This window comes from Clupea harengus, chromosome 24 (genome assembly GCF_900700415.2).
Source record: "Clupea harengus chromosome 24, Ch_v2.0.2, whole genome shotgun sequence".
NCBI classification, from domain to species: domain Eukaryota; kingdom Metazoa; phylum Chordata; class Actinopteri; order Clupeiformes; family Clupeidae; genus Clupea; species Clupea harengus.
This window is the reverse complement of record NC_045175.1, coordinates 7,410,199-7,474,057: the sequence shown is the minus strand read 5'-3', so window position 1 is coordinate 7,474,057 and position 63,859 is coordinate 7,410,199. Positions and strand designations below refer to the sequence as shown.

Genomic DNA, 63,859 nt, shown 5'->3' with positions numbered 1-63,859 from the left:
GCCATCTCTATTGCCATAAATACTTCAGTTAGTGAGCTCTCTCTGTATTAGCCCTTGCTGAGGGGACCTGGGCAGACACGGTCACAAAGGGATGTTTGAGATGCATATAGTTATGCATTACTGATGTAATTCAGTGTTTCATATTCCTGCCTCTGCTTATTGCGGCCTTGCACAGTTTGTAGCTGACTTTAGTCTACTCCGTTGGGATAATTGTGAGGTTCTCCCAAAGAGTACTGGTTGTTCAGGTTTTTGTTGCTATGGGTGCTGTAGAGTCCATTGCTAGGGGCTTGAATTGTATAGGTACCCAATTAGAAACCTAAAAGGTCTACTCACCAAATTTCCGTTCAGTCCAGGGTCTAGAACAGTGACGGTCAAAATCCAAAAACAGAACTCCAACCAAAAAGGTGGTAAATCCCCAAAAACGTTCTAACTATGCACAAAAGGTGATGTGGTCTGGCCTTATTAGTGTGAAAGGTGACACCTTTTTTGTGCCACCAGTTCTTTAAACTTGGGCATAAAAGGTGTGAGGGCCAGGGGGAGGCAGTGATGTAAGTGTTCATTAGTGAGGGTGCTCCTGTGTTTGTTTTTCACCATATTCATGGTCGAAAAGGCAGACTCACAACCGTATGTTGAGGGAAACATGATTGATCTAACTATTACACTGCACGTTACTTGGTATGATGATTGCAGTTGGTTTATTTTTCTGGCCCTTACCTCAGAGTTCTGGGGGTAATTTTGTTCGAAGTGTGCATGCTTTGTTTCATAGTGACGTTTCACGTTACCACTTTTGACAAGGGCAACCGTCTCGTTGCAGATTAAACACATCAGTTTTGTGCTCCCCACAGGCAGCACAAATGCATACTTGTCAGTCCACTCTCTCTTAAATTTGCGATTTTCACTTGCAAAGAAACAGACACCGTTCGCAAATCGATCTGCCTGCGTTGTTGCGAATGACACACACAACCTGCACACAGAGCTCGCGGCCTATGGGGCGCCGTTTGTAAAATGTTGCACGTTCGAAAATCCTGCTCAGTTTTGCTACATTTAGCATTTTCATATGGAACAAAAAGCACGACAATATTCGAATGTCACTTTTTCAAGCATTTAGAGAGAAATTCATGCGATAACTTTTCCAAGGATATTTTTTGGCAGTAACACAAAGTTGTTAAATAATATAAATATTTCATCTAAATGTTAATGTTAAATGTTAAATGTAAATGTTAAATATACATGTAAATGTTAAATGTAAATGTTAAATATGAATGTAAATGTTCGATGTTATATATAAATGTTAAATATAAGTGTTAAATGTAAATGTTAAATGTAAATACAAATATCAAATGCTAAATGTAAATGTTCAGTCTACATGTCAGACTTGACGACAGAACATTAGAATATTTACGGTAATTCATAGCTTTCAGTAACACTACCTGGGATACCTTGCGGGCAAAATGTGTCGACCAACAGTGGACATCGTCGAGCAGTGCAACCTACTCAATTACGATCGCCATCAAACACAGATCATACCACAATAGCCAGACAGAGATATCTAAAAAAAAAAATACATTTTGGGAACCTGTGATCCCTTTACTGCACCCGCCGATATTTGTATTTCTGTAACGTCGTAGAAGTCCCTGCATGAGCTCCAGTTTGGAGATATTTACATATATCTAATAGAAAATCCGTCCCCCTACACACCTCAAAAACTGAAAGCCTACCAAAAGCACAGATAGTAATTTAATTTTCAGAAGGGGATGGGTTAATAACGATGTCGTCTGGAAGGTGAAAACTAATAAACATCTTCATTATCAGAGCAAAGATGATTGCCATTTAATAGCTAGCTACCAGCTAGCGAGCTACATGCTGTTAGCTAGCAACCTTTAGCCTACCCAACACTGTTCTTTATCATTTTACACAATTTCCTGGTTAACACAAGTACAACCACCTGGTCTGGCGAATGACAACTGAAATTATCTTCCCAAGTATTTTCTACTGGCATTGTAGTATTACCAGTTGGATGACAAAATACAGTAGCCTAGCCTAGTTGCTTAGGTACTTGTCGCAATCTCAGAGCAGAAACCGGGTAATCCAATTTTAATCGTGTTGATGCTTTGTTTCTTGACTTTATTTCTTGATCTATTCCCGTTTTAAGTAGTTATTCTGATGAATGAGGCGACCAAAACAGGGTTAATGCTTTTATTGCAAGCTCCAAAAAGAAGGCTAGTTTACTGCCCGCCTGAGAAAAATTGACCCAGAAGACGTCTACAATCAGCTGGAAACAGCCGGGCTTGTCTCCTCGCCGATTTGAACAGCCAACTGAGCAACAACTGTCTGGCATTTTACTACCTATGTCAGACAATTTTAAAGCGGATATATTAAATAATCTTGAATGAAAGATGGTCAGTTCCAGTATAAATTCCAGTGGTAGACAGCTGTGGAGTGTATTTCATGCCCGCAAGCTGGTAATTCTGACGTGACGTGAAAACTATGAAAGCCAATTACCGTAAATATTGTAAGGTTCAGTCTTCAAATCTGACATGTAGACTGAACATTTAACATTTACATTTACATTTAACATTTACATTTAACATTTACATTTAACATTTACATTTAACATTTATATATAACATTGAATATTTACGTTTATATTTAACATTTACATTTAACATTTATATTTAACATTTACATTTAGATGAAACATTTATATTATTCAACAACTTTGTGTTACTGCCAAAAAATATCCTTGGAAAAGTTATCGCATGAATTTACATGAATTTCTCTCTAAATGCTTGAAAAAGTGACATTCGAATATTGTCGTGCTTTTTGTTCCATATGAAAATGCTAAATGTAGCAAAACTGAGCAGGATTTTCGAACGTGCAACATTTTACAAACGGCGCCCCATAGCGGCCAACATTGAGTGAGTGAGTTGTCGTAGTGATGTTGGTATTACAGCTCCTGATTGGACATTTGGATTGGACAACAGAGATAGAAACCACAGGAAGGAAGAAAATATAGGCCTTGTAACTTATTTTTTGAATGGGGGAAATGAACAGATAAATGATATGTTTAGTGGTTTGAGTTTGTATAGAGGTTTGACAGAAATTTGCACAAGACAATGACGCCTCTTCATTTAAACACAACTCGGTGTTAACTAACTAACTAACTAACCTCAGTTATTACACGACTACGAAACATAGCGATCTCTGTTCAATAATTTGTAGTAAATTAAACAAGTAGTTAGTGAAAACAGTCATACAAACAGAATGGCTGATATATGTCAGTGATGGACCTGACTTTTTTCCGAATAATAACGCGCAACTTCAGGTAGAAGAAATATGTTTACATCGCATGATCAGTGCTTTCCCAAACAACGTATTCGGATTCGGGTGCATCCCTAGTGCCAACTGTCGTTTTTGGTGTGTGCAAGGCAGGTCTGTCATTTCGACCACTGTTGTCAGTCCCTTGTTCAATATCTGTCTGGCTCAAATTCATGTAAGTGTAGCAGGGCGGGTTAAAGCTGATGTGACAGCACCGTCTGTTTACTTCTTCCCGTCCGTCTAATTTGCATGTAATGAAGGGGCACTCTGTCTGTCGGCCCAGCCCCTAGAAATGGGCAACAAGGTGCCATATGGGCATGCGTCATATTTCACTGTAGCCTACCTGTTGTGTCAAGCTCAGGTCCACCAGTTCGTGGTCGTATAGCTAAACCTTGTTTGGTTGGGTCCACGTTCCCAGCTGTTGCACCGTCTCTTGTTTCAGATTAGGATTATACGGTCGTTGTGCGCTACGTGCAGGTATGTTTGGGCCATTGCTCTGCATTAACGGTTGCTTTGTTTAGCTAGCAACTCACCCACTTTTTATACTCTATTTATCTAGCAGACGCATAGTCGCCACTGCCTGTGTCATCCTACGTCCCGTGCCTTTGAATGCTTGGTAGGTTACCTTGCTGTTTATTACTAGCGGTTGTGTGGCGGTAATGGTCTTGCATCTTTCCCATGGGAATTGGCCTGGGTGGCTTGACAACGCTGCTGTTTTGCTGGTAGCTGTTTAGTCCATCCTTCCTCCCCTAGTGGTGGTAGTATCTCCCGTGTGTGTATTGATCAATTTGTGTGGATTCACCTTTCACTAGGTTTGTGTGTGCATTTGGTGTGAGCAGTGCACGTGTGATGTGACCTCCTGGAGGTAATACCCCACTTCCTAATAACCCTTCCTGACTGGTAAGCCTGAGTCCAGTTTCTGTGTTCATTTATTTGTTGTGTAGGTGTTGTCCCTTGTCTGTCCCCTACCGTTACCAATTTGTGTGTTTTTGTATTTTATATTGTTGTAATTAAATAAAACATATTTATAATTTATGGAAACACGTCTCCAGCTTCCTCAGTTGACAAATGAGTGTGCCCCTAGTGGGCTAGTTTGATTCCACCTAGATTCCAACTATTTCCCTGTGCGAAACTCCCAGGGTGGCGTAGTCCTGCATGTGCTCTGGTTAGTCCTAGCTCCACTCCCGATATTGTCATGCCACATAGGCATTGTATTTACATCAATATCTATACTATATGCGGCTGGTGGTGGTAGGCGGACATCAGTCCGGCAAAACGTCACTGATCAACACTGTGCTTGGCCAGCATGAGCCTGAGTCTGGGAGACGAACACTCAGCTGCATGAGGAGAGAGGGGGAGGTCGATGGCAGGAAGCTCATCTTCGTTGACACCCCTGGCTGGTGGAGGAACTACCCTTTGATTGACACAGCAGAGTTTAAGAAACAGCAGCTCATGCTGAGTCCGTCTATGTGTCCACCAGGGCCTCATGCTTTTGTGCTAGTCATTGGAGCTGATGGCCCGTTCACTGAGAAGAACAGGAGATCTGTAGCGGAGCACCTGGGGCTCTTTGATGAGAAAGTTTGGGAACACACCCTAGTGGTGATCACTGGGGTAGACAGAAGCAAACAGGAGCACATTGACAGTCAAGGTGGGGCCCTGAGGTGGGTAATAGATAAATGTATGAACAGATATCACATATTTGAGAATGAGAGCATGACAGAACCACAGCGGATAACCCAGCTGCTGGATAAGATAGAGTGTATCATAACAAACAACAGCGGTAGCGATTTTCCACTTGATGAGAAGGCTTTAAAGGAAGTTGAGGAGAAGAGGAAATTGAATCAGGAGAAAGCCAGCTCCAGAAGCCTGAGGGTCAAGAGTCAAAGAGAAACACTCAGTAAACAAGGTAAGTTTTTTACTGATTGAACATGATAAACTAATGGAAACAGAAAGAATGTCCTTATTCACTCTTATTCATTAATCATTCATTATTCAGTACCATGTGATTCATGATGCTGATCCAAATGGGTTTTCTCAGCTCAGGTCCTGCTGCTGCCAGAGGTGCAGATTCTCCTGCTAGGCTGGGTGTGCTCTAGAAAAACCTCGGCAAAAAATATCATCCTGAACAAAAAGGAAATTGTAGGCATGAGAAGAACTGTCCGGGCTGATGTAGAATCTGTCGTTGCTGGAAGGAAGATCACCGTGGTAGACACCCCTGGCTGGTGGAAGTACCTCTCTGCCCAGTTCACCCCAGACTGGGTGAAGAATGAGCTGAGAAGAAGTGTAACGCTTGATGGTAAAAATCCTCACGCAATTCTCCTGGCAATCCCTGCTGATACCACTTTCAGAGAGGAACAGAGAAAGATCACTGTAGACAACATGAAGATGTTTGGAGAGCAGGTCTGGAGACACACCATAGTGCTGTTCACATGTGGAGACCTGCTGGGAGAGACGACCATCGAGGAACACATAGAGAGCGAAGGAGAACCTTTGCGATGGCTAGTAGAGAAATGTGGGAACAGATATCATGTCTTGGGTAAGGACCAAGACGAGGAAAGCCCGCAAGTCACAGAGCTGCTCAAGAAGATCGATGAGATGGTGGCTGGGAAAACCTTTTTCAGTCTTTGTGAAGCAACCCAAACACCTAATGTTGAGGAGATGACTGTAAAACCAAACAAAACAAATGCTGACATGGTGAAGTTCTTGGATCAGGAATGGAACAGGATGGACAAAGAGATGGAAGAGATGTTCAAAAATATGTACAGTCAAACCTTTCAAGTGAAAGGAAATACCAGCATCAATACGCCTCCTAACTGTGAGTACAGTCAAACCTCTGAGCTGAAAGGAAGTAAAAGCATGGAATATTTTCCCAACTGTGAGTAACTGTTCTGGTTTCCTCACTGCTTTGCATGGTACTGACCCCATTATTCTGTTATCCTGTTTCATAAATTATTTTATTTAATGGAGACAAGTTGCCAAGTTCGACGTAACAGCAATGGTAGGAATCTGAGCCCCATTGTGTTGTGCTGATGCATCATAAATTATCCTGTTTGATAAATAATTTAATTTCCTATTAGTTCATGACAGTGAACCATCTTCTGATGCCACTGTGGGTGAAAGGTCAAAGTGCACCAGTCCACTGACCACACATCAGAATACTTCAGGTGACATCATACGCTATTTCAACCCCAATCATTTTAAAGTGATCATCTAACACTGAGTTTGTACCAGAGCCTTACCAAGTATGAACTTTATTTCACATTCCAGAGAGTGAGGGTGAAGCAGGGCTCTCTGGGCAAGCTGAAGGGGAGGTGCCTCAGACAGAGAGCAGCAACAACCCTGAAGATCCTCTGGAGGAAATGAGGGAGATGCTGGAGCAAGAGTGGGGGAGGCGGGAGGTGATGGCCATGGAGAGGTTTATGGGGATCCTGTCAGGACAACAGACATTCACAGGTGAGTCCACACATCACTGATAACCATTAGCATAGTAGGCTATGCAACCTGTAAAGGTCAAAGGTCAAATTACACTTCCTGCTAAGTGTGTCAGACGTGCTTTAACAAGAGCGGAGCTAAAACTGGGCAAAACGCTGCTCCAGGAGGAACAATCAATCAATCAATCAATTAATCAAATCAATAATTTTTCTTTCTTCATCTTTTTTCTGTTTTGAACACTCAAGGTCCATCATCTGAAGCTGATGAGCACGATCGTGAACTCTCCAGAAGAAAGGTCCTCAGATGGTTGGATACATCTGGATACGGCTCTTTTGATGATTAATACAACTATGAAAATGAATAACATGCGGATGACTCATTACATATACCGATAAGTAAACTAGGTTTTTATATGCACTCTGAGGTGATAGGATCTTGTCTCCATCTCTTTCATATAGTCAGTTTGCTCTTCATCATGTTTAGAAAACTGTGTCGGCTATATGGCGAAATGATCTTTAAAATGATCCTGTAACATTTAAAGGATGATTGTTTTTGCTTTTATTTACTCATCCAAGTTCATGGTTGTTAGTTGAGTTGAATGTTTTTAACCTGAGTGTGCATTTACATTGGAATAGCTCAGCAAACCCTGAACAAAAAATACATTTCTATAAGTTTAGTATATATATATATATATTCTTATTAGACACCCAAAAAGAGTATGAAATATATATTTTTGATAGGTATATTTATATTTATACTGTTTTACCCCAAGAATATTTGACTTGTCATTGATGATGGAATGTTTGCTACTCATTATTTAAAAATAAAATCCTTCCATAATCCAGTTCATCACTGTGTGTGTGTGTTGTGTTTGGTCTGGTGTAAAATACATTGTGTTGTCCTTGATTGTTGTTTACTTTGGGTGATCTGTGAGACTTTAAGATCATCATGCCCACACTTTTTAGAAGAAGAAGAAGAATCGCAACAAGGCTAAAAAAGGCTTGAAGAGATCCATGAAGAACATTTTACATTGACATTTTAATTATTAAGCAGAGGCTTTTATCCCAAAGTAACTTCCAGTACTTGCACAGGTCTACATTTCTTATGAGGGTGCATGCCCCTGTATATCAAACCCATGACCTCAGACTATCACATTTCCTCAAACCACCTGCCTGGACACGTTCAATGGGTCTTGGCTTCGATGATCTGAACGATCTAGCGGGGCAGGTAGGACAGTGGGGGCGCACACGTTGCAGTTGCTGGTGCCCCAGTGCACGATACCAACCTGGGACCACACGTCAGCGCTCTCACACACCAGGGTGGCGCCAGAGAGGCATGGTGCAATTTGGCCGCTATGATGGTAGCAGCCTGGAGGTATCGATGGCGTCGCGATCTAGAGGGAAGATGCCACACTTCCTGAAGCCCTCCACCACAATGCCCCTGTCTTTAAGCCCCTGGTACGGGTGACGGAAAACTCTGGCAAAATGGGCCCCGATTAACCAGAAAAGAGTTGTTATAGTGGCAGACCAGCCAACACATACTTATTTTGTGTTTTGAGATAATTAGCTGATTAGAGCTCTTCTCAGGTTGACATTTCTGTATTTTTAATTATTTATTCTAATATTTTGAGATACAAGAGTTTTTATTTCCATAAGCTGTAAGCCGTAATCATCAAGATTAAAACAAAAGAGACTTCAAACATGCCACTTTATGTGTAATGATTCTAGAATATACAAAGGTGAAAAAAAAATGAACTTTTCCATGATATTCTATTTTTTTGAGATGCACCTGTATGTTCAGTTTGACAGAGAAAAACCCATGGCAAAAGTAGAGTTTAAAACGCCATTTTCACCCCAGTTGCCATAGATCCCCATTCTTATCGTTATAAATACTAAGAAATTATTAAAAAAAAAAATGCCAAACTGAGATAGGAGAGGTTAAATGTTCAATCAGCCTTAAGAAGCATCAATCTCCAGGTTTCAGGTTTGAACTTGCTTATCATTACTGCTAAACTTAGAAGACTAAACAATTTCATTTAGATATATGACATAATATTGATATATTTATGTAATCTCTATCTTGTAGAATACTTCCTGCGGAAGCACTGGGATGCATCATCAGTGATGTATCCTGGGGTCATTGGGTGTTTCGGGTCTATTCGAACATCAGACACCCTCCCCCAGGCGACCCAGCCAGGGGTGATCAGTCCCCGGCTTGCATCCCAGCAGCATTTGACCACTGGGCCTCCCTTTTCAGCCAGAGCCACTTAGTGGCTCTCTCTGCGGCATCAATGGTTGATTTGATGGCCCTCTTCTTACACAACCCCAAGATGCCTAGCTTAGTCAGAACTCTGCAGAGGGACTGGCCTGCAAAGCCCCGACATCCCACCTCAATAGGCTCACAGCGAGTGATCCAGCCCTGCCTCCTGCACTCCTCTGTCAACTCCAGGTACTTGGCACGTTTACGCTCTTGAGCTTCATCCATGCGCTCTTCCCAGGGTACAGTGAGTTCCATCATGATCACCTGTTTGGTGGAATTTTAAAAGATGACCATGTCTGGACGCAGTCTTGTTGAGGCGATGTGCTCTGGAAAGCGCAGCTGCTTGCCCAGATCTACTTTCAGCTGCCAGTCGGCTGCTGAGGCAAGGAGGCCAGTCGTTGTTCTTGACTGTGGGGTGCGTTTCTCTCCCGCCTTGACAAAGTTGATGGACTTTGGACGACGTTGTTTGCTTGTCGTTATAGCCGAAGCTACTATCTCCGCAACTGCCTTGAGCACTTGATCATGCCGCCAGCGGTAGCGACCATATGCAAGTGCCTTTGGGCAGCTGCTGAGGATATGTTTGAGGGATCCTCTTCCAGAGCACAGCCCGCAAGATGGTGTTTCGATCTTGCCCCAGACGTGGAGATTTGCCGGGCTTGGTAAGCCATCATAGACCGTCTGGATCAGGAAACGGACTCTGTTGCAGTCTGCTCGCAGGATGTTATCCCAGGTGACCCTTCGCTGCTGTACAGATTCCCACTTTGTCCATGCCCCTTGCTGTCTTAGACTCACCATCCTGCTTGCTCTTTCTTCTTCCACGCCTGCTCGAACATCCTCCTGGAGAAGAAGAAGCCTGTCTTTGCCAATGGCTTTGCGAACTCGTATACTGGGGAAGTAACCGAGACCAGCACGGCCTCTGGCCACATTCCCCACAAGCTCCCTCTGCCTCAGCCGGGACTCCGCCACCTCAAGTGCCTCGCCTGCTTTCCATTTCCTGCCAGTTCTGACCTCGATTCCCGCTGCTGACACCTTTGGGTCCTTCGAGTCTCTGTAAAGGAGTGCCTCCCTAGTCCGCGACACCATGAACTCCTCTTTAAGACCGCTGAAAGGGAGTTGCAGGATGTTACTGCTTCCATATAGTGCTGCGCTGCTAAGGCTGCGTGGTAGGCCAAGCCACCTGCGAAGGTGGCTACTGATTCTCCTCTCCATTGACTCTACTGCCGTCATCGGGACCTCATAGACCAGCAGCGGCCACAGGATCCTGGGCAGGACGGCATGTTGGTAAATTCAGGCCCTGAATCTCCCTGGTAGACCTGACTTGTCTACCTTTCTGAGCCACTCCTCAAGGTCGTTGATGGTCTTTTTGATGGAATTGGCATCCTTGAGGCTGGCATCAAAGACCTTTCCCAAACTCTTCACCGGCTGCTCAGAGATAGATGGTATTGTGTCGCCAGCTAGTGTGAAACGGAACCTGTCCACTACACGCCCCTTCTTCAGCACCAATGACCTAGACTTGCTGGGTTTGAAACTCATCCTTGCCCATGCAATGAGCTTTTCTAGGCCTTGGAGGATCCATCTGGTTCCTGGCACTGAAGATGTGGTGGTGGTGAGGTCATCCATAAAAGCCCTGATTGGAGGTTGTCTTGTGCCAGATTTTGTCTTTGGGCCTCGACATTCAACCTCAGCTGATTTAGCAACCATGTTCATGGCTAGTGCGAAAAGGGTGACAGAGATGGTACAGCCTGTTATAATTCCCTTTTCTAGCCGATGCCAGTTCGATGTTGTAGACCCAGACGTAACTCTCATCCTAAAATTATTATAATAATCCAGGATAAGGACTCTGATGTTACTGGGTACATGGTGTTTTTGCAGGGCAATTTCCACTAAGCTGTGAGGTATGGACCCATAGGCATTGGTCAGGTCCAACCACAGAACAGCCAGATCTCCCTTTGACTCCCGGGCTTCACGGATGAGCTGAGTGACAACACCTGTATGTTCCAAGCAGCCGGGGACCCCAGGAATCCCGCCATCTCTATGAATATATAGTTGAAATATGAATTTGTTCTTTATATGACATTTAAAGACTTCTCAATAATACATCGAAATTAACTTGCTAATCAATCAATTGGTCAGTCGGTCAGCTGGTCAATCAATAAAACAAATAAATGGTGATCCTACAGTCAGTATTGGTTGAACCCTAAATATTCACTACAAATCAGTGAATCCTCCCAGTTCAATAAAATTAAACCCCAAAAAGCATTTATTTTTCATTTTGCTTTACTCCCCCTTATTGAATCTTCTATGACTGGTGGCAGCTGACTTGACAGTGTTTGTAGAATTGGGAGGAGTTACCTGAAGCAGAACTCCTAGTCCAGGACTCTGGAACAAACAGAGGTGATATAGCTCCTCCCCAGTTTCCTCTTCATGTTTTGATGATCTTGTCACCGCAAGCAGTCGGTCTGGTTTCAGTGGACACTGACGCTTCCACGCACTGCTGGGTTCTTTCTCAAAGATACAATACAGACACGAGCTAACGATACAATACAGACACGAGCTAACTGTGCAAAAGAAGCTGAAATGTGCTGTTCGATTGCACCTTCTTATTTGGGTGCATGAGTGAATGGGGGATGTTTTCTTCTTGTTAACTTGACAAAACCACTAAAATTGGTGCCATTTCTGGGACTATAAAATGAGAACATGTCTCAGGAAACAAATATTCGTCAAAGAGGTAAGTCAAAGTTCAACTGCTGTTCCTTCTTTTTCATGTCACATGAACTCCGTGTCCTAGAACTCAACTCCCTGGGAAAGTTTATTGTGAAACATGATAGCATTAATGTTCCAAGATTGAGCGTACTGAGCATTAACAAATGATATGAGGATTTATTTATTTTTTATTGACACCTGACATCATATGGTTTGAGAGGGATCAAGTAGATACGACACACTCACCACTTACCCTCAACGTTTTGCAACTACAGATGAACATACATTACCATCTTTATGCATTTCTAATCACTCCTTTATATTGTAGTTTTTTTTAAATAACATCCTCAAATTAATTTCAATGGCATTAAGGACAGACACGTTTTTATTCCCACTAGCCAACCAGGTTTAGTGAGTTGGGTCTAAAACCCAGCAAAAATGTAAGTTTTGTAAATGTTTTTACAGCAGAATATTGCCATCTCTATTGCCAAAAATACATCAGTTAGTGAACTCAATGTGTGTTGTCTCTATCCCTCTCAAACCATATGATGTCAGGTGTCAAAAAAAAAAAAAAAAAAAAAAAAAAAGTGTTAATGTCTCTGCATTGTTGTTGTTGTGAGAAGGATGGAGACCGGGGTCCCTGAAACCTGGTTGCTTGGACCATATTTCTGCCACCAAGTGCTGTACTGCTTGTGCACCTGTGGACCATACAGGTGATACAGGAACAGACATGGAGTGACACGGGTGAGAACGAACACCTGCTTCATCCGAGGTATGTGAAGCACAGAGGTCAAAGGTCATTCACTGTAATATACTCCGACTGCCTGTTAGGCAAGCGGCATTACAAATTGTCAAAGTTTCTAGCTGGGACAAACACACAGAGGACAATCACATCGGTTTTTTTTTTTCTACCTGTGTGTGCAAATATGCATCTAACATGGTACTACAACACATTTTGATGTCACATAAAGAGTGGGTTTCTTCTTCAGAATTGCCCCCATTTTCAACATAGACTGTTTGAACCAATGGATGCTAGATCGTTTAGAGGCGCTGGGACACTGAATCACCTCATAATTGAGCAGACAGTGGATCAGGAAGATGATGGTGAGTGGAGATGGGAAAGAGGAGCTCCAGCTCTTTACTGCCTGACACTATCAGAAATATCCAGGTGCATCCAAGGATCACACACTGGGCCGTGATTTTGGCCATGATTTTGAACAGAAGGAGTTTGTAACACAGTGTGTGTCCTAGTGTTAAGTGTTGACATCCAGTACATCTCTCTCTGAGAGAGTAGTTTTGGTAGATTGTCCCCTCTGGTTGGAAGAGTTACATGTTCAAGACCAACAGTGTCCACACCATGCTGAGGCAGAAACACAGTAAAGCATCTAAGGTCAAATACACCAGGTATTACGACACACAAGAGAGTGTTAATCCATCCATCCACCCTACCTCTACCCATCCTCCCACATCTGCCCCCATACACACACACACACACAACCACAGTGTTACACACACACACACACACACACACACACACACACACACACACACACACACACACACACACACACACACACACACACACAAGTTGGGAATAACAACATGGCATCTAGATTAACTTGTGTGGCCTGAACCAAATGTTGTATGAAATAATTTAGTGAACTGCAATTCCTTCAGGATTTTATAATCAAACTGTCCAGGCAGTTTCACTGAAGTATTCAAAAACAATAAAGCTTTCTGAGGTATGATCTATTTTGCTTGACATATGCAGTACAAACGTATAAAATATGCAGGGATATATAGCATACAAATTCTACACTACGGCTTTAAACAGAAATAACCCAGAAAATAATACATAAATAATCCTAATAAAAACATAAATGTTTTGAAATCATGAAATTCGTTCACATCATTTTTTTATTTGCTTTATTTGATGCTCTAAAATAAATGGTAAAACATGAGTGCATTAGTACAGATTTGATGGGAAAGCAAAGTACATGAGTATTAGATTTGATGAGAAAGCAGATTACATGAGAATATGTATGATATGTAAAACAGAGTTCATTTTCAGGACAGTCAATTCAAAGTCAACATTTTTTTAAGTGGCCAAATGAATGAATACATCTGTGATGAAGTGAAGAGTTTATTGTAAAACACGATGGTTAAGGAACTTGTTTGCGAAGCAGGGATCAGCCAATCAGCGCCATTGTTATTGGGTTGTCGGCCGCGCTGGACGTCTGGTTGTAGTTTGTAGTGGAAGGAGAACAAGACAGAATAGTGAATCTGATATGTATCCTGCAAATACTTTACCATACAGACATCATCTATAAATATGTGCGTTCAGAAACATGTTAATAAGATTGTGTGATGGAGGAATGTGTCGAGTGAAGCTTTTGAAACAGTCACGCTTTCATTGCAAAGGTGGTTTGGAGCTTTGAAGCTTTTGACAGCCCGCTCTATCGCGACATCTGACTGAGTGCCGTCATTCCAACACTTAACACACTTTTAAAAATGTGATTATTTTTGTAGGTTTATTTTGACATTGGAGATGAACTCTAACATAACCAAAAAAAAGAAAGACACATTTTATTTTAGATGAAATACTACTCGCGTTTTCAGCCGATATACATTGTTTTCTAAACGTTTAAATGTGGAGTATGTGTAATCTAATAAAATGTTGTTAGCGACATGCTTAATAATACATTGGTGTAATTGATTACAAGCTAGCTGAGTTGGGTTTTCAAGGTTGCCAACTTCCAAGGTTTTTTGGCGTGAGATTGACAAAGACTGATCAAACTTTTTTGACGTGAGATTCATTTATTTGGATGCTAGCCTGAGACAGGACCGGTCGATGACTGGGCATCTGCAGAAATTACGAATCTCTGTAAAACAGCGATGACACCAATACGTTTACAGCCTACGTCGTAATTCTGTCATAAATATCATTGGCAGGGATGTTTATTATTAAAAAGGTCAATGTCTCACATCAAAGCAAATAAATTACCTCTTGTCCTTACCTGTCAAAATAGATGATTGCATGTTCTCTCTGTTGTTCCTCAATTCAAAGGCGCTTTGGAAGAAAATTTGTCTGGTAAATTAATAAACGTAGAAAAAAACTGCTCTAAACATGTTCAAGAGTTACCAACCAAAAGTGCTTGTCTCACCTCCTTCAGAGCAGGTGCAGATTGCTGGGGACCAGTAGGTCCATCACGGCCAGATGATCCAGTCTTGCTAGGTGGTCCGGGGGGGCCGGGAGGTCCAAAGGTGCCAGGTGGACCAGGTAGGCCCGGTTTTCCAGGGAGGGCAGGTGGTCCAGGGGGGCCAGGTTGTCCGAGGGAGCCAGGAGGTCCCCGGTAGCCAGGAGGTCCAGGGTAGCCAGGAGGTCCACGAGAACCAGGTCGTCCAGGAGGGCCAGGCCATCCAGTGAGGTCTGGTGGACATTGTCTGTCAGACACTTGAATCACAGCAAATTATCTGTCAGACACTTGAATCACACAAGCATGAATAGACACAAAAACATATTTTGGTGGATTTTAAATTGGTGATAGTTTTTTTATCTTCGTTTTCTAATGCACCTCATGCAATCATGCATTTTCTCACCTGAAGAACAAACCACCAGCATGGATAAAAGGAAGATTACTTTTCTGGTTGTATGGACCTGGAACATCTTGAACACAAAATCAAGGCTCATTGTTCAAGATGAAAGATCATTTTGCAATTACAAGCTGCATGAGAACTTATATTTTTCTGTCTGTCTTTTTTTTTTATCTAAAAGAAATATCTAACCATTTGTCACTGTTGGCTAGTTCACAGAAAAGGAGGACAGGAAAGTGCTGATTGGCTGAAATAGTATATTGCGTACAGTATGTGACTTGTATGCTGATCTATTGCATTTGAATTCAGGATTGCACCTTTAAGTGGTGAACAGAAGGAGGAAAAAAGACAGTTGGTCATATAATCATGACTGACGTACCTTGAGGCTCAAAGTAACAAGTTCAAGTGTGAAGAGCTGATCAAAGATTAAAAAGATACAATTAGAATGGATAGAAATTAAATTGGGCTGCGTCTAGTTTCAAACGTTTCTGACATTGTTACTGATTAATAGCCTGTGTAGGAAGATGGGGAGAGGCTGCATAAGTGTGTGTGCAATAAACCGAATGCCATTCTGGAGGAAGACAGGTTGATAGCCTGTACACAGCATCATGAATTAGATAGGACTAGTGTGATGGATCCTACATTAGATAGGACTAGTGTGATGGATCCTACATTTTGTCACCCTCCTCCTGAATGTTGAGAACGTCACAGTGTACTTTTCACTGAGAACACTTTCACTGCATTTGTATTACAGTTTTAATATTTTAATTAGTAATTACTTTAATTACTAAAACATATGCAACATCTTCTTAAACGAACAAAAGGGGTATTAATGTAATTTAAATGACAAACTCACCACTGATGAATGCAAGTGTCCAAGAGTATGCAAAATCAATGAATGAGGACAGTGAGATGGTGGCACGACTAATGTAGTCTTTGTCATTTTCTCCCCCTCTTCTTTGCTGGCTTGTGGTGACATGATGAATTACTGCAATCTAAACACTGGCCGTTTCTATGCCTGTTTGGAAACTTCCTCAAAGTCATCTGAAATATTCCGTAATCTGAAAACGAACACGCCAACGGTTTAGTCAAAGAGATCTAAAAATGTACTTGGACCCTTGGAGCCCGCATGTTCGTCAAAACACACCGCCATAAAAATAGGCCCATTTTGGAGCCAAAAATAGAATTGATTGTAAAATAATTTTTTTTTAGCATAGAATTTAATAAGTGTGAAGTATGTAAGTAAGTAAAATGTGCATATTCAAATGAATTTCAAAAGAAACTTCATCAGATTCATGGGTCCTTTCATTGTGTAGAGTTTCATTTTGATAGGAGTAAAGGAAAAAAATATTTTTTTGAGGTGTATTTTTGCCATGCATTATTAGCACACATAGAAATGATCTATGCTGAAAAAAAATCTTTACGTAAAACGCTATTTTGCCTGGATTATAAACCGACCATAGAGAGTTGCAGTACCCAAACACACCACTATAATAAACCGACCATAGAGAGTTGCAGTACCCAAACACACCACTATAATAAGCCGACCATAGAGAGTTGCAGTACCCAAACACACCACTATAATAAGCCGACCATAGAGAGTTGCAGTACCCAAACACACCACTATAATAAGCCGACCATAGAGAGTTGTAGTACCCATACAACACCAATATCTATACAACCCCAGCTTAGTCTGCTTATGGCTGCAAGATATTATGTGTACCAATGTTGTAGCAAAACAACCTCTTCAAATCTTATAGTTGATATACTTCAGTGAGTCAGAAGACCGAATGCGATGAACTGAAGTTTTATTGAATCTTGCAGACTTTTCATTCAATCGGAGTGGTGGTCCAAAAAGCAGCTCAGTCAAAAAACTATGGCACTAACTTTTTAAATGGTATATTTCGTCCCTATGCTTTTCCAATCAAAAACCCAAAACTTATCCAAATTGAACCAATCGAAAACCCAAAACTTATCCAAGTTGAACCAATCAGAATATTCTCTCAAACCTATACATTTGATCTAAACTCAGCCAAACTGAATATTCTGCTCACTTGTTGCCGGAAAACATTTCAAGACAATGGTGGCTTGTGAGATCAGGTATGTGACCTTGTCTATGTTTCTAAGACCCTGTTTACAACCTTTTGGGAGGTTTCACTTGTCCTTGACTTGTGTGCATCTCTTATCCAGAAACCCCTCCATGAATGCTTGGCTGTCTCCAACAGTCTGCACCTGTAGGCCTGTTTTCGAAAACAGGCCTTTCTGCTTGACCTTACAAGACACTCATCTCTGCACACGGGCCTTTCTGCCTGACCCTACATGACACTTGTCTCTGCACACGGGCCTTTCTGCCTGACCATACAACTGCTTCATGTTCACCACACCACTGTATTACAACCATGGTATTTTCTACACCAATGTATTAACTGTTTTGTTGGTTATACTCAATTTTTATACTCAATTTTGGTCAGCTTGGTCCGTACAACATCGTTAGCTGCATAGCATTCAAAGAGCTCTATTAGCATGTTCCTAGCCTCGCTGAACCAGATACATATTCACTTCATGAGTGACATTTTTGAGGGAAATGATAGCTAGATTAACTTTTGACTGGTTCTAACAAATTAACAATGTCAACAAAGGAACATATACTGTTAGTATGTATGTACTGTATGTATGATTTAGGTAGTTAGGAGAATAATCCAAGTATGGTGTTACCAGGTGACAAAGTGGTGTTGAAATTGCATCACGATTTCCACAAATGTATAAAATAATTTAGTGAACTGCGATTCCTTCAGGATTTCATAATCAAATTGTCCAGGCAGCTTCAGTAGCAGAAACATGAGGGTATGAGTATAGATTTGATGGGAAAGCAGATTGCATGAGTATATGTATGATAGGGATAACAAAGGTCATTTTCAGGAGAGTAAATTCAAAGTCAAAATGTTTGAAAAGTGGCCAGATGAATGAATATATCTGTGATGCAAGCTATTATGTGTGCCTATGTATTAACTGCATTCACTGTTTTGTTGTTAATAATACATTTTTTATGTTAATATTCCATTTTCTATGTTTTGCAAGTTGATTTGGACAAAGGTCTGCTGAATACTCACTTTAACTCACCTTTTTGATTGTACAGGCAGGGGCCTGAGTTGTGCTTCATTGCTTCTTTCAGAGCTGCGAGTGGTGTTGGGTGCAAATGAGTCACAGAAGACATCTGTAATAAACACCTTACTTGGATTATTCTCCTAACTACCTTGCTTATACCTACATGCTAATACTGTATGTCCCTTTGTTGACAATGTGAATTTGTTACAACGTAGTCTCCAGTTAAAAGTTAATCTAGGGTCCATTTCCCTCCAAAATGTCACTCATGAAGAGTCCATGTGTCTGATTCAGCGAGGCTAGGAAGATGCTAATGCTATGTAGCTAACGCTGTTGTACTGACCAAGCTGACCATGGCAGGGGTGCTGAACTGGAAATCTACCGGCAAGCCAATATTAGTGAGTAGGCCTGTGGTACTGTATGGCACATTGGTGTAAAGGTTGATCACTGAAGGATTGCAACCACTGCAGTAGATTATGTTTGAGTTAATATGGTTGATGTCCCTGCCTGTACAATCAAAAAGGTGAGTTCAAGTGAGTATTCAGCAGACCTTTGTCCAAATCAACTTGCAAAACATAGAAAATGGAATATTAACATAAAAAATGTATTATTAACAACAAAACAGTAAATGCAGTTAATACATAGGCACACAAAATAACTTGCAGCCATAAGCAGACTGAGCTCGGGTTGTATGGATATTGGTGTTGTATGGGTACTGCAACTCTCTATGGTCGGATTATTATAGTGGTGTGTTTATTATTATGTGGGCTCCAAGGGTCCAAGTACATTTTTAGATCTCTTTATCTAAACCGTTGGCGTGTTCGTTTTCAGATTATGAAATATTTCAGATGACTTTGAGGAAGTTTCCAAACAGGCATAGTAACGGCCAAGTGACAGTGTTTAGATTGCAGTAATTCCCTCATAATGTCACCACAAGCCAGCAAAGGAGAGGGGGATAAAATGACAAAGACTCCATTAGTCGTGCCACCATCTCACTGTCCTCATTCATTGATTTCACGTCCTCTTGGACCACCTGGCCCCCCTGGCCCACCTGCCCTCCCTGGCATACCTGGAGAACCTGGACCTTGAGGCGACCCAGGACGAGCTGGCAGCAGTGGACCTTCTGGCGCCCATGGACCACCTGGCCTACCTGGACGACCAGGCCCACCTGGACCCAAAGGCAGCCAAGGACCACCTGGCAACAGCGGAACACCCCAAGGGCGCTGATTGGCTGATCCCTGCTTCTCAAACTAGTGTCTCTAAATCATCGTATTACACAATAAACAAGTCCTTGATCACAGATATATTCATTCATCTGGACACTTTTCAAACATTTTGACTTTGAATTTACTCTCCTGAAAATGACCTTTGTTATCCCAATCATACATATACTCATGTAATCTGCTTTCCCATCAAATCTATACTCATGCCCTCAATGTTTCTACCATCTTAAAAGTAGGCAATAAATAAAAGACAAATAAAAAAAAATCCTGTGTAAGAATTTCATGATTTAAAAAACAAACATGCCACATGGCAAAAGTTATTTTTATTTATGTTTTTATAAGGATTATTTAGGTACTATTTTCTGGGTTATTTCTGTTCAAAACTGTAGTGTATAATTTGTATGCTATATATCCCTGCATATTTGATATGTTTGCACTGCATCAAGCAACAGTGTTAGATGGATAGATAGATAGATGAAGCGCTACCTCAGAATTCTTGTGGAATTTATAGCTTTATTGTTTTTGAATACTTCAGTGAAGCTGCCTGGACAGTTTGATTATGAAATCCTGAAGGAATCGCAGTTCACTAAATTATTTTATACATTTGTGGAAATCGTAATGCAATTTCAACACCACTTTGTCACCTGGTAACACATATTGATTATTCCCTAACTACCTAATCATACATACATACTAACAGTATATGTTCCTTTGTTGACATTGTTAATTTGTTAGAACCAGTCAAAAGTTAATCTAGCTATCATTTCCCTAAAAAATGTCACTCATGAAGTGTCCATGTATCTGGTTCAGCGAGGCTAGGAACATGCTAATAGAGCTCTTTGAATGCTATGCAGCTAACGCTGTTGTACTGACCAAGCTGACCATGCCAGTGGTGCTGAACTGGGAAGGGTCCGGCAAGCCAATATTAGTGGGTAGGCCTGCTGCACTGTAAGACGCAATGGCGTAAAGGTTACTGACCACTGAAGGATTACTATTACTGCAGTAGATTGTCTTTGAGTAAATATGGTTAATGTACAGCCCCTGCCTGTACAATAAAAAATGTGTGTTCAAATGAGTATTCAGCAGAGAGTTTTGTCCAAACCAACTTAAAAAACATACAAAAATGGGATATTAACAAAATAAATGTAGTATAAACAAGAAAACAGTTAATACCTTGGTGTAGAAAATACCATGGTTGTAATACAGTGGTGTGGTGAACATGAAGCAGTTGTATGGTCAGGCAGAAAGGCCTGTGTGCAGAGACAAGTGTCATGTAGGGTCAGGCAGAAAGGCCCGTGTGCAGAGACAAGTGTCTTGTAGGGTCAGGCAGAAAGGCCCGTGTGCAGAGATGAGTGTCTTGTAAGGTCAAGCAGAAAGGCCTGTTTTCGAAAACAGGCCTACAGGTGCAGACTGTTGGAGACAGCCAAGCATTCATGGAGGGGTCTCTGGATAAGAGATGCACACAAGTCAAGGACAAGTGAAACCTCCCAAAAGGTTGTAAACAGGGTCTTAGAAACATAGACAAGGTCACATACCTGATCTCACAAGCCACCATTGTCTTGAAATGTTTTTCGGCAACAAGTGAGCAGAATATTCAGTTTGGCTGAGTTTAGATAAAATGCATAGGTTTGAGAGAATATTCTGATTGGTTCAATTTGGATAAGTTTGGGGTTTTTGATTGGAAAAGCATAGTGACGAAATATACCATTTAAAAAGTTAGTGCCATAGTTTTTTGACTGAGGTGCTTTTTGGACCACCACTCCGATTGAATGAAAAGTCTGCAAGATTCAATAAAACTTCAGTTCATCGCATTCGGTCTTCTGACTCATTGAAGTATCAACTATAAGATCTAAAGAGGTTGTTTTGCTACAACATTGGTACACATAATATCTTGCAGCCATAAGCAGACTAAGCTGGGGTTGTATGGATATTGGTGTTGTATGGGTACTGCAACTCTCTATGGTCGGCTTATTATAGTGGTGTTGTATGGGTACTGCAACTCTCTATGGTCGGCTTATTATAGTGGTGTGTTTGGGTACTGCAACTCTCTATGGTCGGCTTATTATAGTGGTGTGTTTGGGTACTGCAACTCTCTATGGTCGGCTTATTATAGTGGTGTGTTTGGGTACTGCAACTCTCTATGGTCGGCTTATTATAGTGGTGTGTTTGGGTACTGCAACTCTCTATGGTCGGTTTATAATCCAGGCAAAATAGCGTTTTACGTAAAGAATTTTTTTCAGCATAGATCATTTCTATGTGTGCTAATAATGCATGGCAAAAATACACCTAAAAAAAAAATGTTTTCCTTTACTCCTATCAAAATGAAACTCTACACAATGAAAGGACCCATGAATCTTTTGTATTACAAGTTTCTTTTGAAATTCATTTGAATATGCACATTTTACTTACTTACATACTTCACACTTATTAAATTCTATGCTAAAAAAAAAATATTTTACAATTAATTCTATTTTTGGCTCCAAAATGGGTTAATTTGCCTGGCCTATTATTATGGTGGTGTGTTTGGGTACTGCAACTCTCTATGGTCGGCTTATTATGGTGGTGTGTTTCGGCGAACATGTGGGCTCCAAGGGTCCAAGTACATTTTTAGATCTCTTTGACTAAACCGTTGGCGTGTTCGTTTTCAGATTACGGAATATTTCAGATGACTTTGAGGAAGTTTCCAAACAGGCATAGAAACGGCCAGTGTTTAGATTGCAGTAATTCATCATGTCACCACAAGCCAGCAAAGGAGAGGGGGAGAAAATGACAAAGGCTACATTAGTCGTGCCACCATCTCACTGTCCTCATTCATTGATTTTGCATCCTCTTGGACACTTGCATTCATCAGTGGTGAGTTTGTCATTTAAATTACATTATTAATACTCCTTTTGTTTGTTTAAGAAGATGTCGCATATGTTTTAGTAATTAAAGTAATTAGTAATTAAAGTACACTGTGACATTCTCAACATTCAGGAGGAGGGTGACAAAATGTAGGATCCATCACACTAGTCCTATCTAATGTAGGATCCATCACACTAGTCCTATCTAATTCATGATGCTGTGTACAGGCTATCAACCTGTCTTCCTCCAGAATGGCATTCGGTTTATTGCACACACACTTATGCAGCCTCTCCCCATCTTCCTACACAAGCTATTAATAAAGAACAATGTCAGAAACGTTTGAAACTAGACGCAGCCCAATTTAATTTCTATCCATTCTAATTGTATCTTTTAATCTTTGATCAGCTCTTCACACTTGAGCTTGTTACTTTGAGCCTCAAGGTACGTCAGTCATGATTATATGACCAACTGTCTGTTTTCCTCCTTCTGTTCACCACTTAAAGGTGCAATCCTGAATTCAAATGCAATAGATCAGCATACAAGTCACATACTGTATGCAATATACTATTTCAGCCAATCAGCACTTTCCTGTCCTCCTTTTCTGTGAACTAGCCAACAGTGACAAATGGTTAGATATTTCTTTTAGATAAAAAAAAAGACAGACAGAAAAATATAAGTTCTCATGCAGCTTGTAATTGCAAAATGATCTTTCATCTTGAACAATGAGCCTTCATTTTGTGTTCAAGATGTTCCAGGTCCATACAACCAGAAAAGTAATCTTCCTTTTATCCATGCTGGTTTGTCCTTCAGGTGAGAAAATGCACGATTGCATGAGGTGCATGATAAAAATAAAGATGAAAAGATGATCACCAATTAAAATTCCACCAAAACATGTTTTTGTGTCTATTCATGCTTCATATGTGTGTGATTCAAGTGTCTGATAGACAATTTCTAACCCCAGACCTCACTGGATGTCAACCTGGCCGCCCTGGCAACCCTGGTTCTTCTGGATCTCATGGCCCGCCTGGACCTCGTGGCGGCAATGGACCTCGTGGCGGCAATGGACCACCTGGCCCCCCTGGCCCCACTGCCCTCCCTGGAAAACCGGGCCTACCTGGTCCACCTGGCCCCCGTGGACCTCCCGGCCCCCCCGGACCACCTAGCATGACTGGATCATCTGGCCGTGATGGACCTACTGGTCCCCAGCAATCTGCACCTGCTCTGAAGGAGGTGAGACAAGCACTTTTGGTTGGTAAATCCTGAACATGTAAAGAGCAGCTTTTTCTACGTTTATTAATTTATCAGACACATTTTCTTCCAAAGCGCTTTGCAATTGAGGAACAACAGCGAGAACATCATTTTGACAGGTAAGGACAAGAGGTCATTTATTTGCTTTGAAGTGAGACATTGACCTTTTTCCTACTCACTGAGGTGGTGTGATGTGATGTTGATCTGATCCCCAGTTGTAATGAGGGCTCAATAAGTCCTTACTGTAGCTGGTTGGGAGGGTGTGGCCACTGTGGTGCATTGGTAAGAATACATGGATGATAACTTCAGTGACGTTTATTTATAAGAACAGGTAAGTGGGAGTGAGTGCGTGGTTCAACAGAACAAACAAACAATGTTAGCACACAACTCAATGACTCAAAGCATTAATCCGTACATAACTGACAATGCTAATAGCATACCTCATGGCTCTATGTGTGTCTTAACCTAGTAGGTAAGCAACTAGTTAGTGAGTCACTGGTATTCAAGGCATTCGCCAAAGACCACTGCCACTAAGGCACTTAAATAACAATATTGATATGATATCCATGCAACTCAATCCCAATGGCAATTAGTCACTGTTTCACAATTAGGTAGGAGATGTACTTAAACCATCAATGCAACCTTAAAGTGACATTATGCAACAATTGTACCTTAAAATAACAACTTCAAAATGAGTTTTGTGGTACACTGACTTTTAATACAGATAATGACGTCTGTGCTACTGCCACAGTACGCCTTGTATTGCACTATGTGACTTTGGGGTATAGGGCGCAAGACCTCTCGCAAGAACTACACAATGCTTCATGGCATCACCTCACGCAACAACAACTAGACCCATTCACTAGCTATAAAATGAAGCTAGCGCAGTATTCTCTTTATGGACATCACATAGCAGAGGCGACGGACCAACCAAGGAAGGCATATTTCTGAACGCACATATTTATAGATGATGTCTGTATGGTAAAGTATTTGCAGGATACATATCAGATTCACTATTCTGTCTTGTTCTCTTTCCATTGCAAACTACAACCAGACGTCCAGCGCAGCCGGCAACCCAATAACAAGGGCGTTGATTGGCTGATCCCTGCTTTGCAAACAAGTGCCTTAACCATCGTGTAATACAAAAAACACTTCACTTCATCACAGATATATTCATTCATCTGGCGACTTTTTAAATATTTTGACTTTGAATTTACTCTCCTGAAAATTAACTCTGTTTTCAATATCATAAATATTCTCATGTAATCTGCTTTCCCATCAAATCTATACTCATGCACTCATGTTTTACCATTTATTTTAAAGCATCAAATAAAGCAAATAAAAAAAAATATTTTGACTTTGAATTTACTCTCCTGAAAATTAACTCTGTTTTCAATATCATAAATATTCTCATGTAATCTGCTTTCCCATCAAATCTATACTCATGCACTCATGTTTTACCATTTATTTTAAAGCATCAAATAAAGCAAATAAAAAAAAATCTGTGTACGAATATCATGATTTAAAAAACAAACATGGCAAAAGTTATTTTTATTTATGCTTTTATTATTTATGTATTAATTTATGTATTATTTTCTGGGTCCACTGTCTGCTCAATTATGAGGTGATTCAGTGTCCCTAGCATCCATTGGTTCAAACAGTCTATGTTGAAAATGGGGGCAATTCTGAAGAAGAAACCCACTCTTTATGTGACATCAAAATGTGTTGTAGTACCATGTTAGATGCATATTTGCACACACAGGTCTTAAAAACTATGTGATTGTCCTCTGTGAGTTTGTCCCAGCTAGTAGAATTGTTATGCTATATATCCCTGCATATTTTATACGTTTGTACTGCATATGTCAAGCAACATAGATCATACCTCAGAAAGCTTTATTGTTTTTGAATGAAACTACTGTTTTTTGAAGTGAAACTGCCTGGACAGTTTGATTATAAAATCCTGAAGGAAGAGCAGTTCAGACCACACAAGTTAATCTAGATGCCATGTTGTTATTCCCAACTTGTCCAGTGTGTGTGTGTGTGTGTGTGTGTAACACTGTGGTTGTGTGTGTGAGTGTGTGTGTGTGTGTGTGTGTGTGTGTAACACTGTGGTTGTGTGTGTGTGTGTGTGTGTGTAACACTGTGGTTGTGTGTGTGTGTGTGTGTGTGTGTGTGTGTAACACTGTGGTTGTGTGTGTGTGTGTGTGTGTGTGTGTGTGTGTGTGGTTGTGTGTGTGTGTGTATGGGGGCAGATGTGGGAGGATGGGTAGATGTAGGGTGGATTGATGGATTAACACTCTCTTGTGTGTTGTAATACCTGGTGTACCTTTACTGTGTGCCTGCCTCAGCGTGGTGTGGACACTCTGTTGGTCTTGAACATGTAACTCTTCCAACCAGAGGGGACAATCTACCAAAACTACTCTCTCAGAGAGAGATGTACTGGAAGAAGAAACCCACTCTTTATGTGACATCAAAATGTGTTGTAGTACCATGTTAGATGCATATTTGCACACACAGGTCTTTAAAACGATGTGATTGTCCTCTGTGTGTTTGTCCCAGCTAGAAACTTTGACAATTTGTAATGCCGCTTGCCTAACAGGCAGTCGGAGTATATTACAGTGAATGACCTTTGACCTCTGTGCTTCACATACCTCGGATGAAGCAGGTGTTCGTTCTCACCCGTGTCACTCCATGTCTGTTCCTGTATCACCTGTATGGTCCACAGGTGCACAAGCAGTACAGCACTTGGTGGCAGAAATATGGTCCAAGCAACCAGGTTTCAGGGACCCCGGTCTCCATCCTTCTCACAACAACAACAATGCAGAGACTGGCAGACTCAACACACTTCTCTGACACCTATCAATCAGACCAGGAGGCCATACCAGACAAGGAAAACTAGAATGTGGACAAGGCCACTCAAAGAACCATAAGTCATTTTAGTACAGCAGTTAAATGTCCAATTCACGATTCTAATCCAGCACACTTATTGTCAAATTCAGCTAATTGCTCCATTCGGTCCGCTAGATGTCCATTCTGTGTGCATTAAAAAAAACACTTTGGTGGTTACTGCACTCTGCTCTTGACCAATAAACCTCACAGACTTGACACTTGGCTCGACTGATTTACTTTTATTTAACAGACTTGTTCTCAAGTCTCCTTTTTTATTAATTCTTGTCTAACCGCAGCACCTACTTGCCTGACAGACCGCACATACTCACCACTGAGGTGTAAGTCTGAGTTGAGTATGGATTATCCTCACAGCCATAGTTATTCAGAATGAACATATCACCTGGCTTTTTTCCCTATGCAGTACAACCTTAATGTGACAGAAGACACAGTAACTACAATGACTACAGTAACCACAGTAACTACAGCTACTACAGTACTACATCTTCTTTCTCTGCAGAGCCTCTTCTTCCTCTCTAAATGGGGTTTACTAGATGGCTTTGGCCCGTATGTTTTCTCTATATTTGATTTATCCTACATGCAAAATGATTCCAATGCTTAATGAAAGCATTTGCCTTTTCTTCAGTGTACTTGTCAATAAAAGCAGTATGCTCCAATAAGTGTCCTCCTGTGATGATATAAATGTTGTTCTTGCTCCACTCATGTCAGAGGCTAATAAGTGAGATTGCATTAACATGAGTTTACATTTCTCAGAAGTACTATAATAATTCAAGATAGACACATCATATTCATAATTCAAGATAGACACATCATCACATCATATTCATTGCTGGCCTCCTAACGGTGGTATAAGGTTATACACACTCTGTCTCAACCACTGCCACTGTTTCATGTCCCATTCGCTTGATGTCAGGTGCGTGATGGACTGATGACCATGCTGAATTTAGTGTGATGACAGAAATTTGTTTCACAATAACAACATTCCTTGATCTATATCTGTTATACTTTTATTAAACTCAATAAAACATTTCCCCAAATTCATGCATATTGATTTACAAGGCATCCTGCATTTCAATAACATTCTAGTAGGCATCTAAAGGGCATCTAAATGGGTTGTTGATGGTGAAAGGCTGCATATGCGTCACTATGAAATGCACTAAACTACTACCATCTAGTGGTGACAGAATGTTGTGATATCCACTTACAAATCAGATCACAATTCACAACAGGAAATAACTCTCTCTCTGTGTGTGTGTGTGTGTGTGTGTGTGTGTGTGTGTGTGTGTGTGTGTGTGTGTGTGTGTGTGTGTGTGTGTGCATAATGGCTGTTCAGCCATATTTCCATATTTCTCAGGTCAGTCAGTAGTTAAGGAGTGTCTGCCTATGCTTGAATGGTGTGCATTGAAATAATGTGATGGTCAAACAAATTCTTCTGTGGGGGAGACGCCGTCTGGACTACATTTTTATGTGTTCTCCCATGAATATATTTCCTCACTGGCAGCAGATGCTACTTTTATGTCCCCCTCAGAAATGTCTCTTTAAAGACCCCCCCATTACTGTGAGCAGTTATGAGCATATTCAAGAAAAGGCTTCTGTGAACTTGAACACATCATGCAATGAGTGTGTTTGTGTGTCTGTGTATTCTTGTGTATTTGTGATATTTGTGTGTGTGTGTGTGTGTGTGTGTGTGTGTGTGTGTGTGTGTGTGTGTGTGTGTGTGTGTGTGTGCGCACATCATGCAATGGGAATACACCTCTAGTCCTCAGAGAGTGTAATCTTCCTCCTGAGAAATCAGAGTATGATCAGACTCTATACTAAAGCAGATTAAATATGATCAGCCTCTATACTAAAGCAGATTAAATCTGATCAGACTCTATACTAAAGCAGATTAAATATGATCAGACTCTATAGAGAACTACAGATGTGATTTTGAGTGCATATGTGTGTGTCTGTGTGTGTGCGCTCACGTCAGGAAGGAGTTTATGTGTAATCTGTTGTGTGTGTGAATGAGTGTATGTGTTTCTATGTGAGTGTCTCTCAGTCTGTCTTTGTCTATGTGTGTTTGTCTCTGTGTGTGTGTGTGTGTGTGCGTGTGTGTGTGTGTGTGTGTGTGTGTGTGTGTGTGTGTGTGTGTGTGTGTGTGTGTGTGTGTGTGTGTGTGTGTGTGAGAATGAGTGGGGTAGGTAGGTACTAAAACAAGTAAGCAGTAAGAGTCAGACAGGACAAACATACACAGACTCACACACACACACGCCTTTTAGAGATTACATGTCACGTCAGTTTGTCATTTGTAATGGATTTGTAAATCATCCCTCCCTCAATCATATAAAGAACTAGAAAGGGCAGACACAAAAATAAAATAAAATAAGAGTGACTGGTGAGTGAGTGAGTGACACTGGTAAAACATAAACACACACACACACACACACACACACACACACACACACACACACACACACACACACACACACAGAGAGAGAGAGACAGAGAGAGATTCACCTCTATTTCCCTATTTTATTCCCCAGCATATTTTGAACAGTTTAACTATGAATACAGTGATGCTTAAATAACCTTGGTCTCCATAGTAACATGTTTATCAACATGTAATAGGCTCAATAATTATATATTAATTATCAATATGTTCCATCACAGCATCACACAATGGTTTTTGAACAGGAGGGTGTGACTCTTCTGCAGACTCTGGTGATCCTGTAGGATTAGGAGGTCATGTGATCTGGCACAGGGACACTGAGGAGGAGCGAACATAAAACCCAGGATAGAGGGGCTCAGTGAATGTGGAGTGGAACGTGCGCAGGAGGGTGAGTGTGTCAGAGGAGACGCTGTAGAAGGACAGAGTGCCTGCTGGCCAGTCCAGGTACACTCCTACTCTGCTGGAGCGGGAGGAGGGGACAGGTATGTCAGTCTTCTTATTATTGTGCAAGGCAGAGTAACTGTTACCAGAGCATTCCAGACTCCAGGACTTGTCATTACATCCAAACCAGCTGTCATAACTCCCCCCTTTCCTCTTCATGCTTTTATATGCCACTGCTATATCAGCCTCACCACCACTCCACTCAGCCTCCCAGTAGCAGCGTCCAGACTGACCCTCTCTACACAGCACCAGATTCTGGGAGTCAAATCTCTCTGGGTGGTCAGGATACGGCTGCTGCTCACTCACATGTGTCACCTTTCTGTTCCCCTCAGAGAGAGAGAGACATCTGCCTGCTGTGTTTGGGTCCAGTGTGAGCTCACAGGCATCTGCAGACAAGAGGAGAGAACATCCGAATATGGGGTAGGAAAGGGACTGTTCCACATCACCCATCCACACACACACACACACACACACACACTCATACAGATGTTCAGATACACACCTCTTCCTGCTTGCACACAACCACACGCATGCTCAAACACACATACACACACCATCACACACAGATCCAACAGACGTGTGTGTGTGTGTTTCTGTGCTCAAAATTCTGGGAGGAGAATGAGAAGAGTGTATATTTGTGTGTGTGTGTGTGTGTGTGTGTGTGTGTGTGTGTGTGTGTGTGTTCATTTATGTGTGTGTGTTTCTGTTTGTTTATGTCTGTGTAAAAGAATGTGTGTCTGTGTGTGTCTGTGTGTGTGTCAGGAAGTATGTATGATTTCTTGTATGTTTGTGTGTGTGTCTGCTTGTGCGTTCGTGCGTGTGTGTGTGTGTCTGCGTGCATGTGTGTGTGTGTGTGTATGTGTGTGTGTGTGTGTACATTCTTTTGTATTTGCGATATTAGAGTGTGCGTGCGCCAGAAAGGAGTATATGTGTTAACTTTTGTGTGTGTGTGTGTATGTTTGTGTGTATGTGTTTCTGTCATTTTCTCTCTCTATATATATATATGTGTGTGTGTGTGTGTGTGACAGCAAGTTTATGTATAATATCTTGTGTGTGTGTCTGTGCATTCTTGTGTATTTTGTGGTATTTGTGTGTGTGTGTGTGTGTGTGTATGTGTGTCTCAGGAAGGTATATGTATGTTTCTCGCGGACCATCTAACTAAATAGTATATCCCCGGAACAACAGGCCTCCTACCCAGACCTGGCACCAGACCAGTTAGCAGCACGTGATTTTCGCGGGTGGGCACTCCTTTTTTATCGGTAGGCTAGTTATAGATATGAAAATGCGCTAGGCAAAGCATCTGGAACCCTGCTCCATGCGTGACTTGGTTAAGTTACAAACTATAGTTCGCTCACAGCCTCATACTCCCATCACACACTCAGACACGCCAATGTATCACTAAACACCAATAAACACAACGATGCGCATACCGACCACGCGACCGCAGTAATTCACCACCAACCGTAGGCTAGCCGACTGGCATTAATATAGCAATCCTAGTAGTCAACTTTTCATAATTATGAGTTGTCATTATCCAACGTCACACAACACAGAATAAAGTTATCATCTTGCTGTCTCCGCAGCGGGAGAAAAAAAATGCTGTTTGAATGCAGCTCCGCGGCGGGAGTGACCCTTCTCCTTGTCTGTGTCAGAGGCATTCTCATTTAATTTTCTTTTTATTGTCCCTGTCTTACGCCACCGATCCATGACCTTCTTAATAGATTAGGCTACTCTTTAATAGATTAGGCTTCTACTGACTGTGTTGTATGTTGTATGTTAGAAATGTCGCAATATTTTACTTGTGGCCGTCGCGGACCACTACGGGGCACTTGTGGACCACCAGTGGTCCACGGACCACACTTTGAGAACGACTGCTTTAAAGTGACTGACCTAATTCAACAGAGGTGCCAACTGGTGCTAGAAGTCTCACAATTAGTGGAATGGGGATCAGTGTGCAGTGAATGTGTCTCAAGTGATTGTAGTATAACGACACCTGTGTCTGGAAGGTCTATTCACTGGTCAGTATTCAGTAATCAGTATTCCTGGCTACTGTTACACCATGAAGACCAAAGATCACTCCAAGCAACTCAGAGAAAAGGTTATTGAAAAGTATAAGTCAGGGGAAGGATACAAAAAAATGTCCAAGGCACTGAATGGACCTTCCAGACACAGGTGTCGTTATACTACAATCACTTGAGACACATTCACTGCACACTGATCCCCATTTCACTAATTGTGAGACTTCTAGCACCAATTGTGTGTCTGTACATGTGTGTTTGTGTGTGTTTATGTCTATGTAAGAGAATGTGTGTGTGTGTGTGTTTATGTGTTCATGTCTATGTAGGAGAATGTGTGTGTGTGTGTGTGTGTGTGTGTGTGTGTGTGTGAGAGAGAGTGTCTGTCTGTGTGTATGTGTGTGTGTATGCGTATGTGCATCCTTCTGTACTTGTGATATTTGTGTGTGTGTTTGTGTTTGTGTTAGTGTGTGTGTGTGTATGTGTGTGTGTGTGTGTGTGTGTGTATGCGTATGTGCATCCGTCTGTATTTGTGATAATTGTGAGTGTGTGTTCGTACGTGCATCCTTTTGTATTTGTGATATTTGTGAGTGTGCGTTTGTGTGTGTATGTTTATGTCTGTGTAAGAGAATGTGTGTGTGTAAGTGTGAGAGAGAGAGTGTCTGTCTGTCTGTCTGTGTGTGTGTGTCTCAGGAAGGAGTATATGTGTAATATCTTGTGATGGAGATCATTTGCAAACACTGTTAATTACTTAAGAATGTATGAATCATGTGCTTATGAAATGGCTTTTCTGTGCATGTGTGTAACTTAGAATATTAGGTGCCACTTTGTCTGCATATGTACAAGAGCATGTTTAGACCAGAGGTGATAAGAAGGTTCGAACTGTGCTTCTTCCGACCTTGCAAAACTTCCATCTATGCCTCGGACGTCAGAAATCCACCACGTGGTTATCCCTGCTGAAAGCTCAACTTCTGTCTATATAAACCTTGTGCGATGTGTTTGTCATTGCTTCACTTTCAGCCTTGTGCTGGGAGTGAGCCCGATTGCAATTGTTGTTTGTCTAATAAATATACTTATATGCAGCTCCGGAGTCCTGAGGTAACTAGGGTGAATTTTCACCTAACATCTTGTGTGTGTGTATGTGTGTGTATGTATATGTGTTTGTGTGTGTGTGTGTGTGTGTGCATCCTTGTGTATTTGTGTGTGTGTATGTGTGTGTGTGTGTGTGTGTGTGTGTGTATGCGTATGTGCATCCGTCTGTATTTGTGATAATTGTGAGTGTGTGTTCGTACGTGCATCCTTTTGTATTTGTGATATTTGTGAGTGTGTGTTTGTGTGTGTATGTTTATGTCTGTGTAAGAGAATGTGTGTGTGTAAGTGTGTGAGAGAGCGTGTCTGTCTGTCTGTCTGTGTGTGTGTCTCTCAGGAAGGAGTATATGTGTAATATCTTGTGTGTGTGAGTGTGTGTATGTGTGTGTGTGTATATGTGTTTGTGTGTGTGTGTGTGTTTGTATATGTGCATCCTTGTGTATTTGTGGTATTTGTGATATTTGTGTGTGTGTGTGTGTGTGTGTGTGTGTGTGTGTGTGTGTGTGTGTGTGTGTGTGTGTGTGTGTGTGTGTGTGTGTGTGTGTATGTCAGGAAGGAGTATGGTTGTTATCGCTAGTATGCAAATCGCTTGGGTGTAAATTAGTGTATGTGTGCGTTTCTGTCTCTTTCTTTCTCTATCTCTATTTGTGTGTGTGTGTGTGTGTGTGTGTGGGGGGGGGTTTGTTAATGTCTGTGTATAAGAATGTATTTGTTTGTGCATTCTTGTGTATTTGTGATCTGTGTGTGTGTGTGTGTGTGAGAGTGCACATGTCTCTCTCTTTGTGTGTGTGTGTGTGTGTGTGTGTGTGTGTGTGTGTGTGTGTGTGTGTGTGTGTAGAGAAGGAGTATACAGTGCCCTCCGCAATTATTGGCACCCTTAGTGAATATGAGCAAAACAGGCTATAAAAAAATATGTCTTTGCTGTTTATCCTCTTGGTCTTTCACTCAGAATATTCACAAAAATCTTACCTTTTCATTGAAGTAAAATTATTGAAAGAAAAAAAAACTGTTGACATTAAATAAATATTTTTCCCCAAAACATGTGTGCCACAATTATTGGCACCCCTAGACAAATCTTATAATTAAAATCTAACTGAAGTATATTTACAGTCATTTTTTACATTTTTAAGTTCACCTGTTTGATAAGGAAGTCTTAAGAGGTCAACCATGACTTCCTGTTCCACTGGCGTACAAATATGAGGTGACACAGGCCAAATTCCATTAGTCATTCATCACTATGGGAAAGACCCAAGAACACAGTGACGATGTGCGACAGAAAGTTGTGGAGCTGCACAAATCAAGAAATGGACACAAGAAAATCTCTAAAGAGTTGAAAATACCCATTTCCACTATCATGGAAATAATTAAGAAGTTTAAAGCGACAGGAGATGTTAAGAATCAGCCTGGAAGCGGACGTATGTGTACATTGACCCCACGCACCGTGAGGAGGATGGTTCGACTGGAAAAAGAATCTCCAAGGATCACAGCTGGAGAATTGTAGAGGTGAGTTGAGTCTTGGGGTCAGAAAGTCTCCAAAACTACCATCAGACGCCACCTACATCACCACAAGTTGTTTTGGAGGGTTGCCAGAAAAAAGCCTCTGCTGTCAATCAACTACAAACTAAAGCGCCTACAGTTTGCCAAATGTAAGTCAGACTTTCAATGGGGCCGAGTTATATGGTCAGATGAGACCAAAATAAAGCTTTTTGGCAACAAACATCAAAGGTGGTTTTGGCGTAGACAGAAACATAGCCATACAGAAAAGACCCCCATACCCAATGTGAAGTATGGTGGCGGATCTTTGATGTTGTGGGGCTGTTTTTCTTCCAAAGGCCCTGGACATCTTGTTAGGGTACATGGTATCATGGACTCCATCAAATACCAGCAGATATTAAATGAAAACCTAACAGCCCCCTCCAGTAAGCTTAAAATGGGCTGTGGTTGGACCTTCCAGCAGGTCAATGATCCGAAGCACACCTCAAAATCAACACAAAAATGGTTCACCGACCGCAGAATAAAGGTTTTGCCATGGCCATCACAGTCCCCCGACCTAAACCCCATAGAAAATCTGTGGGATGAGCTGAAGCCGAGTCTACAAACGTTGACCTCAGAATCTGAAGGATCTGGAGAGATACTGCATGTAGGAATGGTCTCAGATCCTGTGCCATGTGTTCACCAACCTCATCACGCATTATAGGAGAAGACTCCGAGCTGTTATCCTGGCAAAGGGAGGCTGCACAAAACATTAAATTAAGGGGTGCCAATAATTGTGGCACACATGTTTTGGGGAAAAATATTTATTTAATGTCAACAGTTTTTTTTTCTTTCAATAGTTTTACTTCAATGAAAAGGTAAGATTTTTGTGAATATTTTGAGTGAAAGACCAAGAGGATAAACAGCAAAGACATATTTTTTTATAGCCTGTTTTGCTCATATTCACTAGGGGTGCCAATAATTGCGGAGGGCACTGTATGTGCAATATCTTGTGTGTGTGTGAATGTATCTGTATCTGTATCTCTATCTCTATGTGTGTGGTTCAGGAAGCATATGTATGATCTCTTGTGTGTGCAGGAACAAGTATGTGAAATGTCTTCATTCACACACACACACAAAACAAAAACAACACAATCTGTCACACACACTAGCAGGCAAGTAAAAAAAGACACAACACAAAAACTCAGGTGTGTTAAGGTAGGCATCACAGACCAAACACTGCCAGGCTTGGTTCAGTAAGTTTCAGATATAAATTCTGTTCAGCTTTCATTGTCATGATGGCACATGTCATGATAACCTTATGGCAGTAAGCTGGCAGCAGTTTTCAGGGCCAGACACTGCAGTATGAGCTGGGAGTCGACTTGATCACATTCATGAATTGTCACAAGTCAAATGGCATCAGAAAAGGACCAAGTGAAAACAAAGAAACATCCGCCTGATCACACACACATGATCACATGCAATACTAAACCTATAAACATACACAACCTCTTTGTCTTTTCCATACACACACACACACACACACACACACCAAAATGTTTCCATGTGTTCATATACAATCATGTGCATGTATTTTTTCAAGGAAAAATGAATAAAATCACTCACATTTGCTCGGTCCTGGTTTAATCCTGAGCTCTCCTCCATGGTCATACCTCAAAAAAGAAGGGGAGAAGAAAATGCACTTGAGGCACAAAACTGTGAGTTTAGCATGTGAACTGATTGGTTATCAGTGTATCATTTGAATCAATCAAAACTATATACGTGCTGTAGATCAACAGGGGAAAAACTAAGCATGCCAATACAAAAACAGTCATATATTTTATAGCCTGGTTATTTTTTCCTCATGGCCTTATCCCCTCCCTCTGCAGCTGGATCATGGATTTCCACACTAGCAGACCACAATCTGTCAGCATTGGGCCTCTCTCCTCAAAGACACTAATCATGAACACTGGCTGCCCTCAAGGTTGTGTGCTGAGCCCCCTGCTCTACACACTCTTCACACATGACTGTACTGCCTCCTATGAGAGCAATTCCATCATCAGGTTTGCTGATGACACCACTGTCATAGGCTTGATCACTGGTGGTGATGAGAGCGTACAGGAGTGAGGTGTCAAGCTGAGTGACATGGTGCCATCAAACAACCTTTCCCTCAATGTCAGCAAAACTAAAGAGATGATTGTGGATGTAAGGAGAAGGAACAGAGGACATCAGCACCAACATCATCAGTTCCCTATCGCAGTTGGACTGCGATATAACGGATGGGACATGACAAACTATAGTGGTATAACTATACTCCCTACTCGGGACGTGCCCCGGTGCCGGGCTTTGCTGCATACCTCCACCTTGACCAAGCCAAGGAGAGCAGCTACCTCTCCTTTCCACCAGTGGAGGACACGGTGGCGGGCTACCTCTCGCCCACCTCTCCCACGATGCGCCTCGGCCAGAGACCCCTCCTGCCCACGCGAGTGGCCAGGCACCAGGCAGCTCTGGCCGAGAAGGCTTATTTGGCTGCTGGGCAGGCTGCGTGTTCCACGAACACCGCAGCGCTCCTACCGCGCTACCAAGCCAAACTCCTGACGGAGTTGGCCGCGTTGCTGGGAAGTGGTCACGAGACAGTGGTGGAGCTCCGTAGGGCAACGGACCTGTCTCTCCGCCTCACCCGCTGCACCTCACAGGCCCTGGGGAGGGTCATGGGGGCCTCTGTGGCGACACAGAGGTCTCTCTGGCTGTCGCTGGCAAAGTTGACCGACAGAGAGAAGGCGCCGCTGCTGGACGCCCCAGTCAGCGTCCAGGGTGTCTTCGGGGAAGCTGTGGGCACGATGGCCTCAAAGTTTGAGGCCCTGGAGACGGTGGACATAAAATTTGTCTCTTTAAAGACCGCACTGTCACTGGCACTGGCACTGGCGTCAGCAAAGCGTGTTGGTGACATGCAAGCCCTGTCCTTCAGCCCATCGTGCCTTCAGTTCTCGATCGCTGGGGACAAAGTGGCTATGCGACCTAATGCTGCTTACACACCTAAAGTGGTGGCAACCCCATTCCGCAATCAGGTGATTGAGTTGGCAGTATTCTCGCCTCCTCCTTTCGCATCAGCAGAGGAGGAACGTTTGAATAAGCTTTGCCCAGTACGCGCTCTTCACTGTTATGTAGAGCGCACTGGGGCATTCAGACAATCGGATCAGCTGTTTGTGTGATTTGGCGCACGAGCAAAGGGCAGACCTCTGTCAAAACCGAGCCTCTCCCGTTGGATAGTAGAGGCTATCGTGTTGTCATATACGAGTTTGTCTTTAGATCCCCCGGAGAAGTTGCATGCGCACTCTACGCGGGGGGTCTCTTCTTCTTGGGCCTTATTGAAAGGAGTCTCACATGTGAGGATATGCGGTCCCATCTGTTATATCGCAGTCCAACTGCAATAGGGAACGTCTCGGTTACTTACGTAACCTCGGTTCCCTAAGCAGGGACCAGATATAAAAAAAGTTGCGTGTACAGTGTTTGCTCTTGGATTAGGTTTTCTACGCTTAGTTTCTTTTCCAAGACCGATTCGACAGTGACCATCCCTACTTATAGGCTCCTGAGGGGGCGGGCTCAGGAGAGGGATTGGATGAATCTCAGCCTTCCGGCGTGAGTGAATAGTGCTTCGATTGGTTCCATGACTACGTCATGTCCCATCTGTTATATCTGGTCCCTGCTTAGGGAACCGAGGTTACGTAAGTAACCGAGACGTTTTCTCTAGTGCTTTGGCGACAGAGAATACTAACTTCATACTATATAAACCTTGTGTAATGTGTTTAGCTTTGCTTCTCACTCGTCTGCTGCAGTCTGGAAGTGAGCCTGTGCCTCTCTCTTGTCTGCCAAGACATGAGTGAGCCGATATGCATATTGAATAAAATAATAGTCTGTCCAAGGTAAACTTGAGTGTGAATTTTCACCTAACACTGGGTCTTATTAGTCCCAACACTTTTGGAAACGATGATGCAGACACCCACCTTCGCTTCCTGATTGGGTATTAGTCACAACACATGCTTCCCTGATTCGACACGCTTATATCATGTGACCCTTTTCCGGAGGAAAACAGCAGCATCAGCCTTGACTTCCAGTGGCGAATGCAACGTGGATAACGAATTATAAGCGTAGCTGACCTTGTTGTCTTGGCTGGCAGCTGTTGTGCAGTTAAATTCTGCTTATGCTACAACTGCCTACATGTGCAGGAGGCGAGCTATTATTCAAGCGATCTGCAACAATGCCTGTGTCCAGCAGCGTTATCAGCCCTACATAGAGTGCATGCCCAGTGTACGTCATGTGATTTGCATTTTAAGGCATGTTAGTATCGATGGAGATTATTTCTGATACAGAGATAAAATGCTCATCTGGACAGAGATCATTCTGAAAGGTAAATGTATTAGAGTTGATATACAGTAGCTTCAGTTAGTGCTCTTAGTGAAAAGACTATTCCCATCCCCTCCATTAGAAATCTCCCTCCGAACCCCTTGAGCCTTGGTGCCCTCAGCAACAGCCTGTGTCACGTACACCAAGAATCACCACTGTGTCCATTTTAGGATGTGGAAGAAAGCCCACAGATACATGGGGAGAATAGCCAGTATCCAGAATATGTCACCTAAAATCAAAATATTATTTACACCCAGATAAACACCCAGCACTCACCTGAAAGTCTCTAGTTTACAGTTGGGATCACTCAGTCTGTCTGTGAGTTCTCTGACACCTGTGTCTCCTGGGTGATTGTAGCTCAGATCCAGCTGTTTCAGGTAGGAGGGATTTGATTTTAGGGCAGAGGCCAAGAAAGAACAGCCCTCATGTGTGATGAGACAACCGATCAGCCTGAAACAAGAGACAACAGAGTCAGACTACACATTCATAAAATATATTGTTTTAGGTAATCTTTTATACTAACTGACGAAAATGTTTCCAGCTTGCATTTTGGACCTCCAAGTAATTTTGATCCTTTCCCTTTAAAAACTGCACACATGCTCATACAGAATAATACAGCAGGACACATCTGTACATAAGGATAGCTGATGCATTGTTCTCTGTATCTCTGTCTCTTTTGCTTGTTCTCTGTGTTTCATATGGATAGAAACTAACAGACACACACTGTGAGGGACCGAGGCGTTTTTTGAGATGTGGACAACTTGGTGGTTAAGTGGGGGGAAACCCAGTGCAGGAGATGGTGGCTCTTATCAAAATATACATATTTATTTAAACAGAGACTCTCTGGTTTGGACCCCACAAAATAAATAAACATGATTCAAAATACAGACAGTACCCAAAGTACTCCAGCAACTAGGCACCTGTTTGGCACATTCACAAGCGAGGCCCCAAACTAAGCCCAAAAAACTAGGCACATAAACTAAGCACATAAACTGTATCCACACATCTAGATACACACTTCACCTCACAGCAGGTAAGTGTTTTTTTATTTGCTCATACACCTTTCATGGCCTCTCATGCCTGTCTCCCCTTCTCCTCATGGAGTGAGGCACCCTTTAAATGGGGCAGCCAAATTGTATTATTTAGGTGTCCTGGGTCCAACCACTGTCATGGGGGAGCCCTGACCCAACCATTGTGTCCCCACATTAGGGCCTAACTCTTCTTGTGAGTCACGGTGAGAAGGGGGGAACACACACACACACACACACACACACACACACACACAAACTCAGATGCAACATTTCTGAGGAATTGTTATTGAATTTGCAGAATAAGCCTTTCTTATATGCCTCATAACTGACCTCACTGTCTCCAGCTTGCATTGTGGATATCTTAGTCCCACACAGAGCAGCTCCATTCCTTCATCCTGCAGGTCATTGTCACTTAAGTCCAGTTCTCTCAGATGGGAAGGTGTCCCTTGCAGCACTGATGCCATCATTTCACAGCTTGCTTTGGAGAGGTGACACTGATTTAGCCTGTTTAAAAATATTATGAATGTATGTAATAATATATATGTACACATTTGATACTATTCAGCATTGACATTGATTAAGCCAGTTTAGAAAAGAAGATTAAACATCATATTGTCGAGGTAACTCAATTACATATACAATTATGACGCTTTTATTCATGATTATACACAGTTAAAGACACTCCGTGTTTATAAGCATCTCTCTCAGCCAGTATGTCAGACTACATTTTCAAAATGATCCCAAGTTGTATCATTGTTGTTCACAAGGCTTTACCCGCAGAACCCACCCAAAACTCTACTCACCAAACTCTCTTAGAGACTTTCACTACGGGAAGCATTCTGCGGAGCCCTTCCTCTGATCTCAGGTATTTCTTCAGATCAAACTCATCCAAGTCTTTATCTGACATCAGCAGCAGATAAGCCAAAGCTGAACACTGGGCTGGAGTCAGGGTATTCTCCTCATGTGCTGAGTTTATGTACCTGGGTAACATGTTAAACATATTCATAATCTTAGTGGTACTTAAAACGCCTCTTATTATTAGCCTATTATTTAAAAAGCGAATGCACATCTCTACTTTCAAAACAAAGTCCAGAAGAATAGAGTAATACAAATGATAAGAAACAGCAGAAAATAGCATCAATACCGACAAACATCAATTTCCTATTCACTACAGAAGAAATCATTTCTGATGATAGTTTTGGACACCTAGATAATCATTTTGACACAAGTTAACAACATAATTTGAGAACTATTCCTTTATCAGGAGGAACACAATTGCACAGACTTGATGATTTCAATGCATTTATGAACCACAAACAGTTACAGTACATGTCATTTTTCAGAATCAAACCTCTGACTCTGGTGTTGTTGACACCATGCTCTACTAATCATGCAATTTACCAATTCCTTTGAATATGAAAGGGTCTGTATTAATTACCTGTTGATCTCCTCAACCAGTGAGTTGTCCCCTAACTCGTTCAAACAGTGGAAGAGGTTGATGATCCGTTCTGGTGAGATATCTTCCCTGATCTTCTCTTTGATGTATTGAACTGTTTTCTTGATGCTCACTTCTCTGATAGCTAACTGTGGCAAAACCACATTCAGGGGGGACCCGATTTCTGGCTCCAAAATGGGAGCCAGGCCAAGGAGAAAACGGACAAAAAGATTCAAATGTCCGTTCTGGCTCTGTAGGGCCTTTTTCACAGCACATTTGTAAAGATCAAACCTTGAGTGTTTGAACCACCATCTGATCTTCTCTTTCCGTGTCTTGAGGAAGGAATTTGTTTGAAGAACACCTTCATGAAGAACAAAAAGAGCTGCCAAGAATTCCTGTACACTGAGATGCACAAAGCTGAACATATTCTCTCCAGTTGTACCACTCTCTACGTTGAAGATCTGTGTACAAACTCCAGCCTGCAGTGCTCCCCAATTTACATCAATGTCACACTCTGCCAGGTCCTTTTTGTAGAAGATCAGGGTGCCTTTCTCCAGATGTTTGAATGCCAATTTCCCAAGTTGAACAAGGAACTGTCCTTTTTCTTCTGCACTCATCTTCTTGTCATCTGAGTATTTGTCATCCATTCTTTTTATCTGAGAGACACTATACAATGTGTACAATTCTGTCAAAGTTTTGGCTGATTCTTCTTTGCTCTGATCTTCCAGTAGTTTGTTCATCACACTGGCTATAATATAACAGAATACTGGTATGTGACACATGATGTGGAGGCTTCTATTCTTGTTGATAAGATCAATGACTCTCTTGGCCTTCTCTGGGTTGTTTATGTTTTTCTGAAAGAACTCATCTTTCTGGAGGTCATTGAATCCTCGAACCTCTGTCACCAGGTTGAAACATTCTGCTGGGATCTGACTGGCTGCAGCTGGTCTGGTTGTAACCCAGAGGAGTGCAGAGGGCACTAGCGTACCTTTAATGAGACTTGTTATGAGAATGTCTACTGATGACTTTGCTTCCAGCGTACAAATACATTTCCCAAAGTCCAGCTTGAGCCTACTTTCATCCAAACCGTCAAGGACAAAAAGAATTTTGCATTCACTCAAGTCAAGGATGTATTCCAAATCTTTCCGATGAGGGAAGAATAACTGAAGAACATCAAGAAGGTTGCAGTGTTCACCTTTCTTCAAGTTTAACTCCCGAAATGGAAGAACAAAAACAAAGTCAATATCTTGATTTGCTTTATCCTCAACCCAGTCCATGACAAACTTTTGCACTGCAACAGATTTCCCCACGCCAGCAATTCCCAAAGTCAAAACTTTTGTGGCAGGCCTGTCTGTGAACATGTTTGCCAACTTGACTTGCTTATCTGCAGAGCTTGGTCCTCTCCCAATCTGGCTCATGTTAATTGTCGACACTTCATGTGTATAGTTGACTCCACCTGTGCGGCCCTCTACAATGTGAAGCTCAGTGTAGATATCTTGTACACTAGAAACTCCAGACTCTTGATGTACTACAGAAAACCTTCGTTTCAGGTGCTCCTGAAGCTTCTGTTTTAGTGATTTCTTCTTTTTAATCTTCTCTGCTGCATTGAAATCTGAAGACAACAAAAGTCAGATGTAATATGGTGAAATTGGGAAATAACTGGTTTAATCTTAAAATATGATTTTCACTTTTTAGCTTTGTATGCATCATCAGTGTAGCATTTCACTTGCACCTTTCCTGTGGTTATTTTTGTATTTGTATTTTCTTTTTTTCCTATTTTCTTTCTCTAAGCAACTATCACTGTTTTAAACATGTTGCATGCATAAACTTACTTTTTTCTTCTTTATGTATTCTTATACTTAACTTTACATGTCTGTATCAATCTCCAAGTCTCACAAATACATTTACCAAGGTTCACATTCTTTCATATGTGAAACGCATAACAAACAGTTTGCAAACAAGTGCATAATGACCAATACGTATGAAACAAAACCAATGTAGGTGTAGCCTGTGGGCCATTAATAATAGTTTGGTGCCTTCTCCCTCTCCCTCTCCAGTTGCACAGTTAGTCTCTCTCTCTTCCTGTCTCGCTCTTCCTGTCACATAGCACTACGTCACTAATTGGGAAATGGGACGTGATTGATTAAGCTGCCTGACGTATTGCGAACAGGCTTATGTATAGACACCCGGGGTCCCAAAGCCGGTAGCTCATTGTCAACACCACTGGTTCTGGGTGCTGTGAAGCAGCGTCACGGGTGCTGCGTGAAATCTACAGGAGGGCAGACGTTGGCAGAGCCGCTGTATGTTGATGTGCTTGATGTGCGTGTGAGGGAGTGAAGCCGTGTTGTTATTGTGCGTAACAAGTGTCTGCGAGGCACTGTTACCGTAGCAGTGGGGGATTTGTTCTCCAGAAGCCATCAGCCACAGTGGTCGTAGTCTACTTAAACACTGTTAGACCCTCGCAGCTACACAGGGGTGCTAGTTGCTGTTCTCTTTTACATGTGCTTGATGCATTGGTGGCGCTCATAGATTGTTTACTTTATTGTGTTGGTTTATGTTCCTGTAGCATATCGGCCTATGAAGCCTATGTAGAGGTGCAACTTATTTAATGTGAGCCGCAGGCTACTTACTTTACTTCCAGTCCATGTGTCTCCCTCCCCCCTCCACAGCTAATAGCCTCGGTGCCTAAAGGCCCATTAGTAACTTACCCTGGATAGCCGGTCTCTGTAGTTTTTCTCACTCTAGTAGCCTACAGAGATTGCAGTGTGCATGTAGTTTGAACTCTTAATTGCCTTGTCACATATCACCTGAGTGTCTTGAATATTGTAGTGCGTTTTCCCTGAATTTAAACACGTGTTATTTAATGTGCACAAGATCACGTGTGTTATAGAGACCTGGCCTGACATCAGTTCTCCTAGTGGCCCATTGCCGAGGTTCCCCAGTCCCCATACTGTGTCCATGTATTTTTGTATTATTATTCCTTTATCTGGTGACCAACCAACTCCACTGTTGTGTAATATTTATTAATAAAGATTCTTTTTATACTTTCTCAAAAACTATGGCAATAGCGTTATTGAGTTCCCCTTGCTCCGATATAATTTAGCCCACTTCAAGGGGTGGCATAGTCAACTGTACCCGAGAGGGCGCTACATAAGTAAAGCAATATACATGCCAACAAACCATATAGTGAAATTTGCATTTGTACAAAACCAGTACTGACATATTTCCTGAACCGCACCCAATACATAGTGGTACCATTTTTTTATTAGCAATGAAGGACACGTCACACCTCTGTTTATCTCTCTTCTCTGATTTATGCTCTGATGCTCCACTAGATGGTAGCCACCCCCTCAACAACATCCTCCTATCTAAACACCCTCACCCAGGTCTACAGTCCATCTTCACCAGTGCATGCTGCTGATGAGCAGAGAGTCTGGTGGTCTCTCCCTACACCAGTCAGCCAAAAAGCTGTCGGTGGTGCCACTGTGGTGGGATGAGTTTTGCAGCTCCACACACTCTGCAGCATCACTCCCAAAGCAGCTGAAGACCCAACTCTTCTCTAACGTCTTTTGCACTTAAACTTCAAATAAAACCTCTCTTCTTTTTCCTGTTCAGCTCTTATGAATCCCAAAGTCTCACCTACTTAGAAATATCATAATTACAACAACATGCGCTGGATCCAAATGTGAAATCACCGACATTGGGTCCTTACCCCCTCCTTGTTTTGGCCCTCCAGAGTCAGCAGGGATGTCCAATTGAACCCCACCATCCACTCTGGCCAGACCTGAGAGTTGGAGAGGGGGGGGGGCAGGGGTCAGAGAGAGTGAGAGAGATGAAAGAGAACAAAGAGACAGATATATATATAAACCCAGTCAGACAGAGGTAAGAGATAGAAAGAGTGAATGAATGAGAGAAAAATAAGGAGGAGAGAAAGATGAAATGAAACAGAAAGAGTTACAGAAAAAGTAAGCAGAGAAAAAGTCAAATAATTTAATTAATATTATTAAATAAACAAACAAACAAACAAACAAACAAATAAGCAAAACAGATCAGCATTAAACAAATTTGTTATCGTCTCTCTAACCCACATTTCAAGAAGAGTAACACTGAACAATGGACTTCAAAATGTCACCATCATTTTGCTTCTTAACTAAATGGTGTTTCTATTCGTGCAGGAACCCAACTCCTGAAAGCAGTTCTGAAAGAAATAATTCGAGGCTCACCTGTTATTTTGGTCCGTTGTACAGGCGCATGCTCAGTTTGGAGATGTTTGCTTTCTTCCATGACTATGGACTCATCCAAAGGAGGTTGTGGAGAAATCTGTGCCATATGTAAGTGTGGGTATAGAGGGTTTTGCCCCGAGTCTGAGGGTGGATATGGAGGAACTTGTGCCATGGTTGTAGATGGCTTTAGATGAAGCTGTGCCATCATTTCTCTGTGTTGGTAGATAGAAGATTGTGCCATGGCTGTTTGGGGATATACAGGAGGTTGTGTCATGGTTGTATGTGGGTATAACAGAGGTTGTGCCATGGTTATGTCAGGGTTTAGAAAGGGTTGTGCTCTGAATCTCTTTCTGCACTGGGGACAGCTGTTGTCTCCTGATGGACCAGATTGGCTCCAGTAGCTGCTGATGCACTGCCTGCAGAAACGGTGTCCACAGGTGGTGATGACTGGGTCCCTCAGTAGCTGCTCACATACTCCACACCCGGACTGATCCTGGGTCAGAACATTCCTCAGAACACTGCAGTGACAGATAAATCACACAAAGAGTCACATTATTCATTGATGCAAAAGAAAACCTTACACTAGGATTTGCAAAAACACACACACAAACTCTGTCCTACTCTCTCACACACACGAGCATCTTGGGTCAAGGTATTTCTAATCTGACTGCAGAGACACCAATAATTGCACAAAGAAACACACCATTCACTGCATCCTAATATTAAAGAGCAGCTGATAGGTTCGCACACATGTGTACACAGTATTTACACACTACCACACACACACACACACACACACACACACACACGCACAGACACACACACACACACACACACACACACACACACAGAGACTCACACACACACACACACACCAAATACAAATTTAGCATCAGCCCTCACTTAGCTTAGTTGGCATGTCTGCATACTCACTCCTTCTCTCTCTATCTTTAAAACACACACACTCACACACAGAGACACACACAGACACTCCCCTCTTGTACATATGTGTATTTGTAAAATGTAAAATATAATAGCTGACAACTCACTTTGGCTCAGACTGTGGTGGTCCACTGCTGAAATTGGGACCGTCGGGCATCGACCGGTTACTCTTCATAGACACACAGCTGGGCACTGGAGACACTGGTCTGTGTGTCTGTGGTCTGGTGACATAAGGAGACGAAATAACAGACTTAGCAAACACTTAGCACAAACACATGCACGCACAAAGAATTATCCAAAATAAGGAGGAGAGAAAGATGAAATGAAACAGAAAGAGTTACAGAAAAAGTAAGCAGAGAAAAAGTCAAATAATTGAATTAATATTATTAAATAAACAAACAAACAAACAAACAAATAAGCAAAACAGATCAGCATTAAACAAATTTGTTATCGTCTCTCTAACCCACATTTCAAGAAGACTAACACTGAACAATGAACTTCAAAATGTCACCATCATTTTGCTTCTTAACTAAATGGTGTTTCTATTTTCACACACACACACACACACACACACACACACACACACACACACACACACACACACACACACACACACACACACACACTGTAAGATTCTTTTTTATATTTAGGCTATTACACTTAATTCTAAAAGGTGGTCTAGTTGGTTGTCTCAATCAAGGAAGCTGGAGCGGTTCGGATCAGAGCCAATGATATTTATTGTGGCAGACAAGAAATATCACTAAGCACTAAGTATTCTAAGTTGAGCAGAGTTCTAAGAGTCGCCGGGCACACGCGGGTGCGTGTCGGGGGTCGTCTTCCAGGAGATGGTCTTCCTTGCTCCGCGAGTCGCTCTGATCCCGCTCTGATCCCCGATCTCCTGAGCCTCGGGCACAGGCTAATTTAACTGGTGGCATTACGTAAACCGAATGGAATGCATAACAATCTCTAACACACACACATACACTACGTAAACCGAATGAAATGCATAACAATCTCTAACACACACACATACAAATACATGACCATGACAGTCGATCAATGTCCTTCAGCCTAAGAACCCAGGCGCCAGGAGGAATCTTGCACAACATAATTTGGGCCTACGGGCCTGGTAAGGGTGGAGGGACATACACAAGATATCTGTAAATGAGAAATATCACTGGAATCTAACAACACTCATCTGCACTTACACACACACACTCATCTGCACTTACACACACACACACACACACACACACACACACACACACACACACACACACACACACACACACACACCTGTACTTACAGACACACACACATACACACACACACACACACACACACACACTCACATAGATATATATAAAGACTAGATGTCTTACAGCGGAGTCTAGAACGTCCGCACATGGCGGCCATCTTGCTCCAGGAAAGCTTTCTGTCAGGATCAATGGTATCTGATGTAAGGTGACCAGACGTTCCTGGTTTCCGGGGACAGTGCCCGTTTTTTGGTGACCTGTCCCCGGCTGGCGCTGTCCCACTGTGACCAACAACAGACTGAACACAAATTAAAAATTAAAAAAAGAGAGAAAAGAAAACAATGACCAAATGTTTAGTTGCGTAGCCTACACGCCACGGGCTCAAGCAAGCCAGCCAGGCAGGGCGGCAAGCTCTAGCTCAGAGCTCAAAATATGTTCTAGAATGCCCGTCTTTGTAGTATTTTGATTGGCTTTGATATATATATATTTGAATATGTAGCGCGAGAGATCACGTCCATTCATTCAGCCAGCTCTGACAAATCGAGTAGCCTACAAGACAAGATTGCATTGCGGCTGACGAACGGTGTTTCTTGTAAGTATCATTGTTTATCATCTATGTCATATATTATTTAACCTATAATTATTATATAGATAATATGTATGCACAATTTGCGACAATGTGTGTGTCAACTGTCAACAATGTATCTGTCGGTCAGGTGTCAGCCACAGCTGTAGGCTACTTGCTAACTAACTAACATTAGCAGAGATACTATCGCTAACTTACTAACCAGTACTATGACATTTCAGTTTCACTAGTCTGTGTTGCTTCGTTGGCAACTTGTCATTAAATTAAACCACTGAAAGCCGAGGAGGATATTATTAACCTATACTGTGTATCGTTCCCTACCTCTGCCCCTTCCCCAACCCCGCCCCTTACGTGTACGTGTTGTTGATTTCTGTGTGTAAAGAATTACAGTTGTACAGCGTAATTAAGTGTTCTAGACAGTGATGTATTTGTTGTTTATACAAATTGTCATAGACGAACTATATGAATTTGATTTCACGACAAGAATTTTTGTGGGACATACAGTCTTTCAACCGACACCGATACCTCTCTCTCTCTTTAAATTGAGGGTTTCCCGCCTTTCGCAGCTGACGGCAGAATTAGATGTTCACGAGAGGACCCCCCCCCCCCCCCCCCCTGTATCAGCTAATTTTGCGTGCTAGTCTACACAAAAACTCAAAACGTAAAACACGTTTCAGTTGAATTCCAAACATGATACCAGTCGTAATCTATACAGCCACCACTACTGAAACATGTCAGGTTGTTAATTAATTAAAGATTTTTCGATCTATAAATATTTGGTTTGTCACTTTTTTAATCGCGGGGGCGAAACTAAGGGAACACTACGATATGTAGCCTGTGATCTACAATTTGCAACAATGTGTGTGTTAAGCAGCGGCTATCTGTCGGTCAGCTGTCAGGCACGGCTCCATGCAGCTGACTAACTAACACTAGCAGTGATACTTACTACAGTACTATGACATTTCAGCACAAACGCTAATACTCTTATCTCGCTGAAATCTTGACGGATTTACAAATGGTTTGGTTTCTTACAAACGTTATTAACGTGGTTATAATTCTGGATGCTTGTACATGTTGAAATCGCAGCTTTTCTCTTTGAAAAACGACTTAATCGTGCAGCTTAGTTGTGTATCACGGCTTGGCTACTACCCAGTAATTTTACATCAGTGGGAGAGGCAGAATTGTTCTTTCTTTTCAATATAACTTAAGGTGAGTTTGTTAAAAACATCTTACATTATGATTTCTACAGGAAATTGCTGACTTTGTTGCAAGTGAAGATGCCAGACTTTTGTGCAGCCTACGGATGCACTAATCGCCGTTGTCTCAAAACGAGAACCATTGGAATCACCTTTCACGTGTATGATATTACAATATTATGATTTATTTTTAGGATAATCATTAGTTACTTAATGGAAGTATATACAGGAACAGCGGGGCTATGACATATTATTATTGCTAGATTGTTGTTAAAAGAAGGCTTTTAAGAATATGTTTGTTTACACAATCACTGAATGTTTCTTTTGTTTCTTAAAGTAAATACATGCATGCATGCAAACATACATATATACATCCATCCATACATACAATTACCCCAAAAATATGATCATTTAGGTGTGTATTTGTGTCCTTACCCTTAATGTAAATGGAAATACGGATTGAAAATGTTGACTATAATTTATATATCTGGGTACATTTCTCACTTTTTTAAGGTTTCCCAAAACCAGAGAGAGGAGGAGGAAGTGGGAAGTTGCCCTAAGAAGGGACGGTTTTGCTGCCTCTGATAGTTCACTGCTCTGCAGTGAGCACTTCAGGAGTGAGGATTTTGACAGGACGGGGCAGACTGTCCGGCTTAAAGACGGTGTTGGGCCAACCATTTTCAAATTTCCAGCTCATCTTCAGAGGGTATGTGTATCACTGAGCAACAATAATTTAAGGTGTATAAGATTGATGTAACAATATAAATATGTGATTCAATGTCACACTTTATTTTTTTTTGTTTCTGCAAGTTATATAATGTGTTGTTTATTACAACACAATTTAGACACTTAAAACTTCTTTACTGTTTATTTTAGTCGGTAGCAACAAGAAGCACAACCACTTCAAGTAGAGCGGATGACAACCTGCCAATGAACTTCACTGGAGAGAGGAGATTGAGGCGCAAGCGGCAGGCCACTGACCACTTGTATGCATTGCCTGCTTCCCCTAAGGCTATAAAGGCCAAACTTGCAGAAGCCTCAGCGAGAGTGAGGAAACTGCAGCGGGAGAAGAGCAATGCCGTGAGGAGAGAAAAGAGGGCCAAGAACAACATGCAGGCTCTTCTGGAGGAACTGAAGGAGAAAAATCTCATCAACGAGGAGCTGAAAGACAAGCTTGAATGCTACTCAGGTAAAATACAAATATTACATTGAATATTTTGTGTATTTTATGTTCTTTGTTGACTTCCTAGTTACTATTAAAAGGAAACCTACTGAATCACTTTTGCTAATTGAATTTCAGATCTTCCGGTTCATCTCCTGTCGAGGCAGGGCGTAGAGTACACCAAGGCCCAGAGAGATTTTGCCCTTACGCTCCATCTGCATGGTCCAAAGGCATATCACTACCTGAGAGATACTCTTCATATTCACCTGCCACATCCCAGTTCATTGCAAAGGTATTCTTCATGATGTCTAAATTTACACTGAATTACATTAAGCACTACAGACAATATGGGGATGCTTGGGTTAGTGGTTAAATGGCTCTTGGTTAAATGTCTACTTTTTAATTATACAAGGTGGCTGAGCTCTCTTGATGCCAGACCTGGTCTCAATACAATGATGTTGGACATGCTGGAAAGACGCCGTCAGGAAGATGAGATTAAATATGGATGTGTCACTCTGATGCTGGATGCCATGTCCATTAAAAAACATGTTCAACATGATCCTCAGACACAAACAATGTTTGGATATGTGGACATGGGGGATCGTTTGAATGAGACTGACATAGCTTCGGAGGTGCTTGTGTTTATGGTGGTTGGGCTTCAAGGTTATTGGAAAGCTCCGATTGCTTATTATTTGACCAAGTCCCTCACACCAGAATCACAGAAGGTGCTAGTAGAACATGCATTAGACGAGCTGCATCATCGTCAGATACGGGTGGTGTGCATGACAATGGATGGTCATGCATCAAATGTCAGCATGTGCTCCCAACTTGGGTGCAATCTAAAAGCAGACCCCTGTGAGCCCTTGAAGACCCATTTCCCACATCCAGTAACCCATGACAATGTTTTTGTTATGATGGACGCTTGCCACATGCTGAAGCTGACACGCAATATGTTGCAGGTACATGCTCATTATTGCCTATCTGCTCTGGTTGACTGTTCTGCTTTTTATACATTTTGATTGTATTTACATAATTGTGCAGACTATGGTGCTTTTTAGTTGACGTGTGCAGTAAAAAAAAATCTGATTCTGCAGGCATACAGCCCAATTAGAAGCATAACTGGCAGTATCAATTGGAAATACATTGTTCAGCTGAACAATGTCCAAAAGAAAAGTGGACTACATGCTGCCAACCGAGTCACAGATAAGCATGTGAACTTTGCTAATCAGAAGATGAAGGTATGTTTGCATGATGATTTATGTATAGAGGGCCGCAATAGAAATGGGCTTTAGGGCTTTATTGTGGTTTTATTCTTTTTGATGATGTTTGTAGTTGTAGTGCTAATGTGCTCTTATAAACTCAATCAAGGTCTCCCTGGCTGCTCAGACTTTGAGTAACTCTGTGGCAGTGGCGCTCCGCACCTTGCAGGACGTGGGCTATGCAGAGTTCAAAGATAGTGAGGCAACTTCAGAATTTATTAAGGTAATGCAGCTGATCTGTTGGTCAGCTACAAAACGAGGGTGGTTGTTAAATGTGAATGCAGGTTTAAAGCAATGCAGCAATTTAATTTTAAAAAGCATCATACTTGGGTGTTTACTATCTGACACCTGTTGACACTAAGTTAAAGTGATGATTTTCAGTGCTTTCAGTTAATTTAGATATTTGTTTATAGATAACAGACAGGCTGTTTGATATCTTGAACAGTCGCAATCCCAGAGCCAAAGGGTTCAAAGCCCCCCTTGGTTCTAGGAATTGGACAAGCACCAGGGAGTTCTTGGTAAAAGCCAGGGGGTACTTGCTCACTTTGAAGATGGAGGATGGCAAACCCCTTTACCGAACAAAGAGGTCTTTTAAAATAATGACTGTTCAATTATATATAAGTTCAACAAATGCTCTGTTCTCTTGTTTATCTACTATCTTCTGCATCGAGTTCAGATGCTCTGTCCTCCTGTCTGCATCGAGTTCATAAGATGCTCTGTCCTGTAAGATGTTCCGTCCTGTCTGCATCGAGTTCATAAGATGCTCTGTCCTGTAAGATGTTCTGTCCTGTCTGCATCGAGTTCATGAGATGCTCTTTTCTGTCTGCGTCAAGTTCATAAAGTGGTACGTATATATATTATTCATATGATACTATTTTGCTCCAATGTGTTTGCTGTCTGCAAATTTGTCTGTGCTGCAATTCTCTTGTATTTAGTTTTTTTCTCCCCAGATGTCGGTGTCATAATGGTATGTATTGCATGGTCTGCATGTTATGTTGTGAATTGATTCAAGAAGGTTTAGTGTCCTAAAAGTAATTTTGAGGATCTTAAACCTCACACTGATTATACTTTAAGGTCGTCAGGGATGCAAACTAGTCAGCTTTACCCACCCCCACAAATGTGGCAATGAAGTGAATTGTTTGAATTGTGGATTTGTGTGAGAAGTGCTGCTCTGGGAGCACTCACTATTTTCACCCTATACTGTTAGTTTGTATACCTGCATTCTTGTGTCCTGTTTTGGCAGAATCATCATAGTAATACAATATTTGCTTTTGAAGGTTCCTCTCTGTCCTGGGCTACATAATAAACATTGACACGTTGATGTCGATGGTTCCTGTGCTGCTTGAAGGACAGCTATATGTCCTGACCTACAGATTCAGCCAGGACCACTTGGAGCTTCTCTTTAACTCCATCAGAGCATCCGGTAGGGTTCATAATTTATATTTACCAGCCGCAACACTACGTGTCACAAAGTTTCAGCAAATGCTTGTATTGTTTTCAGTTTGTCGTTCCATATGTTTTTTTGTGTCACAAACTATTTTGAGTATTTAGAAAAATGTCTGTGTGTTTGACTATCTGTTTGCAGAATTTATCACCACTGATACAATCTGAATTGTTTGATAATGTTATTCAACATAATTTATGTGGAAAGATCATTCAGGGGTGGCTAGTTCTAATTTGTCTTTTTTTTAAGCATAAAACATTTTAAAGCATATATTGAATATCTGTGTAATATACTCGTATATCTTGTGTTTTTTTTTAAGGTGGCTGGAATAACAACCCTAATGCCAGCCAGTTCAAGTTTATCTTCAGAAAGCTGATGGCCCGGTGTGGAGTTGTTGAATCATGCAGAGGCAATGTAACAGCACAGGATGAGACAGAGTCCCTAGCAGCGGTCATCGACACCTCTACAAGCATATCAGCTGTAGATATGTCCTCTGCAGCAGGAGGAGAAGATCTTCCATCCCCGTTTGATGACATTCCTGCCCTAGTACACGACCACAGCTACCTTCCCGTCCGCTTCGATGGTCTTGTGGACAACGCTCTTGTGTACATTTCAGGTAAAGGCTGATTGAAAGTCGATTTTGCCTATAACCGATAGAGCCAATAGTAAAATCTGTGGGAAAACAATCTGATATTAATTATTATTATTATAAGTTATGATATTATTATACTAACTCAAATTTCAGGATTTGTTGTGCGACGGGCTCTGAAAAAGCTCCCATGTGATGTCTGCCGTGCCAGCCTGGTGACAGACGCTGCATCTGCCATTAAGGACCAGAGCTACCACCTGCTGTCACTAAAAAACAATGGAGGCCTGGTGATTCCATCAGAGGGCACAGTGAGGGTCATCAGGGCAGCAGAGTGGGTCATTCGCCAGGCATCATCCTTTAGACGATCACAGCCCATCAAACTGCTTGAGGTCATCTACCTTGTACGGAAGAGGATCGGGTCTGAGGATGTGTTTGTGCTCGGGGAGCACATCGGCGACACGCAGTATGGCATAGACAGCCACCACCATACGCTGCTAACAATAGTTGTGTCCCTGTTTTTTAAGCTGAGGCTACACCACATCGCTAAAATGACCACACTTAGCTTACAGAGCAACAACATGCGACAAAAGCTCAACAAAACAGTCCTTTTCAAAGGGCATTAGATCTCTGTCGGCCCGCCCATTTTCTTTTTTCTCTTTCTCTCTCTCGCAGGAGTTCTCAGGTGCGCGAAAAGGCTTGCCTAGTCTGTGCTCGAGGCTGCTTCTCTCCCCTCTGTGTTTTGACTTTTTGTTTGGTTTTACAGGACTGATCTTTGCACCACACTTTTGGTTCTCTTCCATTAACTGATTTACACCACACTCCTGTTACTTTACATTTAGTAGACGCTTTTATCCAAAGGAGCAGTTTAGGGGTTCGGTATCTTGCTCAAGGACCATACACACTTGGTAACACAAAGGGTTTCCTCCACTAAGAACCCCAACAGAAAAACATGCAAAAAGAATTCACAGCGACCTCAGGCCTGCGTGTGTGTCCTGTGTTGCCTCCATATATAACACGTGTGTGTTGCAGTGAGTCGTTTGTGCAATAAAAAACTGACAGCAGTCAGCCTTGTTGTTTGTTTGTATTTTGTAAGGAGGAGTGGGAAATCGAACTAGCAACCGTCCAACCTCCCGATTACTAAACGACTCCTCTACCTCCTGTACCACTTTATATTCTTGTTTATTGTTATTTTTAATCCTTATCGTTTAATAAATATTTTTTATTTTTTATTGATTTCACTGTTTTTTGGGTCATTTTTTTAATCTCTATCCTCCATGTGTATACCTCCACAGTAGTCTAGTTTTCTCTAGAGGGTGGGGATTTTCAACATGCAGCATTTCTTGATGTATATTTTGTAAAGGGAAATCTTAATCTTAATAAATGTCACTTTTATAAAAAGAATATTACTAATATAATACAATAAACTGAATTATTACTTGTTTAAACTAAACATGTAATAATTCAAATTATTGTATTATATTAGTAATATTCCTATTATAAAAGTATACATATATCTCATGTTGCCATTTTGTATGCTGAGTTTTAGTAGCCTATATATTGATTTAACATAAATATCTGTTCTGTTTAATGTTATTTTCATATGAAAACCCAGATTATAATTATAACTATTTATAAGTATGCAGTGTTATAAATACATCTCTGTACAGGGATTTAAACATGCAACATGTCTTGATGTATTTGATAAAGGGAAATGTTGTACCTATTTTAGATCATTATTCTATTTTTTAGAACACAGCATAATTATTCATACGTATGCAGTGTCATAACTACATAACTGACGTTTATAACAAACCAACCCGTTTAAAAATCGGTTGAAAATTGAGCAAGTTATGGTTATTTAAAAAGTACATACCAATACCAACACAATGTTATGGGTGAGCGAACTGACTGGAGCAAGATGGCCGCCATGTGCGGACGTTCGACTCCGTTGGCCGGCAACGCGGACGAGACATCTAGTCTTTATATATATCTATGCACACTCATCTGCACTTACAAACACACACTCATCTGCACTTACACACACACACACACCTGCACTTACAAACACACACACACACACACACACACACACACACACACACACACACACACACACACACACACACACACACACACACACACACACACACACACACACACACACACACACACCTGTACTTACACACACACACACATACACACACACACACACCACACACTCATCTGCACTTACACACACACACTCATCTGGACTTACACACACACACACACACACACACACACACACACCTGCACTTACAAACACACACACACACACACACACACACACACACACACACACACACACACACACACACACACACACACACACACACCCCAAGTAATAATTTAGCATCAGCCCTCACTTCTTCCTAATAGTTAGTAAAGTAAGCCTATCTGCATACTCACTCCTTCTCTCTCTATCTTTAAAATACAAACACTCACACACACACACACATCCACACACACACACACACACATCCACAAACACACACACACACACAGACACACATGTGTGCACAAACAATTGTCCCCTCTTGTACGTGTATTTGTACAATGCAACAATGTAAAATATAATAGCTGACAGCTCACTTTGGCTCAGACTGTGGTGGTCCACTGCTGAAATTAGGACCGTCAGGCATAGACCAGTCACTCTTCATAGACACACAGCTGGGCACTGGAGACACTGGTCTGTGTGTCTGTGGCCTGGTTACATAAGGAGACGAAATAATAGACTTAGCAAACATTTCTTCCTAATAGTTAGTAAGGTTAGCATGTCTGCATACTCCATTACACATAATACTTCACTCTTTTTAACACACACAAACTCACACACACACGCGCGCACAAACAATTCTCCACCCTTGTACATATCTGCATTCGTAAAATGTAAAAATGTATAGTAAGTAAGGTTAGCATGTCTGCATACTCTCTCTTTCTCTTTGTCTTTGTCTTTCTCTCTCTCACACACACACACACTCATCTGCACACACACACACACACACACACACACACACACACACACACACACACACACACACACACACACACACACACACACACACACACCTGCACTTACAAACACACACACACACACACACACACACACACACACACACACACACACACACACACACACACACACACACACACACACACACACACCAAGTAATAATTTAGCATCAGCCCTCACTTCTTCCTAATAGTTAGTAAAGTAAGCCTATCTGCATACTCACTCCTTCTCTCTCTATCTTTAAAACACAAACACTCACACACACACACACATCCACACACACACACACACACATCCACACACACACACACACACACACACACACAGACACACATGTGTGCACAAACAATTGTCCCCTCTTGTACGTGTATTTGTACAATGCAAAAATGTAAAATATAATAGCTGACAGCTCACTTTGGCTCAGACTGTGGTGGTCCACTGCTGAAATTAGGACCGTCAGGCATAGACCAGTCACTCTTCATAGACACACAGCTGGGCACTGGAGACACTGGTCTGTGTGTCTGTGGCCTGGTTACATAAGGAGACGAAATAATAGACTTAGCAAACATTTCTTCCTAATAGTTAGTAAGGTTAGCATGTCTGCATACTCCATTACACATAATACTTCACTCTTTTTAACACACACAAACTCACACACACACGCGCGCACAAACAATTCTCCACCCTTGTACATATCTGCATTCGTAAAATGTAAAAATGTATAGTAAGTAAGGTTAGCATGTCTGCATACTCTCTCTTTCTCTTTGTCTTTGTCTTTCTCTCTCTCACACACACACACACTCATCTGCACTTACACACACATCGTGGGTCAAATAATAGTTTAGAATTAGCCCTCACTTCTTCCTAATAGTTAATGAAGTTGGCATATCTGCATACTCACTCCTTCTCTCTCTATCTTTAAAACACACACACACACTCACACACACACAAACACACAGGTTGGGTCAGGGTAATTCTAAGCTGACTGGAGAGACACCAATAATTGCACAAAGACACACGTCATTCACTGCATCCTAACATTAAAGAGCAGCTGATAGGTCTGCACACACACAGTCAGATGAACACATTCAGAAGCACAAAGCAACACTGTAAATCTTAGTGTACACAGTATTTACACACTCATCTGCACTCCCACACACACACACACACACACACACACACACACACACACACACACACACATACTCATCTGCACTTACACACACACACTCATCTGCACTTACACACACACAAACACACACACACACACACACTCATCTGCACTTACACACACACACACACACACACACACACACACACACACACACACACACACACACACACCCACACACACACACTCATCTGCACTTACACACACACACTCATCTGCACTTACACACACAGACAGACATACACACACACACACACACACACACACACACACACACACACACACACACACACACACACACACACTCATCTGCACTTACACACACACACAGACAGACACACACACACACAGACAGACACACACACACACACACACACACACACACACACACACACACACACACACACACACACCTGTACTTACACACACACACACACACACACACACACTCACACACCAAGTAATATGTAGCATCGGCCCTCACTTCTTCCTAATAGTTAGTAAAGTAAGCCTATCTGCAAACTCACTCCTTTTCTCTCTATCTTTAAAACACAAACACACACACACACACACACACACACACACACACACACACACACACACACACACACACACACACACACACACACACACACACACACCTGTACACACACACACACACACACACACACACACACACACACACACACACACACACACTCACACACACACAAACATACAGGTTGGGTCAGGGTATTTCTAAGCTGACTGGAGAGACACCAATAATTGCACAAAGACACACGTCATTCACTGCATCCTAACATTAAAGAGCAGCTGATAGGTCTGCACACACACAGTCACATGAACACATTCAGAAGCACCAAGCAAAACTGCAAATCTTAGTGTACACAGTATTTACACACTCATCTGCACTCCCACACACACACACACACACACACACACACACACACACACACACTCATCTGCACTTACACACACACACTCATCTGCACTTACACACACACACACACACAAACACACAAACACACACACACACACACACACACACACACATACACACACACACACACACACACAAACACACACACACACACAAACTCATCTGCACTTACACACACACACACACACACACACACACACATCCACACACACACACACACACACACACACAAACACACACAGACACACATGTGTGCACAAACAATTGTCCCCTCTTGTACGTGTATTTGTACAATGCAAACATTTAAAATATAATAGTTGACAACTCACTTTGGCTCAGACTGTGGTGGTCCACTGCTGAAATTAGGACCGTCAGGCATAGACCAGTCACTCTTCATAGACACACAGCTGGGCACTGGAGACACTGGTCTGTGTGTCTGTGGCCTGGTTGCATAAGGAGACGAAATAATAGACTTAGCAAACATTTCTTCCTAATAGTTAGTAAGGTTAGCATGTCTGCATACTCCATTACACATAATCCTTCACTCTCTTTAAAACACACAAACTCACACACACACACATGCGCGCACAAACAATTCTCCACTCTTGTACATATCTGCATTTGTAAAACGTAAAAATGTATAGTAAGTAAGTTTAGCATGTCTGCATACTCCATTACACATAATACTTCACTCTTTTTAACACACACAAACTCACACACGAACTCACACACACTCATGCTCCAAAACAATTCTCCACTCTTAAATAATAATAAAATAATAATAATGAAATAAATATAGCTGCAAGCAGCGATGCGGATCCCTCCTAAGAATGCGAAACCATGGGAAAATGTATATTCTTTACAATTTTGGAAAGAAGAGTAAAAGAAGGAAAGAAGATTTGAAGAAGGAAAGAATAGAGGAAAGAAGAGTGAAGAAAGAAGTGTCTTGCTAAAGGACGCTTTGACAGGGAATTGAACTAACAACCTTCTGAGTACTGAATAACTTCTCTACCACTGTACCACGGTCACCCAGATTTATATCTCAAAGATTTGCTTACATATTACTTCACTTCCTCTTTGGCTGCTTTTCTGCTGAATTTGAGTGGCTGTACCGGACAAACGGTTGTGAGGATCAAAATTATATTTGCAGTTCTTTGTGAGGCTTGGTCTGAAGATCATCTCTGGTGATTTTGAAGAAGATTTGACCAAAATTGTAGGAGGAGTAGACTTTCAAAGGTTTTTTGATAAAACCGGGAATAACAGAAAATCTATCCAACCGAAATGTGTCGCCATTGAACGTCGAATTCGTCTTTATCCAAGGAATCCAATGGTACCTCATTTTTGAAAAACGGTCAAACGGTTCAAAAGTTACAGTGTTAACAAAAGTCCAACTTTGACCCGTTGGTGGCGCTAGCGTGGTCTAGTGGGAGACATGAAACTTGGTGTGAGTAAAGAAGGGACTGTCCTTAATGAGTGTGCCAAATTTCAGAAAAAGTTACCATATGGGATTTGAGAAAAATTGTAGGAAGAGTAGGCTTTCAAAGCAGTTTGATAAAACCGGTAATAGCGGAAAATCTATACAACCGAAAATTGGCGCCATTGAACGTCGAATTCGTCTTGATCCAAGGAATCCAATGGTACCTCATTTTTGAAAATCGGTCAAACGGTTCAAAAGTTGTGTGTGTTAACAAACGTCCAACTTTGACCCGTTGGTGGCGCTAGTGTGGTCTAGTGGGAGACATGAAACTTGGTGTGAGTAAAGAAGGGACTATCCTTAATGGTTGTGCCAAATTTCAGAAAAAGTTACCATACGGTTCTAGGGGCTGCCATTGACTTCCCATTGCAGAATAATAATAATAAGAAAGCCTACAATAACAATAGGTTTCCTCCTGACGGAGGAATCCTAATAATAATTAAGACCTTTGCCAGGTTTTTAATGGCACACACGACACACTGGAACACACACGTGCATATATGGAGGCGACACAGGACACACACACACACACGCAGGTAGGCCTGAGGTCGCGGTGAATTTAGATTCTGCTTTTTCCCATCCTGGACCGTCCTTCCTCAAGGCCCCCCCAGGAGCAGTGGGCAGCTTGTAGCGCCTGGGGACCAAGTGAAGTGAACTGTCCATCTTTGGTCAGGGATGGACATGTGTTCTGTTATTTTGCATGTTTTTTCTGTTGGGGTCCTTAGTGGAGGAAACCCCTTGTGAACACGGGGAGAACACGCAAACTCCACACAGAAAGGCCCGGGAGATAGCCCACTGTGCACTCTGGGGAGGACATGCCCCCCAGAGCCAACAGCGCCCCATGCGGGAATCGAACCCATGACCTTCTTGCTGTGAGGCGGCAGTGCAAGCAACTGAGCCACCGTGCCACATGTGCCTCTTGTACATATCTGCATTCGTAAAACGTAAAAATGTATAGTAAGTAAGGTAAGCATGTCTGCATACTCTCTCCTTCTCTTTGTCTTTGTCTTTGTCTGTCTCTCTCTCTCTCTCTCTCACACACACACACACTCATCTGCACTAGCATCATCTAGCATCAGCCCTCACTTCTTCCTAATAGTTAGTAAAGTAAGCCTATCTGCATACTCACTCCTTCTCTCTTTATCTTTAAAACACAAACACACAGACAAACACACACACACACTCATCTGCACTTACACACACACACACACACTCATCTGCACTTACACACACAGACATACACACAGACACACTCACACACCAAGTGATAATTTAGCATCAGCCCTCGCTTCTTCCTAATAGTTAGTAAAGTAAGCCTATCTGCATACTCACTCCTTCTCTCACTATCTTTAAAATACAAACACTCACACACACACACACACACACACACACACACACACACACACACACACACACACATGTGCGCACAAACAATTGTCCCCCCTTGTACGTTTATTTGTAAAATGCAAAAATGTAAAATATAATAGCTGACAACTCACTTTGGCTCAGACTGTGGTGGTCCACTGCTGAAATTGGGACCGTCGGGCATAGACCGGTTACTCTTCATAGACACACAGCTGGGAACTGGAGACACTGGTCTGTGTGTCTGTGGCCTGGTTACATAAGGAGACAAAATAACAGACTTAGCAAACACTTAGCACACACACATGCGCGCACAAAGAATTCTCCACTCTTGTACATATCTGTATTTGTAAAACGTAAAAATGTATAGTAAGTAAGGTTAGCATGTCTGCATTCTCTCCTTCTCTTTCTCTCTCTTTCTCTTTCTCTTTCACACACACACTCACACACACACACTTTAGGACAGGGTATTTCTAAGATGACTGGAGAGACACCAATGTAAGGGCAGAAATGGATCTTTGCAGTGGAAAATCACAGATGGCATTCTTCCTCTAGTAACTTCTCATTTGGTGGGGCCTGGGTGTTGGTTTATGGTGGCTCCAACAAACATTCCAGAGATAAATATCACCAGTGAAATAATGTTATGACCAATGCAATCAGCAGGTTCTTGCGGGATATTGGGTGATGACAACAACCGAGCTCATTGTTGGTTTTCAGCCCATAGTTGTGCGCACCATGCACATACCGCTAGAAATGCTGTTGCAAGGCCGAACCATGCAATTCATGCGCACCAATCTCCCGTATCCGTTGTCAAAATACGCGTGCATATATTTAAAAATCCGTATGAACACGAGCAACAGCACAACATTGCTGACAAAACATTACTGCTGAATAAAATGTACGTCTGATGGCCAGCAATAGCCTCAGATGTACATGGCTGGTGTGACTCATGCCTTGCCTGTGATTCTATGAATCAAGGCGTACCATGTCGCACCAGATTGCGCAGGCCAGAACCACCAAAAGGCCCTTGGGAGAAGATACAGATGGATTTCATTGGTCCGCTACCTAGTGCCAAGGGGGGGTATCGCTATTGTCTCGTGATCATTGATACATTTTTCAAAAATAGTAGAAGACATTCCTACTCTTAACAATACAGCGCAAACAGTGGCACAGGCGTTAGCGAACCATATTATCCCTCTCTGGGGCGCACCAATCTAAATCAAATCTGTTCAGGGAACCCATTTTACAGGGCAGGTGATGAAAGGCATGTGTACAATTTTGAACATTGTGCAGAACTTCCACATCCATACAGACCTCAAAGCTCTGGAATGGTGGAACACACAAACCAAACCATCATAGAATAAATTGTAAAACAGATAGCTCAACATAACAACAAATGGTCTGATGCATTGTCCACGGTTATAACCGTGCTGCGGGCAACGGCATCAAAGGCCACAGGCATCAGTCCATATGAGCTAATGACAGGGTGGTCAATGATGCACAATTGAGCCCGAACTCTGAAGTCAAATTTGCAGGCGGAGATATGGTGATGGTGTGTGTGTTTGTGAAAGAGAGTGACTTTGCTTCCCAGGTGGCACAAGCCATATAAAATCAAAGCAGTCTGTAACAGATGCTTGGCTGTGACCAGTAAAGGGAAACTACAATGGTATCACATGTTACAAGGTAAAAGTTTAAAAATCAGCCAGTCAATAACTGTTTTGTGTTGTGTGTCCAGGTCAGCCAGCACCATATCATGGGCACCCGACGTCAGAAAAGTGTCGGGGCCAACAGGCATAATTTCCAGTGCGGGAGATGGGTATGGAAATATTCTAAGGGGCTATACACACCTCATATACTAATTCTATCTAAGCAGATATTTACATGGCCTCCCGGATTAGCACCGGAACCAAATTGTGACACACAGATTTGCTGTAAGTCAGGATCCACCCATCTCCCTAGAATAAATATCACTGGACATGTGTTTTCTTTTAGACTTTAATAATACCACAGTCTGGTATCAACTAAAAAGCATTCTGGTTCTGACGTAGGCATCATGAACATAAATTATCGGCAAGAGAAAAATGGTCTAGATCCTAAAAAGTGCTTCAGCACTAAAGGCCCCGTCACACCATGACGTTCTGGTCAACGTTCTCTGAACTTTCTAATCGTTCAATTTTGAGCGTTCTAGGGCGATGTGGACACATCTGGCGTGTTACTAACAAAAGAATAGCGTAGGACTGACACATGACTAGCG

At 41.9% G+C, this 63,859-nt stretch overlaps 7 protein-coding genes and 2 pseudogenes across 15 annotated transcripts; 4 read left to right on the top strand and 5 right to left on the bottom strand.

Moving 5' to 3' along the window:
* The first annotated feature begins 3,594 nt into the window (after nucleotides 1–3,594).
* On the top strand, nucleotides 3,595–7,595 carry LOC116219162 (GTPase IMAP family member 8-like). Of its 8 annotated transcripts, none has more exons than XM_031562188.2 (9): nucleotides 3,595–3,795; nucleotides 3,881–3,934; nucleotides 4,158–4,218; nucleotides 4,403–4,483; nucleotides 4,553–5,224; nucleotides 5,357–6,193; nucleotides 6,396–6,482; nucleotides 6,586–6,771; nucleotides 6,996–7,595. In XM_031562188.2, the coding sequence occupies exons 4-9, from the start codon at nucleotides 4,474–4,476 to the stop codon at nucleotides 7,091–7,093; spliced, it is 1,890 nt and encodes a 629-aa protein (XP_031418048.1). In that variant the 5' UTR covers nucleotides 3,595–3,795; nucleotides 3,881–3,934; nucleotides 4,158–4,218; nucleotides 4,403–4,473; the 3' UTR covers nucleotides 7,094–7,595. The 8 variants fall into 8 exon arrangements, with proteins under 8 accessions (XP_031418048.1, XP_031418046.1, XP_031418044.1 ...); XM_031562186.2 differs by having other exon boundaries at nucleotides 4,131–4,218; XM_031562184.2 differs by having other exon boundaries at nucleotides 3,878–3,934.
* Nucleotides 7,596–8,861: 1,266 nt separating this feature from the next.
* On the bottom strand, nucleotides 8,862–12,479 carry LOC116218989 (annotated as a pseudogene).
* A 1,132-nt stretch (nucleotides 12,480–13,611) lies between these two features.
* Nucleotides 13,612–16,394, bottom strand: LOC116219185 (cuticle collagen 3A3-like). Its single transcript, XM_031562249.1, has 6 exons — nucleotides 16,163–16,394; nucleotides 15,686–15,721; nucleotides 15,313–15,379; nucleotides 14,877–15,166; nucleotides 14,730–14,782; nucleotides 13,612–13,949 (listed from the first exon to the last, which is right to left on the bottom strand). The coding sequence occupies exons 1-5, from the start codon at nucleotides 16,283–16,285 to the stop codon at nucleotides 14,774–14,776; spliced, it is 525 nt and encodes a 174-aa protein (XP_031418109.1). The 5' UTR covers nucleotides 16,286–16,394; the 3' UTR covers nucleotides 13,612–13,949; nucleotides 14,730–14,773.
* A 5,858-nt stretch (nucleotides 16,395–22,252) lies between these two features.
* On the top strand, nucleotides 22,253–25,072 carry LOC116219178 (EMI domain-containing protein 1-like). 2 transcript variants are annotated; one of them, XM_031562216.1, is made up of 6 exons: nucleotides 22,253–22,484; nucleotides 22,881–22,916; nucleotides 23,222–23,285; nucleotides 23,437–23,705; nucleotides 23,799–23,842; nucleotides 24,778–25,072. In XM_031562216.1, exons 1-6 carry the CDS (start codon nucleotides 22,362–22,364, stop codon nucleotides 24,803–24,805), a joined length of 564 nt encoding a protein of 187 aa, XP_031418076.1. In that variant the 5' UTR covers nucleotides 22,253–22,361; the 3' UTR covers nucleotides 24,806–25,072. The 2 variants fall into 2 exon arrangements, with proteins under 2 accessions (XP_031418076.1, XP_031418075.1); XM_031562215.1 differs by having other exon boundaries at nucleotides 23,781–23,842.
* Nucleotides 25,073–29,124: 4,052 nt separating this feature from the next.
* LOC116219317 (stonustoxin subunit beta-like) lies at nucleotides 29,125–30,002 on the bottom strand. Its single transcript, XM_031562520.2, has one exon. It carries the CDS (start codon nucleotides 29,950–29,952, stop codon nucleotides 29,356–29,358), a length of 597 nt encoding a protein of 198 aa, XP_031418380.1. The 5' UTR covers nucleotides 29,953–30,002; the 3' UTR covers nucleotides 29,125–29,355.
* A 5,628-nt stretch (nucleotides 30,003–35,630) lies between these two features.
* LOC105905832 (NLR family CARD domain-containing protein 3-like) lies at nucleotides 35,631–42,098 on the bottom strand. The gene is made up of 5 exons (XM_031562519.2): nucleotides 40,953–42,098; nucleotides 40,318–40,494; nucleotides 39,845–40,018; nucleotides 38,760–38,933; nucleotides 35,631–35,752 (listed from the first exon to the last, which is right to left on the bottom strand). Exons 1-5 carry the CDS (start codon nucleotides 41,729–41,731, stop codon nucleotides 35,698–35,700), a joined length of 1,359 nt encoding a protein of 452 aa, XP_031418379.1. The 5' UTR covers nucleotides 41,732–42,098; the 3' UTR covers nucleotides 35,631–35,697.
* A 2,381-nt stretch (nucleotides 42,099–44,479) lies between these two features.
* LOC116219013 lies at nucleotides 44,480–57,810 on the bottom strand. Its single transcript, XM_031561851.2, has 5 exons — nucleotides 57,073–57,810; nucleotides 56,238–56,351; nucleotides 46,222–46,335; nucleotides 45,173–45,690; nucleotides 44,480–44,733 (listed from the first exon to the last, which is right to left on the bottom strand). The coding sequence occupies exons 1-5, from the start codon at nucleotides 57,225–57,227 to the stop codon at nucleotides 44,585–44,587; spliced, it is 1,050 nt and encodes a 349-aa protein (XP_031417711.1). The 5' UTR covers nucleotides 57,228–57,810; the 3' UTR covers nucleotides 44,480–44,584.
* On the top strand, nucleotides 53,194–54,398 carry LOC122128735. The gene is made up of 2 exons (XM_042703452.1): nucleotides 53,194–53,633; nucleotides 53,763–54,398. Exons 1-2 carry the CDS (start codon nucleotides 53,393–53,395, stop codon nucleotides 54,227–54,229), a joined length of 708 nt encoding a protein of 235 aa, XP_042559386.1. The 5' UTR covers nucleotides 53,194–53,392; the 3' UTR covers nucleotides 54,230–54,398.
* A 4,780-nt stretch (nucleotides 57,811–62,590) lies between the features above and the next one.
* LOC116218988 overlaps nucleotides 62,591–63,859 on the top strand; it is a 4,680-nt pseudogene continuing 3,411 nt past the window's right edge.

Excerpts from the sequence above, each read along its gene's own strand:
- LOC116219185 (XM_031562249.1), bottom strand. The coding sequence starts at position 16,285 with ATGTCACCACAAGCCAGCAAAGAAGAGGGGGAGAAAATGACAAAGACT. Across the intron at positions 15,722-16,162 it reads GACACTTGCATTCATCAGTG|CTCTTCACACTTGAACTTGT; the intron begins GTGAGTTTGTCA and ends ATCTTTGATCAG. Across the intron at positions 15,380-15,685 it reads TTGTTACTTTGAGCCTCAAG|ATGTTCCAGGTCCATACAAC; the intron begins GTACGTCAGTCA and ends TTTGTGTTCAAG.
- LOC116219162 (XM_031562188.2), top strand. Across the intron at positions 5,225-5,356 it reads AGAAACACTCAGTAAACAAG|CTCAGGTCCTGCTGCTGCCA; the intron begins GTAAGTTTTTTA and ends GGGTTTTCTCAG. Across the intron at positions 6,194-6,395 it reads CATGGAATATTTTCCCAACT|TTCATGACAGTGAACCATCT; the intron begins GTGAGTAACTGT and ends ATTTCCTATTAG.
- LOC122128735 (XM_042703452.1), top strand. The coding sequence starts at position 53,393 with ATGGCCCGGTGTGGAGTTGTTGAATCATGCAGAGGCAATGTAACAGCA. Across the intron at positions 53,634-53,762 it reads CGCTCTTGTGTACATTTCAG|GATTTGTTGTGCGACGGGCT; the intron begins GTAAAGGCTGAT and ends CTCAAATTTCAG.
- LOC116219317 (XM_031562520.2), bottom strand. The coding sequence starts at position 29,952 with ATGGGTGATGTGGAACAGTCCCTTTCCTACCCCATATTCGGATGTTCT.
- LOC116219178 (XM_031562215.1), top strand. The coding sequence starts at position 22,362 with ATGTCACCACAAGCCAGCAAAGGAGAGGGGGAGAAAATGACAAAGGCT. Across the intron at positions 23,286-23,436 it reads CATGCTGGTTTGTCCTTCAG|ACCTCACTGGATGTCAACCT; the intron begins GTGAGAAAATGC and ends TTCTAACCCCAG. Across the intron at positions 23,706-23,780 it reads CTGCACCTGCTCTGAAGGAG|ACACATTTTCTTCCAAAGCG; the intron begins GTGAGACAAGCA and ends TTAATTTATCAG.
- LOC116219013 (XM_031561851.2), bottom strand. The coding sequence starts at position 57,227 with ATGTTTGCTAAGTCTATTATTTCGTCTCCTTATGTAACCAGGCCACAG. Across the intron at positions 56,352-57,072 it reads CCACCACAGTCTGAGCCAAA|GCCACAGACACACAGACCAG; the intron begins GTGAGCTGTCAG and ends TTATGTAACCAG. Across the intron at positions 44,734-45,172 it reads ACAACGGACCAAAATAACAG|GTCTGGCCAGAGTGGATGGT; the intron begins GTGAGCCTCGAA and ends TCCAACTCTCAG.
- LOC105905832 (XM_031562519.2), bottom strand. The coding sequence starts at position 41,731 with ATGTGTCACATACCAGTATTCTGTTATATTATAGCCAGTGTGATGAAC. Across the intron at positions 40,495-40,952 it reads CTGGTTGAGGAGATCAACAG|GTACATAAACTCAGCACATG; the intron begins GTAATTAATACA and ends CATGTTACCCAG. Across the intron at positions 40,019-40,317 it reads AAAGTCTCTAAGAGAGTTTG|GCTAAATCAGTGTCACCTCT; the intron begins GTGAGTAGAGTT and ends ATTTTTAAACAG.